Source organism: Lucilia sericata, unplaced genomic scaffold (assembly GCF_015586225.1).
Source record: "Lucilia sericata isolate MDLA Ls3-8-SP2 unplaced genomic scaffold, ASM1558622v1 Contig000055F_arrow, whole genome shotgun sequence".
Lineage (NCBI taxonomy): Eukaryota > Metazoa > Arthropoda > Insecta > Diptera > Calliphoridae > Lucilia > Lucilia sericata.
In genome coordinates, this window is record NW_023994091.1 from 921,955 (window position 1) to 994,043 (window position 72,089).

Below are 72,089 nucleotides of genomic sequence, written 5' to 3' on the forward strand. Positions count from 1 at the left end.
ATGACCTATTTTTTATCAAAACTTCAACTTTGGGCGACATGTTCTAAAATCCCAAAGCTGGGATCAGAAAACTGAAAGCAGTTTTGGAAACCTCAATATGTTTTCTATTTACTCCAAAAGTATTTTCCCAGCCCTGAAAGAAATGTGGACCCTATGGGCAAAAAAGTAAAAAATCCCATTTTTGGGATTTTCATTCCTATTTTTGGGAATTGCGGGATGCCCTTTGACCTTTTCAATTTTTTTTTTTTTGCATATTCTTATTTGAAATGACAAATTTAACAAGCGTTGAAAATTTCATTGAGTTTTGTTCATAAATAAAGATTTTGTCATATATTACATATTTGTTTAATTTCTAAAACTATGATTTATATCAACATTTTAATAGGATCGCAGATAGCTACAACAATTTAGTCCATATTTATCCCTTAATATAATTTTTTAGTTAGATATGGAAATTCTCGACCCTTTACAAAAAATTTCAAGCCAATATCTCAATTACATTCAAAAATATGTTCATTTAAACCTGTGTCCTTTAATTTCATCTTTTTCATATTTTAGTATTATGACAGAACATATTTAAATCTTATCTCTTTACCTATTTTCTATTTGTTTGCTTATCCTTATAATTGAAAGGTCCTATTATGCTTAAATTTTCAAAAATTTATAACTATTTTTTACCTAAATTTTTTCGACAGATCATTTCGTTCTGTTTCGTTTATGATCATGTAGGTAAAAATGTACAGGTAATGATAATTTCGATTCATTCACTAATAAGAAATATCAATGACTGAATTACAGGTTATAGTAATATAGTCCTAAATGTTAATAGGTAGACAATTCGTAATTTTTTACTTTGGAATACCTGTATCGGAAATGACAAGAATTGGTATATAAGTAAACTTCTCAGATTTTAAGTACCATATTTAATAAATCTACAATGAAGATTACATTAAAGTACGAAGAGTTGTGTTCCGTTTTATGGAGTATATCTTCAAAAGGGCCAGAAAGAATTGAAGACATTTCAAATTATATAAAAACTACATATAGTAGAAAAGTAGACAAAACAGGCATATCAAAAATTGAAAACTTTTTAAAACTTTTTGATGTAAAAAGTAAGTCTGTGGATGGAAATCAAAAGAAATTTCGATTAAAATTTTGTAGTTGGATGGAAACTACTACGGAAATCTCAACTTACAACACATCAATAGGAGCGCCTTGCAAGTCATACGAAGACTTATGTTCAAGGTAAAAAAAAGAGGGTCACACAAAAACTTTTTTCAATCTCAAATGAGGAAATTGCTGATACATTTAACGAAATGCTGAAAAAGGAAAACCAACATATGGATGTCGTACATATTGCAACTATTCTTCCTAATGCATCACCAAAACGACTTAAGCGAATTGTGGAAAGTATACCAACTCCAACATCATAATCAAATTTTACTGAAGAGGAAGCAATAGCGCTTATGTTGGAACTGGGTCTCAGTCGAAATAAGTACCAAATATTAAGAAAAGCTCTGCATGAAAAAGGACACAATATATTACCATCATACAAGGCGATCCAGGAAAAAAAAACAAACTATCCTACTAAATCAACAAAAAATAATGAAGAATTGAAAGAACTGAGAGCTGCGGAAAAAAGCAGAATCCAAGAAGAATTTAAAGTTCAGATGGGATTAAACATCGACAAACCACTTTCAAGTTGCGGTAGTACAAATGACGGTAATACGTCGAGAAGGTTTTTTCGTGATTTTGAAATTACTTCAAAAATAACTGGAATCGACAAGGAGTTGCTTCGAATAGTTAAAACTATTTTAATGGCACTGAATAGTAAACATAAAATTAATGAAAATCAATTTGGGGAATACACGTCTGAAATTTCTAAATTACTTGTATCTCTGTATCCATGGAGGGAACTAACACCAACAGTACACAAAGTATTGTGTCATGGTCAAATAATAATTGAATCGAATATTCTTCCACTTGGAGAGTTAACAGAAGAAGCCCAGGAAGCGAGGAATCGAGATTTTAAGCATGTTCAACTATTCAGCTCAAGAAAATGCTCCAGGCAATCACAGAATGAAGATATTTTTAATAGTTTACTTCTATCTTCTGATCCTGTTCTTTCAACTATGCGAAAAAGATGGATTTGTTATGAAACTCTATCATCTCAAAACAAGGAAGATTTAAAGAACTTATATTACCTTCTGGATATGTATACCGATATGACAGATTATTTTATAGAAAATAAGTAGTGTTAGGAATTAACTATATAAGTAGGTTGTAAGAATTAATTGTATTATGTTTAAGATAAACAGTTCAAATAAAAAAAGCTATTATACTAACTGATGATATTGTATTAAATTGTGTTTTATATTTCGGTGGGCGGGAAAGGTAATTTGTGTGGGGTGATTTAGGTGTTGTTGTGCGTGGCTCATAATAAAATTATATTTTTTTTTATTTAATATACAATATTATAATAAAATCATTAACTAAATAATTTTTAAAAATTGTCCAAATATTTTATTCAACACCTAATGTATGTTCTGTCATACTTAATACTAAAATATGAAAAAGATGAAATTAAAGGACACAGGTTTAAATGAACATATTTTTGAATGTAATTGAGATATTGGCTTGAAATTTTTTGTAAAGGGTCGAGAATTTCCATATCTAACTAAAAAATTATATTAAGGGATAAATATGGACTAAATTGTTGTAGCTATCTGCGATCCTATTAAAATTTTGATATAAATCATAGTTTTAGAAATTAAACAAATATGTAATATATGACAAAATCTTTATTTATAAACAAAACTCAATGAAATTTTCAACGCTTGTTAAATTTGTCATTTCAAATAAGAATATACAAAAAAAAATTGAAAAGGTCAAAGGGCATCCCTCAATTCCCAAAAATAGGAATGAAAATCCCAAAAATGGGATTTTTTATTTTTTTTGCCCATAGGGTCCACATTTCTTTCAGGGCTGGGAAAATACTTTTGGAGTAAATAGAAAACATATTGAGGTTTCCAAAACTGCTTTCAGTTTTCTGATCCCAGCTTTGGGATTTTAGAACATGTCGCCCAAAGTTGAAGTTTTGATAAAAAATAGGTCATATTCGGAAGGACGCAGTGGCAACATTTTCAAAAAATAGGACTAGTTTTTTACGCCAAAGCGTTCTGCATAAAGATACCTTTTAGAAAACTATAAAATTGTTATATGTTCTTAATAAAAATTTTATTTTATTAATAAAAGAGTTAAGACACATTTTTGGCAAAAAAACGCCAAAAATCTAAAAATTTTTGAATTTTTAAATTAAAAAACGTATATTTTTGGATCTGTAAACGATATTGATCTGAAATTTTTTGTATATTATTGGAAATTTTGTTGTCTAACTAACAAGAAAAAATTGAGTCCATTTGGTCCAAAATTACGCCCGGTATTCAAAAAAAGGCGGACCAAGATATGGTAAATTTTGTATCACTAAATTTTTAAATGCCTATAACTCGGATATTATAAGAGATAAGTAGTATGTCCAAGCATGTTTTTTCAAGATCTCGTCGAGCGCTTTCACAAAATATAAAAATCTTTGTATTTGGGTGAAAAACAAAAAAATGGCACGAGTTTAAAAATTTTACATGTCGTAGGTACCCTACTTTGAGCCGCCACAGCGCCGTCCCTGGGGCATCTGCAGGGTTCATCTTCAAAACTTAAACTCGAATACTCCTTGGCTACGCTCACGCCAAATTTTATCCCGATCGGATCAGCCGTTTAGAAATGCCAGATTTATTTCCAAAAAATTTCCATTCTGCCCCACTGTGTAATGTTAAGACATGACAAAAAAAGTATTAATATAAAAGTAGCTGGTGGAGGGTATTTAAGATTCGGTTCAGCCGAATATAGCACTCTAACTTGTTTTAATTAACAATAATTCATGAAAAAAATTAAAAACAAACACTACTTTAGTGCATAAAGATTTAATAAAACCACCGAATCACTTAATATTTGTCAGTTTAATTTACAACCTCACAGTGCAGCAATGTAGCAACTAATTTGGTCTTTTTTTATTTTATTTAACCACTTCACTAATTAATTACTGACCCGCCATATAGTGAATGTATTTTTCACATTTATACGGTTTGATGGTCATGGCAAACACACCCGCAAAACTCATACATTAGAGATTATAATGAAAAATTTCCCTAGAAATAATAACATTAGTTTATAATTTCAACTTGTTTTATAATTATGTGTGTATGTATATTTTGCGGTAATTTTTGTGCAGATATCAGCAAAATATCACACATACTCTAGGAAATTTTGAGCAATATTTCACACTTAACTGCCATTAACTCAATTAGGTAGACAACTAAACTAATGAAAAACTGCAACCATGTACGAAAAAATATTTAAAATTGGTTTAATTATAGAGACTAAAAAGTGCCTTTTATAGGATTCTCAATAAAGATTAAATTTTATCGAAAATATTCTTTAAAGAGAAATATTTTTATACATGTTATATATGTAAATAGAAAGCTTATCAGAAATTTTTCAAATGCATCATCAAATTTAAATGCCAGACCCAAATTTCTTTTAGTTCTAGGTAATTATGAAAAATGCTACAAATACCAAGTAGAAATTTGTGATTATGTAGCCAATATACTATTAAATATTGCTAACAAAATTAAATATTTAACATCACTACTAAAATATACACGCTCGTATAGTAAATATACCATAGAGTTCTGCAGATGAAGCGATAAGTGTAAAAGTATTTATGTATGAATAATGACAATTGAATGGCGCAAAATATGAAATGAACAGCAGCACTTGAAAAAAAACCAAATAAAAAATTATAGTCGGGCTTGGTCGACCTTATTTTACCCTACATGTGTATTAAGTATTTTTAATAATAAAGCATTTATGTTGAATTTTGCTTTAATTTCGATATATTTTTGATGAAAAACTGATTACATACTTAAATATGCTATATATGGTAGCTAGGATCAAATTTAAAACGATCATAAAAAAATGGTGGAAGGATTTCTGTTGGCATAAAGGTTATTTATGTCGAGTTTCATCGAAATACAAATGTTTATAAGGGAATTAATGACGTTCAAGCATTTTCAAAGGGGGCTTTGTAGGGGCCTAAAAGTCAAATAAAGGACCGATCATTACGAAATTTTTCAGTATCATTAATGCTGATATAGAACGTAGTTTTGCCTATTTGGCATGATTATGAGCTCCAAAGCCCAATTTAGGGGGTCCGGTTGTTTGGGGGCTAGATGTAATAAAGGAACGATATCAACCAAAATCATTAGTCCTTAGTGGTATGTGTACCAAATTTCATCTATCTTCAAAATTGCGATCTGTAGTTTAATTACAAGGTTTACGTGGAAAGACAGACAGACAGACATGACAGGACATGGCTTAATAGAAAATGCCTCTAAGCTGATTGGTATATGTACTTACATAAAGGTGGGTACAGGACTATTAATTATTTCCATGCCAATAGTGCGACTATAAAATACCCTACACCAGTTATGTTAGAATATATAGAACGCATACGATAAAGTATTAGTTTTTCTGAAGAATCCTAATACGATTTGGTGAAGGGATATATGTTTACATAAATGTTATTTCTGATACATTTCTTTGTAATTATGACCTGTAGTTTGACAAGGTTTACATGCTTAAAGTGAGATGTAGATCCAATATTTCTATGTATTACACACAAGAGAACAAATCCATTGTAATGGTGTAGGCTATAAAAAATAATAAACAACAAAATACTAAAAAGCATTTATAGTTTTATGTAGTCAATAAATTGTTATAAACAATTTCATTAAATTTAGCATAAATTATGTACTATGCATATGAAATATTTACTTACATATAATTTGATTACTGATCGAAGCATAACAGAGCAAAATATGAGTATTTTATTCATAAATGCCAACACATACTTAGTATAAAAACTAATACTTATAATAAAATTGATTTGCAATATTATAGCTATACAACCCAGCAGTTTCACATTTAGTAAATAGGTAGGTATATCCTTTTTAAGCAATAATTTTCAAATTACTTTACATTTAATATACATACATGAGGTATTCATTCGTTTCATACTTTTGCGTTCTTTGTAATGTTACTTAGTTAAAACAGATACAGATACCCAGAACTGCTGGGTTAGAAACTAATTTATAGCTTAAACATAATAATGAATGCTTGGTTTACGTTTTATCGTATGAGTTACCTCTTCTCACCATTCATAAATTTACGTACTAGTATACAAAATCATATTTATAGTAAAATTTTTGCATACAATTTTAGTTAAATTAGAAAAAAATGTATATACATTCAAACATATACATAATACTAAACAATTACAATATTACTAATGATGATGTTTGATGACGTTGGCAATAAACGCTAATCTAATTAAATATATGTTATTTAGCATTTTCTCTACTCAATCACTTGTGTGTGTTTTATTACAAAATCATTTCAATTTGCATTTTGTCCCAAAACTTAATTTTGGTGTTAAATTTATATACAGGTTTTTTTACTTTTTGGTATGTTTATGTAATTATTAACTAATATTAATTGCTTATTGAAATGTGGTTGCAATTTATTGGTTGAAATTTATTCCACAATTTAGTTTAATTGTCTTGGGGCGAGTATTATCTGCCAATTAATTTTAAAAGTAACGATTGAAATCACTAGAGCTTTTGTTAAATTAATGAAATCTAATACTCAGAGGAAAAAAATTTTGAAATGTTCATGTATGTAATTTTTAGAATTTAAATGATTACAAATATCCTAATCAAATAGTTGGAGTTAGGTATAAATTAGAGAATACAGTGGGGGAGTCTAGCTGGCTGTCTATGTAGACTTTGTTCGCAAGGTATAGGTACATTGTTTGAAATCGGTCCATTATTTCGCCTAGCCCCCATACAACTGTACACCGCAAATTGGGCTTTTGAGCTTATAATAGTGTTAAATATTGTACAATATTTATAAACATCCGCAAATCTTAGTTTTATAAGTGGCGTGTCATAATGTCCAGTGACATAATGTTCATGGACGTTATAACACACTAAATTGAGTCACAATTTCAAAAGTGTCACAATGTCTATGAGAATAATGACATAAAGTCCGTATATTTCAAAGAATGCATTTATTAAACAAAGCCAAATTTAGCGAATCGAAATACCGCAGAGTTGAAAATCCATGCGCCCGGCCGAAGGCCGGCTATCCAGGACACTTTTTTAGAGGAAACCAAAGCGCAACATACATCAAATTTCGGAGCAATTTTATTCGGGATAAGAGTGTCCCTTTCCTAAATTGTAAACAAATTTTCCAATACATTTTTGTTTTAGAAGTGTCACAATGTCCATGGACATTATGACACTTTTAAGAATTGACATAACGTCCATATAATGACACTTTCTGGTGTGTCATAACGTCTATGGACATTATGTCACTGAACATTATGACACGCCACCGTTTTATATAAGTTTAAATGACGATTTTCGTAATGGCGATGGCCTCATTTGACCCTAGCCCCCATACAAAGTCCCCTTTATTAAATGACTTGAATGTGGATATACACCTTTAAACACTACTATCACATTGAAATTCTGCATACATAACTTTAATGTCATCGTAAAACACTCTACCAAAATTTATACGGATAGGATCATATTTACCTTTGCCCCCATATAACCCCTCTTTGAAAAAATCACTTTTTTTGTAGCAAATTGTTAAAATATTTCTGAATTAAGGAAAAATGCTTTATTATTAGAAAAATAATCCACATTTTTAATATAGTAACTGGTGTAGGGTATCATATGGTCGGCCATGCCAGACTATACATTTTTAATTGTTTTAATTTGGAAACATTCTTAAAACAGTAATGATATCATATGGTCTCCCCATCTCGCAAAAATATGAGCTTCTCAAATAACCTACTCTAAAACATACCCAGTCAAAACTTGGTAATGACTTGCAATTGTAACCATTTACCATTTACATACTTTTCAATTACTACCGCTTATCGTCCTTTTACACAGAAGTAGTCTAATAACGTCTTATTATAGTCTAATAACGTCTTATTAATTTATGGATATCAATATTTGGTAATGAGTTATGTCCGTTTAAGTTATTTTCGGGATGGAACCTTGTATGGGAGCTATGACCAAGTATGAACCGATCGAGAAAAAATTTAGAAATAACATTTTTGTGTACAAAAATAGTATTTATACCAAATATTTGATGGGTATCACTATTTGGTAATGAGTTATGTGCCTTGAAGTGTTTTTCTGAAAGGGACCTTGTATGGGAGCTATGATCAATTATGGACCGATAGGACAACAATTTCACGGTAATATTTCTCTGTATATGAGCAATACTTGTGCCAAATTTTATATGGATATCTTAACATAGTAATGAGTTATGCGCGTTTAAGTGATTTTCGAGAGGGCACCTTGTATGGGAGCCATGACCAATTATGGACTGATCGGAAAAAAAAATAGTAATATTTCTGTTTATGTGAGCAATACTTGTACCAAATTTTATACGGATATCTTATCATAGTATTGAGTTATGCGCGTTTAAGTGATTTTCGGAAGGGGACCTTGTATGGAAGCTATGACCAATTATGGACCGATCGGAAAAAATGTAACAGTAATATTTTTGTGCATACGAGCAATACTACTAACAAATTTAGTAATGAGTTATGCGCGTTTAAGTGATTTTCGGGAAGGGACCTTGTATGGGAGCTATGACCAATTATGAACCGATCCAAAAAAATTTCATAGTAATATTTCTGTATATGTAAGCAATACTAGTGCCAAATTTTATATGGATATCTTAATTTAGTAATGAGTTATGTGCGTTTAAGTGATTTTCGGGAGGAGTCCTTGTATGGGAGTTATGATCAATTATGGACCGATCGGAAAAAACTTTCACAGTAATATTTTTGTGTATATGAGCATTAATTATTCCAAATTTTATACGGATATCTTAATTTAGTAATGAGTTATGCGCGTTTAAGTGATTTTCGGGAGGGGACCTTGTGTGGGAGCTATGTCCAATTATGGACCGATCCAGAAAATGTTTTCTCTCAATTAATTTTATTGACATAAGATTTTAATTTGGAAAATTTTGTGAACATATCAACATTGTGACGGAAGTTATTAACAAAAAACTAATTTTCTGGGAATATGTACTTTTGTATGGGAGGTATATGAAATTGTAGACCGATTCTAGCAATTTTCAGCAGGAATTAAGATCTTGTGTAGGAACGAATGTATGATGACTTTCATGAAATTATCTTGCATAGTTTTCAAAAAATTACATCAGAATATGTAAAAAATGCTTATTTTTTTCGGAGTTGTTTTAAATTTTGATTCATAACTTTTCCCGATGTGAACCGATTTTGCTCATTTTCAATACCAAACTGTACCGGTAATAATGAATATTTTGGCTGAATTTTGTTAATTTTCAATTGCTTCGTTTTAACGTGAGCGTGTTTTACACAGACAGACAGACAGACAGACAGACGGGCGGACAGACGGACATAGCTAAATCATATTTTGGTTCTCTGAGTTCTCACTTAAGCTGAAGTTAAAAAGTTGCAAAATTTACGTCACAAAAGTAAGTATACAGATCATTTCAGTATACATTTGGTTTAATGATATTAACAAAATTTATGAAAATTTTACTTGTATTAATATAATTACTTTTTAATAAAATATTTTTTACACAATAACTTTGAAAAGATCTACTTTTAGTTCCGAAATCTTGAAATTTGGGCCGATTGGCTCCGGAATTAATTAGTAGAACAGTTTTTTCTCATTTCTACGAATTTTTTTCCACTTTAGATCCCGGATTTTGGATCTGGTGGTCATTGAACCCTCCAAATGATACATTGGAAATAGAATTTTTAACTTTTGAAAAGAGTTGTTATTTCGAAAGTAATGTGGATTTGGCCATTTTGAACACAGTACGTTCTTAAAAACCCGAAATTTAACTCCGATTTCTTAAGACTTACAACATAAACTTTAAAATTTGGATAATTCTATATATTTTCTTTAATTTAAACAGGTTTTCCAAATACTCCGATTTCCAAAGCATACAATAATGCTACCAATCATATCTTGATATACTCGATACAATAACCATGTTTTATGGATCAGACATTTTATTTGTTCTAGCAACAAATTAAGATGTATCCGTGTTTAGAATTGTTCAAATCGTATTCATACCACCAATTGAGCCTGATTTAATATAAAAATCTTACTATTTTGGACAATAATCAATTTCAGAACCGATATGTAGTGTAAGTTATTGACATGGTCACCATTTGACGATTATTGGTAGTATTTAGGAGTGTGTAATGGATGATTGGAACCAAAAAACTTGTTTTAATTAATTGATACTAGTACAAATATTATTAATATCGCATTTTAAGATATAAATTCTAGGAAATCGCCGTTAAATATCGAACATGAACGCTATACTATGTTAAAAACGGCAATGTTCCGCAATGGATTGCAATTATTGTAATGAAACAATTAATTTAAAAGTTAAAATATCGTCTTACAATGCATCATAATGAACAAACGAGGGAATTATTGTATACCTGATCCAAAACTCCGGAGGTTTAAATAGTCAGATGTTCTTAAATAGGAAATAATGCCCCTATAAATAATATTTAGATCTATTACCAAAAATTTCAATTTGTCGGAACAAAAAATGAATTTTTTCCATGTTATACAGAATATTTTATTATAAAATAATTACATTCAAACAGGTAAAATTTTCATGAATTTTGTTAATATCATTAAGCCAAATACATATTGAAATTATCTGTGTACTTACTTTTGTGAGAACTCAAGTAACCAAAATAACCCGGAAAAAAGTAGTGAATAATAATTATCATAATTGTTTTTAATAAATAAATGTGTTACTTTTTTGATTTTTGAAAAAATAATATCCTTTTTTAAATAAAACCAATTGTCAGTATTTCTGTATACTTATTTTTGAGACTAACTGTATGTAAGTATGTATGATTCTCGCGAGCCAAAATTTCTCTACCAAATTGTATGTGGATCGGTCCATAATTGACACTACCCCCCATATAAGACCCTCTTCAGAAAATTATTTAAACGATCATTACTGGCTTAAAAATATGAGTTATAAAACACGGATATGAAATTCGCTACCTAATTTCATGCGGAATGTGTCGGTAATTCACCCTACCCCCCATATAAGCCCGCTTAAAAAAACTACATTAACGCTAATTAGTGACATAAAAATGCGAGTACAGAGATATTATTCAATGTAAACAAGTTTTATATGAACCAAAATAGGTCTACAAAAAGTTATGAGGATAGGTCAATAATTGACCATACCCTTCATATAAGATCCTCTTTAGAAAATTTGATGAAGAAAATTCAGAAAATTACTAATATAGCAATTAAAATCCACATAAAAAGTTTATACTTGGGAACATAATTCTTTATTCCGAATTTAATGAGGACTGATCTATAACTGACCCTAGCCCCTATAAAAGGTTCTCTTCAGGAAAGAGTTTTGGCTATTAAAATACGAGTATTGCGATGAAATTTGGCAAAAACAAGTTCTATACAAAACGAAATCTATGTACAAAATTTTATGAGTATCGGTTCATAATTGACGCATATAAAGGTCCTCTTTAGAAAATTACTCATACGCTTACGGTTTAAAAATTGAACATACATATATATTTTTTTTTTAAATTAATATTTTGTTAGTTCAAAAGAGCTCAGTCCATAATTGACTTAAGCCAAATATAACCCTGATGTTTATAGGGGAGCATTCCTTTTACGGTATACGGTTTGATGATGGGTATATTTTAGGTATGTAAACTGTCAATTTAAATTACGTGTTATTTCATTAAGTTAAAAAATAAGGTAAGATTGATAATTAAAACAAAATGGTAAACCTATATTAGTGTCTGGGAAAAATATCAATTAAAAACTAATTGGTCTTCAATAAATTATCAAAATTGTTTCTACCTTTTTAAACTAAATTTTCTAAATAACATAAATTGACTACTCTGCAGAAACAAAAACATACATATTTCCCACAAAAGTGGTAATGACATATTTTTTTTAAAAAAGTTGTAATTTCTTTAGAAATTCAAAGATATTTCTCAATTAAATATTTATTTATTTAATTGCACAGAGAAAATACAATCAAAATTTTTTGCAAAATAAAAAGTTAAACTCGTGTTATACTTACACATATATTATTATAAGCAAAATTATTCTGTGTAAACATGTATGTAATGAAATTTTAATTTATATAAAATATATATTTATTTTGAACCTTTTTCCTTGGCAGCAACTTAATTTAATTTAAAACTCCCCATTTATTGAAAAGCATGAATGTTTCCATGTATACAATAAGTACATACATACAATACAACATGATTGTATTATTTTCAGTTGTGTCATTGAATTTTCATGGATATATTCATACATATGTATGTATCTTACTACATACCTATAAATAAATTTGTAGCTACATTTATTTTTGTACATACATAAGTATCTAAGCAATTTTCCAATTATGTGCAATATTGTTTTCCTTGACTTAACTTGTATGTCTGAGGATTATTTTCTTTTTCTCAGAAACTTAATTAAAATTTCCCACAAAATATATAAACTACTGAAAATAATAATCAAAAGCAAATATATTTATTTCATTAACTTTTTTTGCAACGACAAATAAAATCGAAGACAACATAAGAGCTTAATTCAGTTTGCTGAAATTTAAAATTCACTCTACTATTAAAATTTTAAGATGAAAATGAAATTTTTGTTAAATTGTTAAACAAGATACTGTGCAATCCATTCTACTACTCTAATACTGATTGATAGTGTAGCGCAATCTCTCAGAGATCATTTATAATACTGACAAATAACTGGTTCTTTCCTTATGTCCCTTTCAAGAACGTCAAGATTCATACCTATTCCTGCCAGTTCGTCATCTACTTCATTACTGTGCACATTGATACTTAACACAGGGCAATCTTTTAGAGATCAACCCACAATAATAGAAAATAGTAGCACATTTCCCTTCAATGTAGTTAAAGATTCGGACCTAATCTTGTCAGTGTTCTGAAACCCAACTGTTTTATAATAACACTTAGATTATCTCAGGAAGAATGTAACGTATGACATATCAATGCTCAACGTACATCCTGAAATAAATTTTTACCACAAACCATAGAACGATGAAATGAATACACTAGTTCTGAAGTCTGAAGGACCTTTTTATATCTGAAGAGAGCCCGTCGTTTATCGGATCCAATCCCAGTTGGAAACTCTATTATAGATGTAACTTCGAAGTCAAAAATCGTTATTCTATGATCTGATAAGGAAAGTTGACCTCATCAAGAGACCTTTATGATTTAAGAAAGGTGGAAAATGGGTAATAACAAGAAGAGAAATTGTTATGAACTTTAACTGACGGCTTAAAAGCTATGGCTCCATAATAAACCGGACTTTTCTTAAACACTATAAAAACACTAAACGCGTATACGTACCTTGCAGTTCGTCAAAGAGTCAATTCATCCGAAAAAGACAATAATTTCCACTAACGTCCAACCACCTGGTTGGCTCTAATTTGTCTTTCGTCACGGATGTACTCTTTGTAAACGAGGGTCAAGATAATCGTCACTTTAGTATCCCTTTTTAGGCGAGAGAGGGGACACTTAAAAAACAAACGTAAGCTTTTCCTATAGGACCATACGAATACAAATATTAACACTCTCTCTTGATATTACAAAAATGTTACAGTTCTTTACACCAGATCCACTTGATCTATCCTAAAATGTATATACACATATGAAACATTGTGATTCTATACTCCGAGTTACAAAACCAAAGTTAAACCCAAAATATTATAAGTATCACAGCCATAGCAAAGAGTATAAACAAGCAATAAAATCAGTTGAGTATTTTTCTCTTACAACAATGCAATTTTACATTCTAGTGTGATGAAGTTAGAAACTTTAATGTTGTTATATTTGTTTTTTGGTGGCGGCACTGCTTTGCTATTGCTGTTACAGATGCTGTTTTAAATCATGTATTATAGCAGATAAAGTATCCAGAAAAAGATAAAAATCAGACAGACAAACAAATGAATCATGAATTTTCAATGCAACTCCACGAGTACACACAATGCTTATAAACATGCTGCAAACCATGTTTTTATTGAAACTACTGCAGCAGTAGCAATGACAACAGTAATAGTTGAAGAAATATTGAAGTTTTTTGTATGATTAGGACTTTAATAATTATACCCTACACCACTTTAGTGGGGAGGGTATAATGGGTTTGTGCTGATGTTTGTAACATACAAAAATATTTGTCCTATACCCATCTTATACCAATCGGCTTAGAATCGTTTTCTGAGTCGATTAAGTTATGTCCGTCCGTCTGGCTGGCTGGCTGTCCATGTAAACATTGTGCGCAAGGTATAGGTCGCAATTTTTAAGATAATTGGATGAAATTTGGCCCACACGCTTTTTTTGGCCCAAGTACGAAGCCTATTGAAAATGGTTAAAATCAGTCCAATATATCTAACCTAACCCCTATACAACAGAAACTCCCGGGCTTGGCCCATATAAAGCCTCTTCAGAAAATTTATTTTTCATCCATAAATTGCTTAAATGTATCGGAACATGGCAATAGAAGATAAATGCTTTACTATGAAAAATAAATCACATTTAATATTCATAACTGCCGTAGGGTATCATATGGTCGGTCACGCCCACTATATACTTTCTTACTTGTTTTTCCTTGCAAATGTCTCGCCTGCGGTTTTGATCATACACACTTTCTTTTCATTTTATTATTTGTGTTTTTCTCGGTGTTGCATGATACTGCTGCCAGTACTGTTGTACATCTCTACTATGTCTTTTTATTAGACTTTTGGGCAAACATTTTTTATATAACTCATAAGTAGACATGTGTGTATATTTTACTTCACATTTTATTATTTCATTTCATTTTAAGTTTCTTTTTCTTCAGCTTATATTTTTTTTATAATTTAATAAAAGAAACTCTTGAGAAAATGTCTGCAAGTGAATATACTTTTGTTTTGTATACTTTTGCTAGAAGACATTGAACACATAAGTACACGAAATTCATTGAATAGTGTCTTCTAAACCTTCAGCAGAATGTAGGGTGGATTATAGATTTTGTTTGGTTGTAGATAGTATTTGTTACACAATTAAATTTGGAAAGAATTCTGGGCAAAATGATCATTACTTTAATCTAAATTCTGAAACGTTGGCAAAAGATTTTCATTGCTCTCTTCTCATGGTTCTGAACTACATGTTCAAGGAGCTTTAAGCTTTAAAAGATCAGTCTTCAATACACACTCTAAGTTAGTGAACATTAAAGCATATTTGAGAGAGCTCCTAATACAAACTTTGACGAGCGGTCTAAGTCATTGCATAAGTCCGTGTAGACTCTTCTTGACGATCATTTTAAAGATATTTTTAAAATCATTAAGTAGCGTACTTAAACAAATGACATATTTCTAAAAGTTGGCTTCTGCAGAATCCTGTAAATTTCAGTTTATTCACACTTCTTGCTTAACTTTAAAATATTACTGTTGCTGCTACTGTTAAGTAGTATTATTTTTGCTGCTGCAGCAGCTGTTGTTGCAACAATATGCAAGTCTTTAATGAAGCTTAACACTTTTTCATGCTATTTTCTTTTCCCAGCTTCATTTCTTCCACATTTTTCATGGTTATTTTTCTACCGCCATATACAAGACGCATTAAAACTAAGAAAATTAGAGTTGATGTATATTTTCTCGCTTTAAAGATTTTTTTTTCATTTTTCATTATTCAGTATTAGTATAAGCAACTTTTTGTTCACACGATTTTATATTTGTTGTGCGGCAACTATTTGTATGCTATAACCGCAAGCTAAAACTGCAGAAGCAGCAGCAGCAATGACAACTGAAACAATAGTGAGGAATATAAATGACAAAATCACAATCAAAATTTAATCATGTTTAAATTGCAACAACTTCATCAGGGTCGTTTGGTTGGTCGTCATAGTTGCCATCACATGATGATTGTTAAAGATGTATATGAAGAATGAGAAGAGAGAGATAGAGCAACCAGGCGGTTTTGGTAAAGTTTCAAAACTAATGAAGAGTAGTTAATAGATATGTTGCATTGCAACAAATTGATCAAACAGCCATTGTTGGACAAACTAATATTCGATGGGTAAAGATAAATATTTAGGTAGATGCAAAAGAATGGTAAATTAAGTAACAGTTGAGTAAGTTTGAACAAATTGTCATAGTACACAGTGAGCAGAATGGAAATTTTTGGCATTTCTAAGCGGCTAGTTCGATCTGGATAAAATTGGACATAGGCGTAGTTTAAGTTTAGAAAATGATCCAGGGGCGGCGCCATGGGGGCTCATGTTCGACATGTTTCCCATCCGATATCAAAGAGTAAAAAATATTAATCCTGAAATTCCTAAAATGTTTTGCAAAAATCTCAAAGAAATAATTTTTTTTACTTCGGGCTAGGAAAATACCTTACGAATAAGAAGGGAACTCATCTAGGTTTCCAAAACTGATTTCCATTTTCTGATCCCAGCTTTGGGAGTTTAGAACTTGTGGCCCAAAGTTGAAATTTTGATAAAAAAAAAGGTAAAATTCGAAAGGGTCCAGGAGTGATATACTAGGACATGACTAGGACATGTATGTATTTCATTTTGATCATCGTAATCTTTAAAACAGGCTTGGGGGGGGCTAATGATTACATCTTTAATTACATTTGAAATAATTGTTGTTGAAGCTTAACCAATTACAATTATATATAATTTTAATTCAAGTTTTGTCAGTTATAATTATTTATAATTGTAATTGAAGAATTTCCACTTACAGTTACTTTTAATTATGATTTTGTTCCTTACAATTACATGTAATAATTAGTAATACCTAAGTTACAATTACAAGTAATTGTAATTGACAAAACTTCAATTACAATTACAAATAATTGTAATTAGTTATTGTCAAATATACATTATAAGTAATTGTAATTAGAAACACTTCAATTACAAGTAATTATAATAAGTTATTGCTCAATTATACATAACAAGTAATTGTACATGTTATGAATTACTTTTACCATTTCGCCTAACATTTTCTTGTGAAAAAATATTTCGGTCCTGGTTGCAAACAACCAGTAATGCAAAATAATTGCCTTGTAATTAAAATTATTTTTCATTGTTTTATCTTAAAAATTCACCATGCATTTTCATTTAATTCTTCATACATTACGTGGGTCTTAAAGTCTTGAACATATTTCCAAGTTTTGTTTGATTTTTTTTTTCTTCACAGTCTATTTGTGCCATTTGTGGTAGAGCAAAGTTGAAATACAAGAAAATAACAACGCGCAAAGGTTGAATGCTACTTGTTATTGTACTCTAGGAGACAAAAACAGAGAAAAAACAAAAATCCCTGCAAAAATACACACAAATATGATGTCTTCAATGATGGCTGTGAATGTTTGTATGTATAGTATGTACGTATGAGTTGGAATAGACATAGACTAAAAGATAGACAGATGAATAAAAAGACACATTCTTAGTCAGAAGCAAAAATAGTGATGCATGACTTATGCGATGGCCGTTTGGCAATTTTCTTATCTTTGTATTTAAATGCTGCTTTCTGAAAAAATCTTAAACCTTTTTGATTCTACAATAAAATTTAGAACTGTTTGTTTTAGGCTTTAGTGATCTAATCAAAATTGTATAGTTTAAACTTTAGAGGAAGTAACATCAACTCCTCGACAGCACAACACAACACCTATGCAGCTATCTTTAAACACTTTGTAATCCCTTTAAGCAATGGACCAACCTTGCACTATGTAGCCTCTTTTAGGAATTTACCATAATTTTATCCACTGACCTCGTCTATAAAAAATTGTTTATTTTATTAGAACAACAGTTCATGTTTGTAATTGTGTTTTAATTGAAACTCTTAGAAATTTAATACAACTCTAGTTTGAAGGTGGTAAGTTAAATAGTTGTTTGTCCAAATTCAATAGCTTGTTAAACAAAATTTGTTAACATTTACCATAAGAAGTTTTTAATAATAATTTTCACTTTCTATTTTTATAAACAAAGTGAACTTAAGATACTTGGCACAACAAAAAAATGTAAATTTTATGTTTCTAACTTTTCTATGTTTTACTATTACAATTTATGTCAGACAATATTTTTTCGTAGCCAATTAAGAATTTGCTTCTATGTTTAAAACAGAAAAATTTGGTATTTTTTTATTTTTTTCGCATTTGCTTTCGTTTTAAATTTCATAAAAACTTTGATAAGTTAAAAGTTTTTTCTGTGACAAACTCATTTTATTCTCGTCTAGTTTATTTTTTTTTCAACAAATTACGACGTTAATAAGCTGTTCTTCCCCATCATTATACCATCCACCACCATCAGTGGTGATAGAGGGTATATATAAGTTTGTCGTTCCGTGTGTAACACCAAGAAATATTCATCTAAGACCCAACAAAGTATATATATTCTGGGTCCTTATGAAATTCTGAGTCGATTTAGCTATGTCCGTCTGTCCGTCTGTCCGTCTGTCTGTCTGTGTAAAACACGCTCACGTTAAAACTAAGTAATGGAAATCAACTAAATTCACCCAAAATATTTATTATTATCCTAAGCAGTTTGGTATTGAAAATCAGCAAAATCGGTTCACAACGTAAAAAGTTATGAGTAAAAATTTCAGACTACCTCGAAAAAAATTACGTTTTTTTCCTAATTCTTTTGAAGTTTTCTCAGAAACTACCAAAGATATTGCGATGAATTTTGTCACACTTTAATTTTTTAGGGCAGTGATCAATTACGTTCAAAATCTTTACAATCGATCCAATATTTCCTATAGCCCCCATACAAAGGTACATATTCCCGGAAATTAGTTTATCGTTAATAACTCAATCAAATATATCGGTATCAACACCAAATTTTGTACATATAAATATAATATGAACAGAAATCATACTGCCAACGTAGATCTCAGTCGGTCCACAATTGGTCATAGCTACCATATAAGGTCCACTTCCGAAAATCACTTAAACGCACATATTTCATTGATGAATAAAGCTATTGTGATAAAATTCGGGCTGGTTATGTTTTGTGTACATACAAGTCATTCTACCAAATTTTTTGCGGATCGGTCCATTATTTGTCATAGCTCCCATATAAGGCCCACTTCCGAAAATCATTTAAAAGCTCATATTTCATTGTCAAATTAAGTTATCGTAATAAAATTCGACACAAATATGTTTAGTCTAAATATAAATCACTCTATGAAATTTTTTCCAGATAGGCCCATAATTGGTCATAGCTCCCATATAAGGGCGACATCCGAAAATCACTTAAACGCATATATTTCATTGAATTATAAAGCTATCGGGATAAAATTCGACACAAATCTGTTTTGTATACATACAAATCATTCTACAAAATTTTTTACGGATCGGTCCATTCTTGGTCATAGATCCCATATAAGGCCCACTTCCGAAAATCACTTAAAAGCACATATTTCAATGTCGAGTAAAGCTATCTTGATAAAATTCGACACAAATATGTTTTGCCTAAACATGAATCACTCTACGAAATTTTTTCTGGATAGGCCCATAATTGGTGATAGCTCCCATATAAGGTCCACTTCCGAAAATCACTTAAACGCATATATTTCATTGAATTCTAAAGCTATCGGAATAAAATTCGACTTGAATATATTTTGTGCACGTACAAATCATTTTACAAAATAATTTTTTACGGATCGGTCCATTATTGGTCATAACTCCCATATAAGGCTCACTTACGAAAATCACTTAAAAGCACATATTTCATTATCAAATAAAGCCATCTTGATAAAATTCGACACAAACATGTTTTGCCCAAATATAAATCACTCTGCGAAATTTTTCCCGAATAGGCCCATAATTGGTCATAGTTCCCATATAAGGTCCACTTCCGAAAATCACTAACACGCATATATTTCATTGAATTCTTAAGCTATAGGAATAAAATTCGACTTGAATAAGTTTTGTGTACATACAAATCATTTTACCACTTTTTTCTCGGATTGGTCCATTATTGATCATAGCTCCCATATAAGGTCCACTTCTGAGAATCACTTAAACGCACATATTTCATTGTCAAATAAAGTTATCTTGAGAAAATTCGACACTTATATGTTTTGTCTTTACATAAATCACTCTACGAAATATTTTCCGGATAGGCCCTTAATTGCTCATAGTTCCTATATAAAGTCCACTTCCTAAAATCACCTAAATGCACCTATTGGAGTAAAATTATACTTTATCTTTTTCTGCATTATACGAAATTGTTTCCTGATCGGTGCATAATTGGTCACAACTCCCATATAAGGACCATTTCTGAAAATTACTTGAACGCACATTTTATACATAGGTATAAAATTTTTTCTAGATCGGTCCATATTTGGTCACAACTCCCGTATAAGGGCCATTTCTGAAAATTACTTAAACGCACATTTTATACACATTTAGGTATAAAATTTGACGTAAATGTGTATTTTGTATATAAATCATTATACGGAATTTTTTCCGGACCGGTCCATAAGTTGTCTTAGCTCCCATATAAGATTAACTGTTGAAAATCACTTAATACCACTTAGTTCGTTATAAAATTATTATCTCCGAATAAAATTCGACATAAGTACACACAGAAAAAAGATCGATAGGAAATCGGTTCCCGATGTAGATATTTTATAATGTCAACAAAAATTCCATCTCTGTCATTAAAAAACTATGAATTTAACTAATTTTCTGTATTCAGGCCTGAAAAATCATGATTGTAATTGAATTGTGGTTAAAAGAATTTTCAAATCAGTAATTTTAACCGAAATGTGTCTGTTATGAATTTATTTTATTAATTCTGCAAATACTTCCGAATTTAATTTAGCATTCCAACGTATGAATTTCAAATATTAGTTATTATTACCGAAAAGAAGGTTAAGCTAACCAGTTTTAGTCAAATAAACATTATTCAGTCATTGCAACCAATTCTCCATTAAAAACACCTAAAAATTCGGTTATGGTAATAGAACTTAAATTAATTCGATGTTCCTAATCGAATATACTTGATGTTTGATGTTTAAAAAATTATTAAAACAAAAAGAATATAAAATTCACAAATATTTTTAGAAGATAAAAGATACCGATGATTAAAAAAGAAAAAGGTACCTAATGTTATTCATTTAAAAATCAAGATGAAATTAGATTTTATGAGATTATAATATGCTGCAGCAATAGAAGCAAGAATTCTAGGGCCTACAAACCATCAAGATACTATAAACTATTCAACATGGAATATTTGGTCAAGAACTAAAATCAAAATCTTATATACGCTCAAGCCAAGGGTCATATATGTAAAAATGGGTGCAAGATGTTAAATATAAGTTATTTTATCAGAAAATATTAATATTTTATAAAATATCATTGTGTGTAAATACATTCCACAAATTTGTGTACAATATAAAATATTTCAAATAGTATAACTGTATGTTTTAATTGTTATTACCGAATTGTATATTTAAACTATTCTGCTTTCCATATATTCTGTAATTCCAATCGAATTTTTCGGCTATTGCAATAAAATTATGATATAGTACTCCGAACCGACTAAATTCGATTGGAAACAAATTCTGTTACAACAACGAATCTGTTTTCTCTGTGTATATGTATAGATAAATCATTCTAAATTTTTCTGGACCTAATCAAAATTAGTTCGACAAAAATTTTGGCGACTTATCTAAAAATTAGATAGTTAGATGGGTTTCATTAAAAAGTAGCTTGCTGGTGGAGGGTATTTAAGATTCGGCATAGCCGAATATAGCACTCTAACTTGTTTTTTGCTTTATTTTATTCTAGCAAAAACGATTGAAGTCTGTCATTTGTCAGTTCAGAAGAGGAATGTTAGAAAAAAATATTGCGTTATGTCGCTGTGCATGACAAAGGATTTTAATTTTCCAATAACATAAAAGATAAAAGCAATTTTAAATTACACGAAAGAATAGAAAATGAAAGAAATTCAAGAGTTAATGAACATAAAAAGAGTGGAATGTCAATAATGATTAAATTATGTCATTGAAATTAATGTAGAAATTTTAATACCAAAAAAAAAGAAATGGATTAATAATAATTAATTGAAACTTATTTAGAATATGGGTAATGTATGCTAAATATTGGGGTCAAAATACTTTGATTTATTCTTAAAAATATAAAATATCATATGAACAATTTTTCTAGGAAACTTATAAAAATGCAACTCTTTATTGAGTTCTAATTTATTTATATTTTTATAAAGACTTCAACAAAATTTGGCTAAAGAAAGAAATTATCTATAATCCTATCTTAATTGAGAATTTATGGAATAAATAGACAACACAATCCTGATGCTTCGATTCGGTAAAACATATTTTTCTTTAAAAAAAATTTACATGTAAAAAGTTGAGAATAATTGTTATCTTACTAAACAGCTGAGAAAAAAAAGAAACAAATAAAAATCACCACAACATTTGCATGTTGTCTAGTCTATAGTCTAGTCTACAGTCTAGTCTACAGTCTAGTCTACAGTCTAGTCTACAGTCTAGTCTACAGTCTAGTCTATAGTCTAGTCTATAGTCTAGTCTATAGTCTAGTCTATAGTCTAGTCTATAGTCTAGTCTAGTCTATAGTCTAGTCTAGTCTAGTCTATAGTCTAGTCTATAGTCTAATCTATAGTCTAGTCTATAATCTAGTCTATAGTCAAGTCTATAGTCTAATCTATAGTCTAGTCTATAATCTAGTCTATAGTCTATAGTCTATCTATAGTCTAGTCTATAGTCTAGTCTATAGTCTAGTCTATAGTCTAGTCTATAGTCTAGTCTATAGTCTAGTCTATAGTCTAGTCTATAGTCTAGTCTATAGTCTAGTCTATAGTCTAGTCTATAGTCTAGTCTATAGTCTAGTCTATAGTCTAGTCTATAGTCTAGTCTATAGTCTAGTCTATAGTCTAGTCTATAGTCTAGTCTATAGTCTAGTCTATAGTCTAGTCTATAGTCTAGTCTATAGTCTAGTCTATAGTCTAGTCTATAGTCTAGTCTATAGTCTAGTCTATAGTCTAGTCTATAGTCTAGTCTATAGTCTAGTCTATAGTCTAGTCTATAGTCTAGTCTATAGTCTAGTCTATAGTCTAGTCTATAGTCTAGTCTATAGTCTAGTCTATAGTCTAGTCTATAGTCTAGTCTATAGTCTAGTCTATAGTCTAGTCTATAGTCTAGTCTATAGTCTAGTCTATAGTCTAGTCTATAGTCTAGTCTATAGTCTAGTCTATAGTCTAGTCTATAGTCTAGTCTATAGTCTAGTCTATAGTCTAGTCTATAGTCTAGTCTATAGTCTAGTCTATAGTCTATCTATAGTCTAGTCTATAGTCTAGTCTATAATCTAGTCTATAGTCTAGTCTATAGTCTAGTCTATAGTATAGTCTATAGTCTAGTCTATAGTCTAGTCTATAGTCTAGTCTATAGTCCAGTCTATAGTCTAGTCTATAGTCTAGTCTATAGTCTAGTCTATAGTCTAGTCTATAGTCTAGTCTATAGTCTAGTCTATAGTCTAGTCTATAGTCTAGTCTATAGTCTAGTCTATAGTCTAGTCTATAGTCTAGCCTATAGTCTAGTCTATAGTCTAGTCTATAGTCTAGCCTATAGTCTAGTCTATAGTCTAGCCTATAGTCTAGTCTATAGTCTAGCCTATAGTCTAGTCTATAGTCTAGTCTATAGTCTAGTCTATAGTCTAGTCTATAGTCTAGTCTATAATCTAGTCTATAGTCTGTCTATAGTCTAGTCTATAGTCTAGTCTATAGTCTAGTCTATAGTCTAGTCTATAGTCTAGTCTATAGTCTAGTCTATAGTCTAGTCTAGTCTATAGGTCTAGTCTATAGTCTAGTCTATAGTCTAGTCTATAGTCTAGTCTATAGTCTAGTCTATAGTCGTCTATAGTCTAGTAGAGTCTAGTCTATAGTCTAGTCTATAGTCTAGTCTATAGTCTAGTCTTAGTCTAGTCTATAGTCTAGTCTATAGTCTAGTCTATAGTCTAGTCTATAGTCTAGTCTATAGTCTAGTCTATAGTCTAGTCTATAGTCTAGTCTATAGTCTAGTCTATAGTCTAGTCTATAGTCTAGTCTATAGTCTAGTCTATAGTCTAGTCTATAGTCTAGGTCTATAGTCTAGTCTATAGTCTAGTCTATAGTCTAGTCTATAGTCTAGTCTATAGTCTAGTCTATAGTCTAGTCTATAGTCTAGTCTATAGTCTAGTCTATAGTCTAGTCTATAGTCTAGTCTATAGTCTAGTCTATAGTCTAGTCTATAGTCTAGTCTATAGTCTAGTCTATAGTCTAGTCTATAGTTAGTCTATAGTCTAGTCTATAGTCTAGTCTATAGTCTAGTCTATAGTCTAGTCTATAGTCTAGTCTATAGTCTAGTCTATAGTCTAGTCTATAGTCTAGTCTATAGTCTAGTCTAGTCTAGTCTAGTCTAGTCTATAGTCTAGTCTATATCTAGTCTATAGTCTAGTCTATAGTCTACTCTAGTCTAGTCTATAGTCTAGTCTATAGTCTAGTCTAGTCTAGTCTATAGTCTAGTCTATAGTCTAGTCTATTCTAGTCTATAAGTCTATAGTCTATAGTCTAGTCTATAGTCTAGTCTATAGTCTAGTCTATAGTCTAGTCTATAGTCTAGTCTATAGTCTAGTCTATAGTCTAGTCTATAGTCTAGTCTATAGTCTAGTCTATAGTCTAGTCTATAGTCTAGTCTATGGTCTAGTCTATAGTCTAGTCTATAGTCTAGTCTATAGTCTAGTCTATAGTCTAGTCTATAGTCTAGTTTATAGTCTAGTCTATAGTCTAGTCTATAGTCTAGTCTGTAGTCTAGTCTATAGTCTAGTCTATAGTCTAGTCTATAGTCTAGTCTGTAGTCTAGTCTATAGTCTAGTCTATAGTCTAGTCTATAGTCTAGTCTATAGTCTAGTCTATAGTCTAGTCTATAGTCTAGTCTATAGTCTAGTCTATAGTCTAGTCTATAGTCTAGTCTATAGTCTAGTTATAGTCTAGTCTAGTCTAGTCTAGTCTATAGTCTAGTCTATAGTCTGGTCTATAGTCTAGTCTATAGTCTAGTCTATAGTCTAGTCTATAGTCTAGTCTATAGTCTAGTCTATAGTCTAGTCTATAGTCTAGTCTATAGTCTAGTCTATAGTCTAGTCTATAGTCTAGTCTATAGTCTAGTCTATAGTCTAGTCTATAGTCTAGTCTATAGTCTATTCTATAGTCTAGTCTATAGTCTAGTCTATAGTCTAGTCTATAGTAGTCTATAGTCTAGTCTATAGTCTAGTCCATAGTCTAGTCTATAGTCTAGTCTATAGTCTAGTCTATAGTCTAGTCTATAGTCTAGTCTATAGTCTAGTCTATAGTCTAGTCTATAGTCTAGTCTATAGTCTATTCTATAGTCTAGTCTATAGTCTAGTCTATAGTCTATAGTCTGTCTATAGTCTAGTCTATAGTCTAGTCTATAGTCTAGTCCATAGTCTAGTCTATAGTCTAGTCTATAGTCTAGTCTATAGTCTAGTCTATAGTCTAGTCTTCTGCAGTATTTATTTGCTGTTACATATTTGACCACCTTAATCCTCTCATTTTTCAATTCTGTCCTTTCATGAGCCATTATGAAAGATTCTTCTTGTATATTATACACTTTACCACCACTAGTGGTGATAGAGGGCATATATAGGTTTGTCATTTCGTATGTAACAACAAGAATATTCATTTAAGACCCAACAAAGTATATATACTCTGGGTCCTTATGAAATTATGAGTCGATTAGGCGTCCGTCTGTCTGTCTTTGTAAAACACACTCACGTTAAAAACTAAGCAAAGGAAATAAACCAAATTCACCCAAAATATTTACCATTATCCTTATCATGTTAGTATTGAAAATCAGCGAAATCAGTTTTCCACGTAAAAAGTGATGATTAAAAATTTCAGACTACCTCAAAAAAATACGTTTTTTTCCTAATTTTTTTGAAGTTTTCTCAGAAACTACCAAAGATATTTCGATGAATTTTGTCACACATAATTTTTTCACGGCGGTGATCAATTATGTTCAAAATCTATACAATCGATCCAATATTTCCTGTAGTCCCTATACAAAGGTATATATTCCCAGAAATTAGTTTATCGTTAATAACTCCCTCAAATATATCGGTATCAACACAAAATTTTGTACATGCAAATATATTATGAATAGAAATCAGTTCAAAGCTCATATTTCATTGTCGAATAAAGCTATTTTGATAAAATTCGACACAAATATGTTTAGTCTAAATATGAATCACTCTACGATTTTTTTCGGATAGGCCCATAATTGGTCATAGCGCCCATATAAGGTCCACTTCCGAAAATCACTTAAAAGCACATATTTCATTGTCAAATAAAGCTATCTTGATAAAATTCGACACAAATATGTTTTGTATACATAGAAATCATTCCACCAAATTTGTTACGGATCGGTCCATTGTTGGTAGTAGCTCCCATATAAGATCCACTTCCGAAAATCACTTAAAAGCACAAACCTCATTGTCAAATAAAGCTATCTTGATAAAATTTGACACAAATATATTTTGTCTTTTGTGAGCATATAAATCACTCTACCAAATTTTTTTCCGGATTGGTCCATATATGGTAATATCTTCTATATAAGGTCCACTTCAAAAGAAATCACTTAAACGCACGTATTTCATTATCAAATAAAGATATCTTGATTTCTGTAAGGTCATAGCTCCTATACATATTAGAGGTCTGCATCGAATCTTATAGTCGGTAATTGGTCACAGCTCCCATGTAAGGACGATTTCAGAAAATTGCTCAAATGCACATTGAAAATCAAAGTTATCGGTATAAAATTCGATATAAATGTGTATTTTGTAATTATAATTCATTCTACGGATTTTTTTTCCGGATCGGCCCATAAGTTGTCTTACCCAGCAAAAACTAGGTAATGGCTTTCAATTGTAATTACTTACCTAACAACATACTTTTCAATGACTACTACATATCGTCTGGATTACATAGAAGTAGTATAATAAGGTCTTACTAATAATGTGTTATATAAATAATTTCTAATTCATTAGTCATCTAGACAGTGAAGATATAGATGCTGTATATGTTTTTCCATGCGATTTAAAATGACTACTTTTTCTAATTATTTGTAACCGTTTGTGGTAAGTACTTGCCTCCAATGACATCACCGTGTTAAAATAATGACTTTAAATGCTATTGTGTAAGTAAATTTTAGCATTTTAACCCCTTACATGGTAATGAAAGTTTTTACTGGGTAATTCTCATATAAGGTTTACTTCTGAAAATCAATTAATTCCACTTAATTCGCTATTAAATGATTATATCTGGATAAAATTCAAAATGAGTATGTTCTATGTATAGATAAATCATTCTATAAAAATGTTTTCGAACTGTCCTATTAATATACATTATTCTCGATCTAATTAAAATTAGTTTGACATATGCATAAATGTTAGTACCCTCAATACGGAAACAAAAATTTTGCCAAGTTATCTAAAGATTAGATAGTTAAATGGGTTAAAAGTAGCTGGCTGGTGGAGGGTGTTTAAGATTCGGCATAGCTGTTTTTTATTGTTTTTCTGCATAATTTTTTTTTTAAATGTGTGTATGTGAGAAACTGCAGCTTAAATGCTTTAAAAGTGCAGCAAATTATTACTGAAGTGTGTTTTTAAAACAAAATAAACCGTTGACCGTTAAACTTTATAAAAGAAAATTTTCTTTTTAATAAATTTTATTTTATAAATTATATTTTTTTCTTAAAAGCAATACAAATAAGACCTAATGTACAAAAATTAATTAAAATATTTTACACCTTAAGCTATACTAATGTATGGAATATGTATATGTATTACAATACTTACAATTTAGTTAAATTTCTACATTTTAATCCGGTTACAAGTTTTTTATTTTCAAATAAATATTTCTTTAATTTGTTGTTCGACTTTTCTCTATGTTCTATTACTTATAATTAAATGTTGACCATTATTTATGTGAGGGTCTTTGAATTAAGAATTTTACAGAATTAACTGTATTTACAATGTGTGTGTGAAAAGAAGACGAGCAAACAATTTGTGTTATACAAACAACAAAAAAAATGTTCATATGTACATATTTAAGGTGTCTGGTTTGAAAAGACTATAAAAAGAAAAGATAAATATATTTTCCATGCTTAAATGCACTCAAAAGTACTTAGAAACAATAATATGTACATGAACAGGTCGTTTTATAGCTCAAAGTTAAAGTGGAAATAGAAATTATAAACTAAATATAGGGGTATTACAAAAATGCTTGAACAACCTTTAAAGCAATACCTACAATAAACAAAGACCCAGAACACAAAGAGTAGCAATCAGTGTGTTTACATACACTCGATAATATAATATGTTGCAAGACACATTGAGTCAACAAATACAAATAACACTTAAAATGGGGCTTCATCCTCCTTTAGTTATTAAACAGACAAAGAAATTTATAGCTCAGGAAATAGCAGTGCACATATAGTTTGAAAAGCTTATGTAACATTAGGCCTCGTTAGAACATTTAGTAATAACGTATCTCTGATCCACGCAAATATATAAAACATAACTTGTTATTCTATAGAACAAACTTCTAAATCAGTCTTTTGAGGATCACAATATGTGGCCTCCGGTAGTTTAGTGTTAGGTATTCTAATCTGTTAGATCTAAGGGATCGGTTTGCACTTGAAGCACTAATAAGGGATAGCACAATGCATTTTTTCGGATTTGATGTAACATATAGTTATCTTTCAAAGAAACTAATGATCCCACATCCAGTGACGTACTGAGCAACCCAAATTTATGTGTAAGAGTAACGGTTTAGTAATATTTAAAACTGTGGTAAACAAAATAATAAATAGTGTTGGCTTAAGTGTTGGGAGAATGTGGCAGTTAAAATACTCCCAAAAAAATGGTGCATTTACCAAAAATACCAAGCTATTATAGCTGTTAGAAGTATGAGTTAAAACTATAGGTGTCAACTTTAATAAATGAATACGAAAACTAACAGAGAAAAAAACAAAAACAATGCTTTAATGCATCATGGCAGGAAAAATATACAAGCATATTTACATACTTATGCAAGCATATGTATGTATATAGTATGCATGCTCGAAATATTTACATATATGTATGTATGCAGGAGTTTCACCAAGATACTCCAAGAGTGGGTACTTATTGTAGTTGTGAGAGTTGTTATTAAAAGAGTAGTAGTTACAGGCAATATAAACTATTGCTACCAAAGGTATTCATTGAGTTTATAAGAATTTGCAAACAAACACTTTTGCTATTATTTTCTTTTTTCACCCTTAAAGTGTAGTTTTAATAGTTTTACTAAATAAACAAACATGGCAACAGAAAAATAAATGTTTTTGTAGACAAGAGTACAAATATATGTCAATTGAAAAAAACTCCTTTAGTAATTGATTATGAAAGTAGTTAAAGAAAACTCTAGGATTCCTAGAAAATAAAAAAAAGTTTTTTTCCAAGCAGCGAAATTATTAAAAACTTAAACTAAAATATATAAACTGAATACTTAAACTTAATACTTAAATGTTGATGGTTATTTTCTATTAAAAATTGGCTATAAGAAAAACTTGGTAAACATTTTTATAAGCCTTTGACATAATATATTCTCTGAGTATCACTGGGGCGTATGATTGTTAGGTAACTAATACTACAAATAAATATTACGTATACGTACCTTAAAACTACTTTGTACACTTTTTCCTTGTTATACCCTACACCACTTTAGTGGGGAGGGTATATTGGGTTTGTGCTGATGTTTGTAACGCACAATAATATTGGTCCTACACCCACCTTAAAGTATACCAATCGGCTCAGAGTCGATTTAGCTATGTCCGTCCATCTGTCCGTCCGTCCGTCCGTCTGTCCGTCCGTCTGTCCGTCCGTCCATGTAAACCTTGTAATCAAACTACAGGTCGCAATTTTGAAGATAATTCAATGAAATTTGGTACATGATCTTCTATTGTCCCAGGGACGAGGCCTATTGAAAATGGTTAACATCGGTCCATTATTTCACCTAGCCCCCATACAACTGAACACCCGAATAGGGCTTTTAAAATTTGTAATCAAACTACAGGTCGCAATTATGAAGATAATTCAATGAAATTTTGTACATGATCTTTTATGGTACCGTAGATGAAGCCTGTTGAAAATGGTTTACATCGGTCCATTATTTCACCTAGCCCCCATACAACTGAACCCCTCGAATAGGGCTTTTAAAATTTGTAATCAAACTACAGGTCGCAATTTTGAAGATAATTCAATGAAATTTGGTACATGATCTTCTATTGTCCCAGGGACGAAGCCTGTTGAAAATGGTTAACATCGGTCCATTATTTCACCTAGCCCCCATACAACTGAACCCCTCGAATAGGGCTTTTAAAACTTGTAATCAAACTACAGGTCGCAATTTCGGAGATAATTCAATGAAATTTAGCACATGATCTTTTATGGTACCGTAGACGAAGCCTATTGAAAATGGTTAACATCGGTCCATTATTTCACCTAGCCCCCATAAAACTGAACCCCCGAATAGGGCTTTTAAAACTTGTAATCAAACTACAGGTCGCAATTTTGAAGATAATTCAATGAAATTTGGCACATGATCTTTTATGTTACCGTAGATGAAGCCTGTTGAAAATGGTTTACATCGGTCCATTAGTTCACCTAGCCCCCATACAACTGAACCCCTCGAATAGGGCTTTTAAAACTTGTAATCAAACTACAGGTCGCAATTTTGAAGATAATTCAATGAAATTTGGCACATGATCTTTTATGTTACCGTAGATGAAGCCTGTTGAAAATGGTTTACATCGGTTCATTATTTCACCTAGCCCCCATACAACTGAACCCCCGAATAGGACTTTTAAAACTTGTAATCAAACTACAGGTCGCAATTTTGAAGATAATTCAATGAAATTTGGTACATGATCTTTTATGGTACCGAAGGTGAAGCCTGTTGAAAATGGTTCACATCGGTCCATTATTTCACCTAGCCCCCTTACAACTGAACCCGCCGAATAGGGCTTTTAAGTTCATAATTATGTTTAATATACTCATATCTCGACAAAAAGCTGCAATAACCAAGTTGTATACAAGACTTGATGACCCCCACGAATTCCATAATAATAGGTTCTCATATGACCCTAGCCCCTATGAAAAGCCCTCATGAAAATTTCACTTAAATGTCCACAATTTTATTCAACAATAAACGGCTTAAGTATGTATATCTAAGGCAAGGTACAATTCAACTTAAATGCTTTATTATGACAACTAAATCACATTATTTTTTTGTCAGAGGTGTAGGGTATTATATGGTCGGCCTCGCCCGACTATAATTTCTTACTTGTTATATGAAATAATTTATTATTTTGTCAAATAATCTTTTCACAAATACTTAATAAATTTATTATACCCTACACCAATTCAGTGGGGAGGGTATATTGGATTTGTGCTGATGTTTGTAACGCACAATAATATTGGTCCTATACCCACCTTAAAGTATACCAATCGGCTCAGAATCATTTTCTGAGTCGATTTAGCTGTGTCCGTCCGTCTGTCCGTCCGTCCATGTAAACCTTGTAATCAAACTACAGGTCGCAATTTTGAGGATAATTCAATGAAATTTGGTACATGATCTTCTATTGTCCCAGGGACGAAGCCTATTGAAAATGGTTAAGATCGGTCCATTATTTCACCTAGCCCCCATACAACTGAACCCCCGAATAGGGCTTTTAAAATTAGTAATCAAACTACAGGTCGCAATTTTGGAGATAATTCAATGAAATTTGGCACATGATCTTTTATGGTACCGTAGACGAAGCCTATTGAAAATGGTTACCATCGGTCCATTATTTCACCTAGCCCCCATACAACTGAACCCCCGAATAGGGCTTTTAAAACTTGTAATCAAACTACAGGTCGCAATTTTGGAGATAATTCCATGAAATTTGGCACATGATCTTTTATGGTACCGTAAAAGAAGCCTGTTGACAATGGTTTACATCGGTCCATTATTTCACCTAGCCCCCATACAACTGAACCCCTCAAATAGGGCTTTTAAAACGTGTAATCAAACTACAGGTCGCAATTTTGAAGATAATTCAATGAAATTTGGCACATGATATTTTATGGTACCGTAGATGAAGCCTGTTGAAAATGGTTTACATCGGTCTATTATTTCACCTAGCCCCCATACAACTGAACCCCCGAATAGGGCTTTTAAGTTCATAATTATGTTTAATATACTCATATCTCGACAAAAAGCTGCAAAAACCCATTTGTATACAAAACTTGATGACCCCAACGAATTCCATAATAATAGGTTCTCATATAACCCTAGCCCCTATGAAAAGCCCCCATCAATATTTCACTTAAACGTCCACAATTTTATTCAACAATAAACGTCTTAAGTATGTATATCTAAGGTAAGGTACAATTCAACTTAAATGCTTTATTATGGCAACTAAATCACATTATATTTTTGTCAAAGGTGTAGGGTATTATATGGTCGGCCTCGCCCGACTATAATTTCTTATTTGTTTTTCTCTTATTTTCATTTCAGGTATGTGTAATCAATAACTATATAGAAAACACAAATGGGTATGTGATAAATCTAACTAATAAGATAAATATTAAATGATACAATTTCGAAATAAATTGAAATCAAACATTTTATTGGGTCATTTACGTAGGCGAAACAAATATAAACAAAACAAAAAAATTTGAAATAATTGAAAACAAAAACGTTTTGTTATTAAGGCACAAATATTTGAGACAATCAATTAATATAATAAGGGCAATTTTTAGAGATATTGAGTTTGTTGTAACTGTTATAAATATTAAGGCAACAATTTTTGAGATCATTATTTATTTTCTTCTTCTGGAAACAATTTTTAATTATTTACCTTAATTTTCAATTCGGCTTAAAATATTTGAATAGGCTTAAACTATTCTCAAGCAATAAATGTTGAAATTCTATACAAATTGCAGAAACTTTCATTCAATAATTTAACATTTCATTTAACATTCCGGGAATTATTTCGTTTAAAGATTTAATACTCGGAATTAAAGTAATTTAATTAAAAATAAATAATTAGTGGATTCTTTCAATACTTTGAGCAATGCGATATCTAACATAACATATTCGTACTATTATGTCAAATTTTAACAGAATCGAAAAATATTCTCTGTTGCGTAATTTGTCGTATTCAGTCGTATTTGTCTTCATTAAGATAATTGCAATGGCTTCACCGTTAAAGCTTAAACGAATATTCATAATGTAAGAAACTTTTTGTTATATATATGAGGAAAACTGTTGGGTACCCTTATGAACTATTTTTGGGTGTGGATACTATGTATAATTAATATACTTTGTAAATTATATACTTTAGATATAATTTTATTTTAAGTTTTCTTTGAGTTTTAAATTTATTAATATTTTTCTTGAGAATCAAATAAATTTTAGAATTATATTTTACTTTCAAAAAAAGAAACATTAAATTTAAATAAAACTTTATATAATATTTATAATACATTTATTAAAAAGAATATTAACTACATATTGGCGATCCTGCCAGGAGCCATTATATGCTAAACGAAAAATTTTTACCAATTCCAATATTCAAGATCTAATATTCAAGATTCAATATTTCAAACTAATAATATGCAAGATTATTAATTATCAAGAACAAAAATACATTCAAGCCACAGAAAACTATTATTTGGCAAGTTAAACAACATTGACTAATATTTCATGAATTTTTAATTGCGTACAAACTATCAATAAACTATTCAAGAAAATTAATTTACAAAAAAACCTGTACTGTTGATAATTATCTATTAAAGGAGGATAAGAGAAGAATTTATCTAAAAATAAACTCAACTGATTGGTATATATAAAAATAAAAACGTTTATTTGTTCATTTTGTTAAATATTTTGTTGTTTGTTTGTTATTTGTTTTGTTTATATAACTATTATTGTTAACTCTTCTTCCGAAAAATGTTACCAATTCGGTCACCATCCCGCAATACTTCCCAAACTCAAAATAGTAGTAGTATACAACAAGTTTCAAACGATGACGCTAACTCTAACACTACACAACAAAACCAGACTCCTCAAACTGAGAACCCTTTATTAACAGGTTGTTTTACACAATCAAATTACGATCTTTGCGCTACGTCAGTCAAACTTCCTCAGTTTTGGACAAATTGTCCCGATGCTTGGTTTATTCATGCAGAAATGCAATTTACGACCAAAGGCATATCTTTAGACAGAACAAAATATGAATACATTATTACAGCACTTCCACAAGAAGTAATAATAACTGTTCTAGATATAATTCAAAATCCACCACCTAATAATCTTTATCATAATCTAAAAAAGGTATTAGTAGAACGACATTCACTAAGTGAAACTTCCCGGTTAGAGAAAATTTTGTCAGATAGTGAAATGGGTAACAGAAAACCATCCGAGTTTTATCGCTCATTGTCTTTATTAGCTGGAACTAGTTTTAGTCCAGATATTTTGAAGAAATTATGGTTGAGGAAACTCCCAAAGAGTCTTAATGTAGCTTTAACGGGATCTAACCATAACGACATTAATGAAATGATACAATTAGCAGATAAGATATGGGAAGTTATGTTTAATGGCGAAGTTGCCAATATTAAAGAACATAACCCAACAAACATTGAATATGTTGTCGAAAATTTGACGAAAACCTTGTGCGAAAATATGACAAAATTATGCGTTGAAATTAACTCCCTTAAACAGGAGTTCAATGATAGGCAACCACGTTCATCTTATCGAAATAGGTATAGGAGAAATTCTCGTTCAAGAGTACGATCTAGTAGTAGAGATTGGTTATGCAGATATCACTACCGCTTTGGAGATAAAGCTATTCGTTGTGAACAACCCTGTTCTTATAAACAAAATTCTTCAAACTAATATCTCCCATAGTTGAGGCGACAAACAATGGTGATTTAAACTTTACGTCCCGTCGCCTTTTTATACCCACCATCAAAAAAGATGGGGGGTATATTGTTTTTGTCATTCCGTTTGTAACACATTGAAATATTCGTCTAAGACCCATAAAAGTATATATATTCTGGGTCCTTATTAAATTCTAAGACGATCTAGCCATGTCCGTCCGTCTGTCCGTCTGTCCGTCTGTCCGTCTGTCTGTCTGTCTGTCTGTCTGTCTGTTGAAAACACGATAGAGTCCAAATGGAAGCAGCTAGCGAGCTGAAATTTTGCACAGATACTTCTAGTCGATGCAGTTTGTTTGGTATTGAAAATGGGCAATATCGGTCCACAATTTCGCCTAGCCCCCATATAAGGCCCTCTTCAGAAAATGACTTTATCGCTCATAACTTGCTAAGGGAAGAACCAATAGCGGTGAAATTCGGCACAAACATGTTTTATGGGAACCTAAATCTCTTCGTAGAATTTTATAAGGATCGGTCCATAATTGACCCTACCCCCCATATAAAGTCCCCTTCAGAAAATGACTTTATCGCCCATAACTGCCTAAGAAAAGCATCAATAGCGGTGAAATTCGGCACAAACATGTTTTATGGGAACCTAAACCTCTCTGTCAAATTTTATAAGGATCGGTCCATAATTGACCCTACCCCCCATATAAAGTCCCCTTCAGAAAATGACTTTATCGCTCATAACTTGCTAAGTGAAGAACCAATAGCGGTGAAATTCGGCACAAACATGTTTTATGGGAACCTAAATCTCTTTTTAAAATTTTATAAGGATAGGCTCATAATTGACCCTACCCCCCATATAAAGTCCCCTTCAAAAATGACTTTATCGCTCATAACTTGCTAAGGGAAGAACTAATAGCGGTGAAATTCGGCACAAACATGTTTTATGGGAACCTAAATCTCTTTTTAAAATTTTATAAGGATAGGCTCATAATTGACCCTACCCCCCATATAAAGTCCCCTTCAAAAATGACTTTATCGCTCATAACTTGCTAAGGGAAGAACTAATAGCGGTGAAATTCGGCACAAACATGTTTTATGGGAACCTAAATCTCTTTTTAAAATTTTATAAGGATAGGCTCATAATTGACCCTACCCCCCATATAAAGTCCCCTTCAGAAAATGACTTTATCGCCCATAACTGGCTACGAGAAGCATCAATAGCGGTGAAATTCGGCACAAACATCTTTTATGGGAACATAAATCTCTTCATATAATTTTATAAGGATCGGTCCATAATTGACCCTACCCCCTATATAAAGTCCCCTTCAGAAAATGACTTTATCGCCCATGACTGGCTAAGAAAAGCATCAATAGCGATGAAATTCGGCACAAACATGTTTTATAAGAATTTAAATCTCTTCGTAAAATTTTATAAGGATCGGTTCATAATTGACCCCACCCCCAATACAAGGTCCCCTTCAGAAAATTACTTTAATGCTCATATCTGACCTTAACAAACATATGTGCATATATATAGCAATAAAATTCGACATAAAAAAATTTTATAGGAACTAAAATCATTTTCTTAAATTTTATGAAGGTGGGTCCATAATTGACCCTACCCCCCATATAAGGTCTCCTTCAGAAAATGACCTTAAGGCACAAACTAGTTTTGTGTGAGCCAAAAGTTCTTTATCAAATTTTATAAGGATCGGTCCTTAATTAGCCCTATCCCCCTTGTAAGGTCCCCTTCAGAAAATGACTTTAAAGCTCATTACTAGCTTAAAACTGCGAGTACTGAGTACGGCATGAACAATTTTCGTATTAGCTACAATCTCTCACTAAATTTTATGAGGATCAGTCTGTAATTGACCATACTCCCCTATAAGGTCCCCTTCAGAAAATTACTTTAACGCTCATTACTGACTCAAAAATGCTATGACAGCAGTGAAATTCTACGTAAACAAGTTTTGTACTAGCCAAAAACTATTTATCACATTTTATGGGGATCGGTCTATAACTGACCCCACCCTCCATATAAGGTCCCCCTCAGATAGTGACTTTAACACTCGTTACTGGCTGTAACGCTCAAATGCGACTACAGCGATGAAATTTCACATAAACAAGTTTTGTATGAGTTTATGGTTATAAATATTGGATCAAACAAAATTAATATTTTTAATTCGGAAGAGCACGGTCCATGCTTAAGCCTTTATTAAATTCCCTCTTCCAAATATTTCCCTGATGTTCATAATTATATCGACATATGATTCAACATAGATCGATAATATCAAAGTTTATTTATAAGGATGATTTGATGGTGGGTATATAAGATTCGGCATGGCCGAATATAACACTCTTACTTGTTATTTTTGACAAGATAAATAAATTAAATTTCCTAATAGATAGTGGAGCAGAAGTTTCAGTTTTACCTTCAAATAAATTCAAAAACAGTAACAATTTATCCGATATAGTTTTAACAGCGGCAAACGGATCTAATATTTCTACATATGGAAAAAAACTTCTTACTGTTGATTTAGGCTTACGACGAGAATTTCCATTTATTTTTCTCATTGCTAACATTTCGAAACCAATAATTGGTGCAGATTTCCTTAGTAAATATGGTCTTTTAATTGATGTAAAGCACAAGAGGTTATTAGATTCTCTTACGAATTTAAAAGTTAATGCAATATCTTCCAAATGTAATATATCATTGCCTAAATTATTTGCCGTTGATAATAAATACATTCAATTATTAAAAGAGTTTCCTTCATTAACTGCGGAACCAGATTATACTAAACTGGTAAAACATTCAACGGTTCATAGATTGAATACTGAAGGTGTCCTTCCATTTACTAAGCCTCGAAGGTTAGATCCCTTAAAATATAAAGTCGCTAAGACAGAATTTGAATTTTTAGTCAAAGCAGGAATTTGTAGACCATCAAGCTCTTCTGTTTCTTCAGCACTTCATCTTGTCCCAAAGAAAGATCCCAATGACTGGCGACCTTGTGGCGATTTTAGAAGACTTAATGCTGTGACAGTACCGGACCGCTATCCGTTACTACACATTCACGACTTAAATATGAATATGCGAAATAAAAAAAATTTTTTCAAAATTAGATTTAATCAGGGCTTATCATCAAATTCCAATGGCAAAGGAAGACATTTACAAAACTGCAATAACCACACCATTTGGAATGTTCGAATTCTTACGAATGCCATTCGGTTTAAGAAATTCAGCGCAAACATTCCAACGCTTTATAAATGAAGTATTTAGTGAATTAGATTTTGTTTTCACTTATATCGATGACGTTCTAATTGCTAGCGAAACCGAAGAGGAGCATTACGAACATTTGAGAACGGTATTTCAACGGTTAGAGGAATACGGTTTAAATATAAAACCGGGTAAATGCACTTTCGGAGTAGATAATATAAATTTTTTGAGTCACAATATATCTGAGAAGGGTATTCAACCATCAGAAGAAAAAGTTACAGCTATAAGACAGTTTGAATGGTCAAAAGGATGTATAGATTGCCAGCGATCAAAAATTCACAAACATACGAAATCTCCTGTTGTCACAATACCGATACCAAAAGGACGTTTTGAACATATACATTTAGATATTGTAGGTCCACTGCCTCCATCTAACGGTTATAGATATTTACTTACTTTAATAGATCGCCATACGCGCTGGCCTGAAGCTTACCCGTTAAAAGATATAAATACAAAAACCGTAGTGGATACTATAGTGAGAAACTACGTTTCTAGATTCGTCGTACCATTGAAAATAACTACAGATCAAGGAAGTCAATTTACATCACATATGTTTTCGGAATTGTCAAAATTTTTAGGTAGTCAGAACATTACAACTTCTGCATATCATCCTCAAGCTAATGGTATTATCGAACGGTTTCATAGACAAATTAAGGCTACATTAATGGCGAAAAATGATTCTTCAAAATGGTATGATGAACTTCCAATAGCTTTAATGAGATTACGTTCTATTTTTAAGGAAGATTTAAAAGCAACTCCAGCTGAAATGACATACGGACAAAATATTCGTCTACCGGGAGAAATTGTTGTTCATGAAAACCAATTCGATGCTTCTGATACCTTGTTTAAGTTAAAAGAACATTTTAAAAGTGTTAGATCAAATATTACTCATCACACAGATTCAGAATCAGGTTTTTATATTCCTAAACATTTGCACAGTTGTAAATACGTTTTTCTGCGTATAATAAACAAAAGATCGTTGCAAAAACCATATGAGGGTCCATACAAAGTAATAGAAAAGAATAAGAAATGTTTTAAAATTGAAAAAGATGGAGAAATCATATCTGTACCTATAGATCGTCTGAAACCTGCTATCATAGAAAACAACTTAAATGACACTACTAACTCAACACATAAATCTAAACATGTTACTTTTAATTTATTGGATATTGATATTTTTCGGAGGGGGAATATTGTGGATACTATGTATAATTAATATACTTTGTAAATTATATACTTTAGATATAATTTTATTTTAAGTTTTCTTTGAGTTTTAAATTTATTAATATTTTTCTTGAGAATCAAATAAATTTTAAAATTATATTTTACTTTCAAAAAAAGAAACATTAAATTTAAATAAAACTTTATATAATATTTATAATACATTTATTAAAAAGAATATTAACTACATTGGGTACCCTTAGGAACTATTTTTAGATTTTTGTTTTTCCAATAACATTTTGTTTATTGGTTAATTTTGCAGATTAAAAGACCTGTCATACATATCACTCATATGAGTAATAAACTGCGCATTTTCTACATACATATATGCACATTAGGAAAAACAAATTGAAAGGAGTCAAACAATGTTGTGCTGTTCTTTTCAAGATACCTATTCGGAAATTTTTTGAATAAAATTTAATAATACAATAAATATCTAACGTTATTAATTGTAAGCTGGTTCTTCGAAATTCGCAAAATTGTTTGCTTTCTATGATATCTGGATTTATTATGGCTCGACTATTATTTCATACAATTGACATCTTTAAATTAGGTATCCTTACAATTGATGTCATCCTGATGTTCATAAGCCTCAAAAAATCTATGTCTGTGACTTTTGCCAATCTGTTGTGATTGTTGTTTAGTTGATAATTCCAACATCAAAGGACACTGAACAGATAGTCTGTCTGATGACAATACCAATTTTAGGAAAAAAGAAAATACAAACATATTTTTTCATCATACTTATCATGTCAAGGTAAACATTGTCAACTTCTAATACATATTGCTGGATTTGAAGGTTTTTTTAAAATAATTTAAGAGACTTTTATTATATTTTCAGTTGTTAGCTAAATAAACTAAAATGTTGCTTAATGAGAAAATGATTTTTAATATTTATTAGTTGTATAATTAGCTTTAACTCACATTATAATTTAAATTACTATGTTTTTTGATAAAAAATAAATTCCACATTTTTTGTTATATTTGTAGCCTTTTGTTTTTGTCTATATTTACTACTAAATAACGGTTATTAAATTTTTAAAATTTCCTTAATTAAATTTTGGTTGAGTACCAATCACTTGCTTTAACACTAAATCCTAAACAAATCACAAAAATGCAGTCAATCAATTTGACAAATGTGGCATTCGATTATTTTTCCAACGTTTTTAATGTTAATGTTTCGGAAAAACGCATGTATAATATGTACATATATTGTATATTAGTATATTTTGAGTGTATCTGAGAGGTAATCCTACAAAAAGAGGACCAAGGGACACCTTAATGCATCTGAGGTATTAAAAAATTACTTTGATTACAAAAATAAACAATAAAATAATTTATGATTACTTTTCTATTATGGGTAATATTTGGTCAACTCTAAAATATAAAAAAAAAAAACAAGTAAGAGTGTTATATTCGGCTGTGCCGAATCTTGTATACCCACCATCAAATCATTGCCAATAGGTATGCTTCCTTATAAATAAACTTTGATATTTAACAATCGATGCTTTTGTTATTATTAAAACAATTTTCTCATTTATTACATCTCTATATCAAGAAATTTTTGTCGAATTTTGTCGCTATACTTGTATTTTTAAGGTAGTAAAAAGCGTTAAAGTTATCTTCTGAGAGGGACCTTATTTAGTGGGGACGTTTGGTCAATTATGGACCGATACTCGTCAAATTTTCTAGAACGATTTTAGTTTAGGCTAGTAATGAGCGTTGAAGCCATTTTCTGAAGGTGAGGTCAATTATGTACCGATCCTTATAAAATTTTACAAAGATATTAAGGTTCCTATAAAATATGTTTATGTCGTATTTCATCGCTATAGCTGCTTCTTTTAGACAGTTATGAGCGTTAAAGTCACTTTCTGAAGGGGACCTTATATGGGGGATAGTGTCAATTATGGACCGATCCTTATAAAATTTTACAAAGATATTAAGGTTCGCACAAAATATGTCTATGTCGAATTTCATCGCTATAGCTGCTTTTTTTTAGTCAGTTATGAGCGTTAATGTCATTTTCTGAGGGGAACCTTATATGGGGGATAGGGTCTATTATGGACCGACGCTTATACAATTTTATAATGATATTCATATTCCTATAAAATATGTTTATGTCAAATTTCATCGCTATAGCTGCTTCTTTTAGTCAGTTATGAGCGTTAATGTCATTTTCTGAGGGGGACCTTATATGGGGGATAGGGTCAATTATGCACCGATCCTTATAAAATTTTACAATGATATTAAGATTCCTATAAGATATGTTGATGTCGAATTTCATCGCTATAGATATTTCTTTTAGTCAGTTATGAGCGTTAATGTCATTTTCTGAGTGGGGCCTTATATGGGGGATAGGGTCAATTATGGACCGATCCTTATAAAATTTTACAATGATATTAAGGTTCCTATAAAATATGTTCATGGTGAATTTCATCGCTTTAGATGTTTCTTCTAGTCGGTTATGAGCGTAAAAGTCATTTTCTGAAGGGGACCTTATATGGGGGCTAGGCGAAATCGTGAACCGATATTGCCCATTTTCAATATAAAATATTTATGCAAAATTTCAGCTCGCTAGCTGCTTCCGTTTGGACTCTATCGTGTTTTCAACAGACAGACAGACGGACGGACATGGCTAGATCGTCTTAGAATTTCATAAGGATCCAGAATATATATACTTTTATGGGTCTTAGATGAATATTTCAATGTGTTACAAACGGAATGACAAAAACAATATACCCCCCATCTTGTTTGATGGTGGGCATAAAAATAGCACAATCATATATACATACGTGTATGCCTATGTCAAAATTTTTTTTAGTAGTTTTTAAATATATTATACAAATGAAATGTTGTCAAGTGCATAATCAATGTAAACTCAAAATGTAAAGTGATATTTATTTATAAGTAAATCACAATGAAACTAAAACAGAATGACATTGACAAAAGTTATGAGTGAAAAACTTTTAACGGACTTATAATAAGAAAATTTACCCCTGTATTAAGTATCTCGGACGGAAATTTTATTTAAAAAATTTTTATGAAAATTACTCAATTTTTAAATATTTTTTGAGTGCTTTTCATACAAAATTTGAAAATAAAATTTCCGTTCGAGATAGTAAATACTGGTATTAATTTTAAACTAAGAAAACTTTTATAATATGTTAATAAGAATTAAAATAGATGGCTTTGAATATTATTTAAATATGCAACTTTTTAATACTTTTTAAGAGATTTAAATTATGAGTATACATAATTTGAATTGCAGCTGTAAAATATATTAAGTATACGCAACCAAACTTTCACGAGTTTTTGTGATTGCAGAAATCCAACTACCTCATCAATAGCAATTATTTTTACTATACTATTAATTTAACAAATATTTCTACACATTTTTATATAATTAACTATTTTTGTCTATATGCATTTTGTGTATGTGAGTACTCTGTTCTTTAGAAAATGTTTTTTTACAAATGTCGAAGCATTTTTCTCATGACATTCAATTATTTTAATTCAAAAATCAATTTCTGATAAATATACATACTTAGAAAAAATAAAATAAAAATCTAATCTAATGAACACACATACTAAAGACGTGCAGTAGTACACCACAAAGTATTTGTAAAACAAATACACCATGGTGAGTACCTAATACTATAAGTATAAATGAGAGAATGAGTGTAACTGATATTGTATGCTTTTGCTTGTGCTCATCCACTCTATCCACAAAAACAATACCAGTTGCTTATGGTTTTGAGTTGAATACTGTATTGCATTTGTTTCTTGCTCTCAAATAACTGTTGTACTACAAATATTTTTGACTATTTGTTGTTACTTATAGTAATACAAAGAATCTATATTGATGCAGTATGTTTATTTATATTAAATAAGATTATTTCAAACAAAAGAAAAATATGTAATAAATGAATAATAAATTAGTGAATATTTTTATATTTATTTTTAATTTTTTATTTATTTATATTTTTATATTTTTATTTAATATTCTAGTTCAGTTCTTGTTCAGTTCTAGTTAGTTCTAGTTCAGTTTTCAGTTTTTTATTTAATATTTATTTAAACTGAAAAACGATTTCAATTAAGGTATTTTCAGACTACAATACTGAGTATTAATACTTGTCAAAAATATTTGTATCATAATACAATTTACTAGTCTAAATATAATTTGTAATTTGATTTTCAAAAATATTACTGATTTTTTTGTCATACGGTCGGTATTCATAAATTTTTTAAAACAATTCAAAAACTTTTTATTTTCAAACGTATTCGGTATGTATTTTATAAATACAATAAAAAACAAGTAAGAGTGTTATATTCGGCCATGCCGAATCTTATATACCCACCATCAAATCATCCTTATAAATAAACTTTGATATTATCGATCTATGTTGAATCATATGTCGATATAATTATGAACATCAGGGAAATATTTGGAAGAGGGAATTTAATAAAGGCTTAAGCATGGACCGTGCTCTTCCGAATTAAAAATATTAATTTTGTTTGATCCAATATTTATAACCATAAACTCATACAAAACTTGTTTATGTGAAATTTCATCGCTGTAGTCGCATTTGAGCGTTACAGCCAGTAACGAGTGTTAAAGTCACTATCTGAGGGGGACCTTATATGGAGGGTGGGGTCAGTTATAGACCGATCCCCATAAAATGTGATAAATAGTTTTTGGCTAGTACAAAACTTGTTTACGTAGAATTTCACTGCTGTCATAGCATTTTTGAGTCAGTAATGAGCGTTAAAGTAATTTTCTGAAGGGGACCTTATAGGGGAGTATGGTCAATTACAGACTGATCCTCATAAAATTTAGTGAGAGATTGTAGCTAATACGAAAATTGTTCATGCCGTACTCAGTACTCGCAGTTTTAAGCTAGTAATGAGCTTTAAAGTCATTTTCTGAAGGGGACCTTACAAGGGGGATAGGGCTAATTAAGGACCGATCCTTATAAAATTTGATAAAGAACTTTTGGCTCACACAAAACTAGTTTGTGCCTTAAGGTCATTTTCTGAAGGAGACCTTATATGGGGGGTAGGGTCAATTATGGACCCACCTTCATAAAATTTAAGAAAATGATTTTAGTTCCTATAAAATTTTTTTATGTCGAATTTTATTGCTATATATATGCACATATGTTTGTTAAGGTCAGATATGAGCATTAAAGTAATTTTCTGAAGGGGACCTTGTATTGGGGGTGGGGTCAATTATGAACCGATCCTTATAAAATTTTACGAAGAGATTTAAATTCTTATAAAACATGTTTGTGCCGAATTTCATCGCTATTGATGCTTTTCTTAGCCAGTCATGGGCGATAAAGTCATTTTCTGAAGGGGACTTTATATAGGGGGTAGGGTCAATTATGGACCGATCCTTATAAAATTATATGAAGAGATTTATGTTCCCATAAAAGATGTTTGTGCCGAATTTCACCGCTATTGATGCTTCTCGTAGCCAGTTATGGGCGATAAAGTCATTTTCTGAAGGGGACTTTATATGGGGGGTAGGGTCAATTATGAGCCTATCCTTATAAAATTTTAAAAAGAGATTTAGGTTCCCATAAAACATGTTTGTGCCGAATTTCACCGCTATTAGTTCTTCCCTTAGCAAGTTATGAGCGATAAAGTCATTTTTGAAGGGGACTTTATATGGGGGGTAGGGTCAATTATGAGCCTATCCTTATAAAATTTTAAAAAGAGATTTAGGTTCCCATAAAACATGTTTGTGCCGAATTTCACCGCTATTAGTTCTTCCCTTAGCAAGTTATGAGCGATAAAGTCATTTTTGAAGGGGACTTTATATGGGGGGTAGGGTCAATTATGAGCCTATCCTTATAAAATTTTAAAAAGAGATTTAGGTTCCCATAAAACATGTTTGTGCCGAATTTCACCGCTATTGGTTCTTCACTTAGCAAGTTATGAGCGATAAAGTCATTTTCTGAAGGGGACTTTATATGGGGGGTAGGGTCAATTATGGACCGATCCTTATAAAATTTGACAGAGAGGTTTAGGTTCCCATAAAACATGTTTGTGCCGAATTTCACCGCTATTGATGCTTTTCTTAGGCAGTTATGGGCGATAAAGTCATTTTCTGAAGGGGACTTTATATGGGGGGTAGGGTCAATTATGGACCGATCCTTATAAAATTCTACGAAGAGATTTAGGTTCCCATAAAACATGTTTGTGCCGAATTTCACCGCTATTGGTTCTTCCCTTAGCAAGTTATGAGCGATAAAGTCATTTTCTGAAGAGGGCCTTATATGGGGGCTAGGCGAAATTGTGGACCGATATTGCCCATTTTCAATACCAAACAAACTGCATCGACTAGAAGTATCTGTGCAAAATTTCAGCTCGCTAGCTGCTTCCATTTGGACTCTATCGTGTTTTCAACAGACAGACAGACAGACAGACAGACGGACAGACGGACAGACGGACAGACGGACGGACATGGCTAGATCGTCTTAGAATTTAATAAGGACCCAGAATATATATACTTTTATGGGTCTTAGACGAATATTTCAATGTGTTACAAACGGAATGACAAAAACAATATACCCCCCATCTTTTTTGATGGTGGGTATAACAAACAAAAAGTGTAAAATACATTAAAAATAAGAACGAAAAGTGCATAAATAATTGAAAATTGGATAAAAAATATTACAAATGTTATAGTGTAAACATAAAATGTATTTTTCGGATTGATTTTTTGAAAATGCGAATTATTTTCATAATATTTTTAATTTGAAGTGTGTTAATACTCAGTATTGTAGTCTGAAAATACCTTTAGCAAACCTCGTTTTCAATTATTTTATTTATTGAAGTTTCATTTTTGATTGATTTCACACAAAATTATTATTTGTTTCTAATTTTGTTGTTGTTATATACGTTTTTGATTATACATTTTTATGATTCAAACACAAAATGAATTGAACCATTTTAAAATTTTCGATTAATCGTTTAACTGAATTTTTGTTAAAATCTGTTTTTTCTGTGATATTTTCTGATAGTAATTCAACATTTTCTGAAAATAATTCTAGTGAACTATTGAGGATATTGAAATTAAATTTTACATATATATTCTTAGGTGGTCTCCAGAGTTATATTTTTTAATCGACATAAAATCAATAATAAATGAAAAGAAAATATATAGATATTCCTTATCATCATTTATTTGATAAAAAAAATTAAAATACAACATTTAAAAGAACATTTTTTTTTTTAAATTTTGAAAAATGTCTCTCAAAAAATCTCAAAAAAAGTCTAAGCCTAATATCTGATCTAAAGAAAAGTGTAACGAGAAACAGCTTTTTGTGATTTAAAGTGGGCACAAGTCTCAAATGATGTGTATTGTCGTAGTGAACTCGAAAAAAATAAAAACTAATTTTCCCACCTATTGAAAATAATGATCTCAGTACAAATTATAAAAAAAGTTTCCTACATTTTTTAGAAAAAATAATCATAAAATTGTTTGAAGTACTTTTATTCCAAAGAATTACTTTTAGTGCTTCAGAATTCCTACATAAATTAAAAAAGTCATTAAGTAAAAAGCTAAATATTTTTGTAAACTTTTCTTAAAATTACGATAATTTTTACATATTTCGAAAAAATTCAAAATCTTTATGTCCTTTGTAATGCGCTAAATAAAAGTCTTTTTGTGGACCAAAAATATTCTTACAAATTTTACAATTTAGGGAATATTTGAGATGAATTTCGACAAAATTTAAAAACTTATTTTTTGGCAAATTGTACTGAGATCAGGATTTTCAATTAGGAAACTAAGGACCCTTTCAAAAGTTTTGTTTTGTATTTTTTCATTATAATGTTTTTTTTTTAATTCGGATCATAAATGCATTTTTATTAATTTAAAAAAAATTGAGTCGAGGTGACCAATTTTAAGGGCCTTACCACTGGACTCCATTGGACCTACGGAGTCTACAGATTGTAAGTAGATACTCAAACACCTCAGCTCTAACTATGTTAAATTTTGCTACGATATCTCCTATAGATCACGAGATACCGAATATACATTATAAAATAATAAAAAAAATGTTTCTAAACAACTGTGTTTTTATACGCTTGCAGCATACAATAAGTTATTTGTTGTACAACCATCATTATCTATTTTATTTGTTTGGCAAAAGTATAGCAAAACAAGTATGTTACTCTTATTCTCTTTGTACTCACTCACACAACCTATGTTTGAGAAAATAACAATATCAACTTGTACTAGAACTACTCAACTACTCATCAATACGCACTCACAGTAGTAGACACTACAAAACTTGTGCAAACAGTTGTAACTGTGCACGTCTTTAATACATACATATTATTGACAAAAATGTCAATAATTATAATAGGCAACATAACAGTTATTTCATTCCAGCAAAGTAATGAACTAAATAGAAAGGATAATCTCGAGATAGAAAACAAAAGATCATTAAATAAAAATAAGAAACGACAACATTAAAAATTAAACATATAAGAAATTATAGTCGGCCGAGACCGACCATATAATACCCTACACCTGTTACAAAAATAAAATGTGATTTAGTTTTCATAATAAAGCATTTAAGTTTAATTGTACCTTGTTTCAGATATACTTAAGCCATTTATTGATGAATAAAATTGTGGACATTTAAGTCAAATTTTGAAGGGAGCTTTTTATAGGTGCTAGGGTCAAATGAGACCCTATAATTATAAAAATCATGAGAGTCATCAAGGCTGGTATAGAACTTGGTTTTGCAGCTTTTTGTCGAGATACGAGTATATAAAATATAATTATGAACTTAAAATCCCTATACGTCGGGTTCAGTTGTATGGGGGCTAGGTGAAATAATGGACCGATATTGACCATTTTCAATAGGTTCGAAGATCGTGTGCCAAATTTCATTGAATTATCTTCAAAATTGCGACCTGTAGTTTGATTAAAAGATTTACAAGTCCTATTCGGGGGTTCAGTTGTATGGGGGCTAGGTGAAATAATGAACCGATCTTAACCATTTTTAATAGGTTTCGTCATTGGGACAATAGAAGATCATGCGCCAAATTTGAATTATCTTCAAAATTGCGACCTGAAGTTTGATTACAAAGACAGACAGACAGACAGACAGACAGAGAGACAGACAGACAGACAGACAGACAGACAGACAGACAGACAGACAGACAGACAGACGGACGGACGGACGGACGGACGGACAGACGGATGGACATAAATCGACTCAGAAAATGATTCTAAGCCGATTGGTATAGTTTAAGGTGGGTATAGGATGAATATTATTGTGCGTTACAAACATCAGCACAAACCCAATATACCCTCCCCACTACAGTGGTGTAGGGTGTAAAAAAAAACTAAATAATAGGTCCTTTATAGAAACTAGAGATCGCCCCGCGGCCGAAATTCGACCGGAACCATTGAAGTAAAGATTTTATTCTTATACTGCAAAATAAAACCCTACTTTTATAGTCCAAATGTCTGAAAAAATTTATTTCAATTGCTATTATCAATGCGTATAACTTGCTTTGATCAACGTATTCTTTTAGAAAATGTGATAAAATTTGGTTAAAATTCTGAAAGAAGTTTAAAATCTAAGTTCTAAAATTATGCAACATATTTTTCAAAAATATTTGAACTTTTTTAAAAGCAAAAATAACGAACATTTCTTTTTTCGATTTATTATTCCCTACATAAATGTTCATAAAATCTATGCAAAACTTACAATATGATATATGCATTCATTACAATATGATATTTTCCTATGTTTAATAATCTGCCAATTCCTTCAGCAATCATCAATGCCCCTTGTCGTAAACAATGTCGAACCTGTCCAGCACTATTCCTTTGTAACCTGTAATAATATTCAACCTATATCTCTATATCCCAGCAAAAACAAGTAAGAGTGTTATATTCGGCCATGCCGAATCTTATATACCCACCATCAAATCATCCTTATAAATAAACTTTGATATTATCGATCTATGTTGAATCATATGTCGATATAATTATGAACATCAGGGAAATATTTGGAAGAGGGAATTTAATAAAGGCTTAAGCATGGACCGTGCTCTTCCGAATTAAAAATATTAATTTTGTTTGATCCAATATTTATAACCATAAACTCATACAAAACTTGTTTATGTGAAATTTCATCGCTGTAGTCGCATTTGAGCGTTACAGCCAGTAACGAGTGTTAAAGTCACTATCTGAGGGGGACCTTATATGGAGGTGATAAATAGTTTTTGGCTAGTACAAAACTTGTTTACGTAGAATTTCACTGTCATAGCATTTTTGAGTCAGTAATGAGCGTTAAAGTAATTTTCTGAAGGGGACCTTATAGGGGGGTATGGTCAATTACAGACTGATCCTCATAAAATTTAGTGAGAGATTGTAGCTAATACGAAAATTGTTCATGCCGTACTCAGTACTCGCAGTTTTAAGCTAGTAATGAGCTTTAAAGTCATTTTCTGAAGGGGACCTTACAAGGGGGATAGGGCTAATTAAGGACCGATCCTTATAAAATTTGATAAAGAACTTTTGGCTCACACAAAACTAGTTTGTGCCTTAAGGTCATTTTCTGAAGGAGACCTTATATGGGGGGTAGGGTCAATTATGGACCCACCTTCATAAAATTTAAGAAAATGATTTTAGTTCCTATAAAATTTTTTTATGTCGAATTTTATTGCTATATATATGCACATATGTTTGTTAAGGTCAGATATGAGCATTAAAGTAATTTTCTGAAGGGGACCTTGTATTGGGGGTGGGGTCAATTATGAACCGATCCTTATAAAATTTTACGAAGAGATTTAAATTCTTATAAAACATGTTTGTGCCGAATTTCATCGCTATTGATGCTTTTCTTAGCCAGTCATGGGCGATAAAGTCATTTTCTGAAGGGGACTTTATATAGGGGGTAGGGTCAATTATGGACCGATCCTTATAAAATTATATGAAGAGATTTATGTTCCCATAAAAGATGTTTGTGCCGAATTTCACCGCTATTGATGCTTCTCGTAGCCAGTTATGGGCGATAAAGTCATTTTCTGAAGGGGACTTTATATGGGGGGTAGGGTCAATTATGAGCCTATCCTTATAAAATTTTAAAAAGAGATTTAGGTTCCCATAAAACATGTTTGTGCCGAATTTCACCGCTATTGGTTCTTCACTTAGCAAGTTATGAGCGATAAAGTCATTTTCTGAAGGGGACTTTATATGGGGGGTAGGGTCAATTATGGACCGATCCTTATAAAATTTTACAGAGAGATTTAGGTTCCCATAAAACATGTTTGTGCCGAATTTTACCGCTATTGGTTCTTCCCTTAGCAAGTTATGAGCGATAAAGTCATTTTTGAAGGGGACTTTATATGGGGGGTAGGGTCAATTATGAACCGATCCTTATAAAATTTGACAGAGAGGTTTAGGTTCCCATAAAACATGTTTGTGCCGAATTTCACCGCTATTGATGCTTTTCTTAGGCAGTTATGGGCGATAAAGTCATTTTCTGAAGGGGACTTTATATGGGGGGTAGGGTCAATTATGGACCGATCCTTATAAAATTCTACGAAGAGATTTAGGTTCCCATAAAACATGTTTGTGCCGAATTTCACCGCTATTGGTTCTTCCCTTAGCAAGTTATGAGCGATAAAGTCATTTTCTGAAGAGGGCCTTATATGGGGGCTAGGCGAAATTGTGGACCGATATTGCCCATTTTCAATACCAAACAAACTGCATCGACTAGAAGTATCTGTGCAAAATTTCAGCTCGCTAGCTGCTTCCATTCGTGTTTTCAACAGACAGACAGACAGACAGACAGACGGACAGACGGACAGACGGACGGACATGGCTAGATCGTCTTAGAATTTAATAAGGACCCAGAATATATATACTTTTATGGGTCTTAGACGAATATTTCAATGTGTTACAAACGGAATGACAAAAACAATATACCCCCCATCTTTTTTGATGGTGGGTATAAAAAGAAAAGACCTAGAGAAGTGATAATTTTAACACAGATTATTTATAGGCGGAATGTCTCTTTTATTTGATTCCAAATTCATACTCCTGAAGACATTCTCAAGAATAATTTTTTATAATATATTTTTTATAGTTATTTGGAAGTGAAATTGTAATTTTTTAAGAGGAATCAGAAAAGTACAAACCGCTAAAAATATTTTCAATAGGGCTGTAACAATTGAATTCGAAAAATATTATTTGTTTATGAAACTATCCAAATTTGTTTTTTGGTTTTTATAGCTGTGACAGATAACAAAAACAAAAATAGATTAATATTCTCAAGACCGCACAGAATCCAACCCTATAAGCTTTTTTTCAAAACTGGACATAGATTTTAATAACCAAAATTCAACGTATCTTCTGTGTTTTCATCTTTTGTAACTATGTTTTTCCTCAGATGGTAGACTTGAAGTAGTTCTTCAAAAGTACATTGCAAATTACGATCTAACAAAATTTCATTTAAAATTCAATTTTTTAATTATTGCTATCAGGACTGTAAAAGGATTTCATACCGATCAAAAGTGGGTTTTTGTTTTTTGAATAAAGTAAAAAGACCTTTTTTGGAATGAAACCACTTTCAATTTTTAATGTGGGATGTTTTAAATTATTGTTTTTTTTTTTTAAGTTTTAATAAATATCTAAAAAATATCTTTACTTAAATAACTCCATTTTAGATCGGAATGTGATTTTGGAACAGTAGTATATATTGTATATATTATCTCTATAAGAAATAAATAAATTTTGCTGCCTTTTGTATAAAAAGTCTGTCCTTCAGGTTTATGTTGTATAAATTCTCCCTTATAACACTCGATAAAGACTTCTTTCAGCTGACTTACTACTTATTTGGCTTAAATTTAAATGTTTTTTAATCGAATTTAATAGTAAAGCTGTACTATTTATAGGCCTTTAAGCGAAGACCTTTTAATAGGCATTCTATTAGCTTTCGCATAGAAGTGCATAGGCAAGAGAGATCTTGTAACAGGGATAGATTCTTGTATCTGGAGAATAAGACTTAAACGCCTCTTTACTTCAAGAGTTTGTCCATGATTTAGTTATTATTTAATTTTTCATAATTATTTAAGTACTTCTTAAGAAATGTTTGAAAGAAAACTTTAATAAAGTATAAATTCCAGCCTTATATTAACATATGTAAGTTTAATTGCAAGTAAAAGAATAATAAACGATAAATTGCTAAAGGTGGTATTAGACGACATGTATTTTACTCTAATACCACCTTAAGAAAGGGCAGTCATCAACCATAATTTATATTTGACCCGTTTCAACATTTTTCTATTTTTATAAAACATTTAAGTAATCATCGCCTACACTACAGTTTTCACTTTACACTACTATTTCTATAACCGCCTTTTTCCTAATTGGTTAGAATAAACTGAAAAAGAAGAATATCATCAAATCCTCACTGTGCTAAACCTACGTATTAGCGATATACTGATTCATTTACCGACATGACAAACTAAACTATACTTATATTTTAAAAGGCTTTGTTTTTGTCCATCATTAAAATCTTTAAAATCAATAAAAACTAACATTTAAGTAGAATTGTTGTCCCACCAATGTTTCCCAGGTCAAATATCATCATCGTCTTGTATCTTACATCATTAATATAATAATATATCATTATTACATTCAAAATTTATCACTTTACACTTTTAAAAAATGAAAAACAATAAAATCATATTTTCGCTTTGCCTAAGCCTGTCTGTATACTTATTAGTTTACAAAAATCTTATTAAAAACAACAACAAAAAATATCATTGCAATTTGCAAAATACAAAAATAAACCATCAACAGAGAAGTAACATCCCAGCGGTAAATGAAACAAAGTACTTAGATAATATTCGATGACATCAGTATGACGTTCTAAGCGAGCAATCTAAGTACTTAGAGTGAATGTATGCGTAATCCAACATATCATGCACTTTAATTATAACATAGATTACGATTTAAGCAGAGAGTTAGCTGCCTTTTTCATGTTGTTTTTTGTTTTTATATCTTTAAAAAAAAACAGAACTAAAGTACCGTTTTATTTTTCTTTTGTATGTATAGGTACTACATGAAAAGAATAATATTTTTGTTTCAGTTTAAAGTTGATCTTTTGTAAGTGAAGTTGTGTTTTCTTAAAAAATTTGTTTTATTGTAAAAATTTAAAATAATTGTGGTGATCTAAATGGCACAAACGGATTTAAAAATTGGGGTAAATTTACTTCATACATTCTAGTTTTAATACTGACAATTTCTTCTTGTTTGTTTACAGGATCTGTAAAGGAAGATGGCTGAAAGTTTCAAAAGAAAATTAAGATTCATTTCATTTATCTTCGTTAAAAGTGTTTAATTTAATTTAAAAGTGTAAGTTTATTATTTGATGATAATTTTTAAATAAACTTACATAATTTGAAATAAACATAAACAAAAAATATATTTTTTCTATAACAAAATCGGAAGACATGGTACTTTAACTTACAAATGCAAATAGGATTGTAATCTACATACATTACATTCTTATTTGCAAGCGTTTATAGGCGTCTCATTAACTTCGCTTAGAACTCCACACATTATGTAAGTGAAATTTTAATTTGTCTTAATGAAACTGTGGCTTACATTCTAAGCGAGAGCACATCGATGAGGCAGCCTAGGACACTTTTATGTTAAATCTAAGTGGAAGAATAAGTGAAAGCATCACCACTGACTGCCACGAAATATCACTTAGATAAGCGAGTACATAATGTGTATTTTTACCGCTGGGATGTTTTTACACTCTCCTCTCTTTTATGAAAAAAACAGTGTTGTTGTTTTGCTTACTTATTTTGTTTTCTATTTTTTAATTCAAGCACATGTTTGTGTGATTGTGTATTGGTAGAAACTTTAAACGCTTATACCAATTTTGATCATGAACCAATTTTGATCATATAGATTCTGCAGTGAGGCTCGAGAATCTGCATTCATCAAAAAAAGAATCAAGAAAATCGGTCAAGTAATAGAGCCGGAAAATGTTCCCAATCCTATTGAAGGAAAGATTGCACTTATGCTGCAAAATAAATCCTTACTTTTATAGTTCAAATGTCTGAAAAAAAATATTCCTATTGCTATTATCAAAGTGTAAAACTTGCTTTGATCAACGTATTCTTTTAGAAAATGTGATATAATTTGATTAAATTCTGAAAGAAGTTTAAAATCTAAGTTCTAAAATTATTTAAGCAACATATTTTTCAAAAATATTTCGATTTATTATCCTCTACATAAATGTTCATAAAATCTATGCAAAACTTACAATATGATATATGTATTCATTCCTTACAATATGATATTTCCCTGTGTTTAACAATCTGCCAATTCCTCCAGCAATCATTCATGCCCCTTGTCGTAAACAATGTCGAACCTACCCAGCACTATTCCTTTGTAACTTGTAATAATATTCAACCTATATCTCTATATCCCAACAAAAAAAAAAAAAGAAAAGACCTACAGAAGTGATGATTTTAACACAGATTATTTATAGGCGGAATGTCTCTTTTATCTTATTCCAAATTCATTACTCCTGAAGTCATTCTCAAGAATTAGTTTTATAATATATTTTTTATAGTTATTTGGAAGTGAAATTGTAATTCTTTACTGTTGTTAAGAGGAATCAGAAAAGTACAAACCCCTAAAAATATTTTGAATAGGCCTGTAACAATTGAATTCGGATAATTATTATTTGTTGACATAACCAACTAAACCATCGAAATTTGTTTTTAGTTTTTTTAGCTGACAGATAACAAAATCAAAAATAGATTAATATTCTCAAGAGCGCACAGAATCCAAATCTATTACCATTTTTTCAAAACTGGACATAGATTTTAATAACCAAAATTCAACATATCTTCTGCGTTCTCATATTTTGTAACTATGAATTTCCGCAGAAGGTAGACTTGAAGTAGTCCTTCAAAAGTACATTGCAAATTATAATCTAAAAAAATTTTATTCAAAATTAAATTTTTCAATTATTGCTATCAGGACTGTAAAAGGATTTTATTCCGATCAAAAGTGGAATGAAACCACTTTCAATTTTTAAAGTGGGATGTTTTAAATTATTGTTTTTTTTTTAAGTTTTAATAAATATCATTACCAAAATAACTCCATTTCAGATCGGAATGGGATTTTCGAACAGTATATAGTATATATTATCTCTATAAGGAATAAATAAATTTTACTGTATTTAGTATAAAAAATCCATCCTTCAGGTTTATGTTGTATAAACTCTCCCTTATAACACTCAATAAAGACTTCTTTCAGCTGACTTACTACTTATTTGGCTTAAATTTAAATGTATTTTAATCGAATTTAATAGTAGATATTCTATGAAGCTGTACTACTTATAGGCCTTTAAGCGAAGACCTTTTAATAGGCATTCTATTAGCTTTCGCATAGAAGTGCATAGGCAAGAGAGGATAGGTTATAGATTCTTGTATCTGGAGAATAAGACTTTAACGCCTTTTTACTTCAAAATATTGTCCATGATTTAGTTACTATGTATTTAATTTTTCGTAATTATTTAAGTACTTCATAAGAAATGTTTGAAAGAAAACGTTAATAAACTATAAATTCCAGCCTTATATTAACATATGTAAGTTTAATTGCAAGAAAAAGAATAATAAATAATATAATAAATAATAGACGACATATATTTTACTCTAATACTACCTTAAGTAGGGGCAGCCATCAACCCAGAAGACATGATTTGTATTTGTCCCGTTTCAACATTTTACTATTTTTATAAAACATATAATAACCATCGCCTACACAAACTACAGTTTTCACTTTACACTACTATTTCTATAACCGCCTTTTTCCTAATTGGTAAGAATAAACTGAAAAAGAAGAATATCATCAAATCCTCACTGTGCTAAACCTACGTATTAGTGATATACTGATTCATTTATTACGGTGTATCATATACCGATATGAACAACTAAACTATCCTACTTACATATATTTTAAAAGGCTTTGTTTTTGTTCATCATTAAAATCTTTAAAATCAATAAAAACTAACATTTATGTAGAATTGTTGTCCCACCAATGTTTTCCCAGGTCAAACATCATCATCCTCTTGTATCTTTCATCATTAATATAATAACATATCATTATTACATTCACAATTTATCACTTTACACTTAAAAAAAAAAACAATAAAATCATATTTTCGCTTTGCCCAAGCCCGTCTGTAACATATTAGTTTACAAAAATCTTATTAAAAACAACAACAAAAAATGTCATTGCAAAATACAACAAGTAAGAGTGTTATATTCGGCCATGCCGAATCTTATATACCCACCATCAAATCATCCTTATAAATAAACTTTGATATTATCGATCTATGTTGAATCATATGTCGATATAATTATGAACATCAGGGAAATATTTGGAAGAGGGAATTTAATAAAGGCTTAAGCATGGACCGTGCTCTTCCGAATTAAAAATATTAATTTTGTTTGATCCAATATTTATAACCATAAACTCATACAAAACTTGTTTATGTGAAATTTCATCGCTGTAGTCGCATTTGAGCGTTACAGCCAGTAACGAGTGTTAAAGTCACTATCTGAGGGGGACCTTATATGGAGGGTGGGGTCAGTTATAGACCGATCCCCATAAAATGTGATAAATAGTTTTTGGCTAGTACAAATTTCACTGCTGTCATAGCATTTTTGAGTCAGTAATGAGCGTTAAAGTAATTTTCTGAAGGGGACCTTATAGGGGGGTATGGTCAATTACAGACTGATCCTCATAAAATTTAGTGAGAGATTGTAGCTAATACGAAAATTGTTCATGCCGTACTCAGTACTCGCAGTTTTAAGCTAGTAATGAGCTTTAAAGTCATTTTCTGAAGGGGACCTTACAAGGGGGATAGGGCTAATTAAGGACCGATCCTTATAAAATTTGATAAAGAACTTTTGGCTCACACAAAACTAGTTTGTGCCTTAAGGTCATTTTCTGAAGGAGACCTTATATGGGGGGTAGGGTCAATTATGGACTCACCTTCATAAAATTTAAGAAAATGATTTTAGTTCCTATAAAATTTTTTTATGTCGAATTTTATTGCTATATATATGCACATATGTTTGTTAAGGTCAGATATGAGCATTAAAGTAATTTTCTGAAGGGGACCTTGTATTGGGGGTGGGGTCAATTATGAACCGATCCTTATAAAATTTTACGAAGAGATTTAAATTCTTATAAAACATGTTTGTGCCGAATTTCATCGCTATTGATGCTTTTCTTAGCCAGTCATGGGCGATAAAGTCATTTTCTGAAGGGGACTTTATATAGGGGGTAGGGTCAATTATGGACCGATCCTTATAAAATTATATGAAGAGATTTATGTTCCCATAAAAGATGTTTGTGCCGAATTTCACCGCTATTGATGCTTCTCGTAGCCAGTTATGGGCGATAAAGTCATTTTCTGAAGGGGACTTTATATGGGGGGTAGGGTCAATTATGAGCCTATCCTTATAAAATTTTAAAAAGAGATTTAGGTTCCCATAAAACATGTTTGTGCCGAATTTCACCGCTATTAGTTCTTCCCTTAGCAAGTTATGAGCGATAAAGTCATTTTTGAAGGGGACTTTATATGGGGGGTAGGGTCAATTATGAGCCTATCCTTATAAAATTTTAAAAAGAGATTTAGGTTCCCATAAAACATGTTTGTGCCGAATTTCACCGCTATTGGTTCTTCACTTAGCAAGTTATGAGCGATAAAGTCATTTTCTGAAGGGGACTTTATATGGGGGGTAGGGTCAATTATGGACCGATCCTTATAAAATTTTACAGAGAGATTTAGGTTCCCATAAAACATGTTTGTGCCGAATTTTACCGCTATTGGTTCTTCCCTTAGCAAGTTATGAGCGATAAAGTCATTTTTGAAGGGGACTTTATATGGGGGGTAGGGTCAATTATGAACCGATCCTTATAAAATTTGACAGAGAGGTTTAGGTTCCCATAAAACATGTTTGTGCCGAATTTCACCGCTATTGATGCTTTTCTTAGGCAGTTATGGGCGATAAAGTCATTTTCTGAAGGGGACTTTATATGGGGGGTAGGGTGAATTATGGACCGATCCTTATAAAATTCTACGAAGAGATTTAGGTTCCCATAAAACATGTTTGTGCCGAATTTCACCGCTATTGGTTCTTCCCTTAGCAAGTTATGAGCGATAAAGTCATTTTCTGAAGAGGGCCTTATATGGGGGCTAGGCGAAATTGTGGACCGATATTGCCCATTTTCAATACCAAACAAACTGCATCGACTAGAAGTATCTGTGCAAAATTTCAGTTGCTTCCATTTGGACTCTATCGTGTTTTCAACAGACAGACAGACAGACAGACAGACGGACAGACGGACAGACGGACGGACATGGCTAGATCGTCTTAGAATTTAATAAGGACCCAGAATATATATACTTTTATGGGTCTTAGACGAATATTTCAATGTGTTACAAACGGAATGACAAAAACAATATACCCCCCATCTTTTTTGATGGTGGGTATAAAAATAAACCATCAACAGAGAAGTAACATGTTTTTACACTCTCCTCTCTTTTATGAAAAAATCAGTGTTGTTGTTTTGCTTACATATTTTGTTTTCTATTTTTTAATTCAAGCACATGTTTGTGTGATTGTGTATTGGTAGAAACTTTAAACGCTTATATTTCCGAAAATACTTAACCAATTTTTATCATATATAGATTCTGCAGTGAGACTCGCGAATCTGCATTCATCAAAAAAAGAATCAAGAAAATCGGTCAAGTAATAGAGCCGGAAAATGTTCCCAATCGTTTTGGCTTTGCGTATTTATATATATATGATGATGATGATGATATCTTAAATAATACTAACCTTTAAGAATATTTTAAAAAGTTGTTTTTTCACAAGAATACTAAAGAAAACCCTTAAGGTAAAAAGCAGACATAGTAAAAGAGAAACCAAAATAATTTTAAGTAAAGTAAAAAGAAAGAAAAATAGTAATTTTAAGGAATATATAATAACAAGGGTAAAATATTTTAAATGTTCTTACTTTAATTAAAATAATTTCGTGAGTTATTTTGCTTAAAGAGCTTACAATCATTAATTGTTAATAATTGGTTCAACTATAGTTAAGTGTTTTCAATTCAATTCAATGATCATTATTAAACTTACTCGAGAATATTCTTAGCATTTTATTGCATGTTATTGAAAAGATGAATAAATATAGCATACCTTTAGGCTTTAATATAATTTTAATTTATCATTAAATTTAGTACAAATAAATACATATATTTTCAAAGTTATTTTACAAAATATCTTTGAAATGATTTAATGCTTTATTGACTATTCAAAGCTTTAATTGTCAGTTAATCGCCTATAAAACCAAAATAACATAATTATCATTTTTTTACGTCAATCTCTTAATAGCTAAACATACATCAATAGATTACTTTGTTGTTGTAATATTTAAGAGAATTAATAATGTATTTCTTATTTAATTTCTTTAACAAAGTATTGTGTCACTTTGAGACAAAAGATAATAATTAGTTTTGTATTACCACATCTAAAATTACTAAAATATACAAAAGAGAAACCACAAAGTTATGCAAGCATGTAAGTGCATACCAAAATAACTTGGCCAATTTGGAAATAGGAGGGTTGAGTGAAAAGTTGACAAGTAAAACACTAAATTTTTCACCTAATCCACTTAGACTTTATTGTAGTCTTAAAAAGGTCATATTAATATTTTCTCATAAATTGTTGCAACTTTGACGCACTTTATTGACTTAATGATCCTCATATGTTAAACGGTCAAAATCACATTTGTTTAAGCCACTGTAAAGAGATGAATTTAATATTATTTTATTCTATCTTTTCTTTGTACTAACCAATATCAATGTGTTTGTGAGCTTAAAGTGTAGTAATAATTCTGTGTATATGTAACTTTATATGCAACTTATAAATACATACACATAGATTTAGTTGGAGACCATACAAAAACGTTTTGTATAAAGAAATAATATGCTGCAATAGAAAACCGCAATGAATTCATAGTTATGATAGCCAAATAAAAACTATATAATGAAACACAAAGTAGAAACACCTCCTCCCTCTCACACCTATTCTATCTCTTTTTAACGCTTGCATACTTGTGTTTTACAATATCGTATTATGCAAAACACATACACATGACACTTGAACTTGGTACTTTAACATTAAATTTAATAATTTATACTAATAATGACTATTTAAGTGGCTCTCACACATATAGGATGGATGATATTGATGTACTATTTATTGTAAAAGATTAAGATCTCTGAGGCAACATAGTGAATCAAGATGATTGAGTTTTCCGACAAGTACTCTGAAACTTGGAGTAATGAGGGGACATTGAGATCCAGTCCTATATTCTGGATGGTTAGTTAGTTAGTTAGTCGTATTTTTATACCCATCATCGAAAAGGGGTATATTAATTTTGCCATTCCGTTTGCAACACATCGAGATATTGGTTATAGACCCATAAAAGTACGTATAATCAGGATCCTTATTAAATTCTAAGACGATCTATCCATGTCTGTCCGCCTGTCTGTCTGTTGTAAGCACGAGTCCGAACGGCATGAGCTAGAGGATTGAAATTCCACAAATATTCTCTATAGGTATGGTTTGTTTGGTATTTAAAATGGACAATATCGGTCCACGTTTTGGGATAGCTCCCATACAAGTGGACTACCGAAAAATAGCTTCAACGGGCATATCTGTATAGTGATACCTACCTACCTCCCATATAAGGTCACCTTCAAAAAATGATTCTAACGCTCAATACTGGCTTAAAAATACGAGTATAGTGACTCTTATGATCTAAAGCCTCTCTACCAAATTTTATGTGGATCGTCCATAATTGACCCTACCCCCAATATAAGTTCCTTTTCAAAAAAGGATCATAACGCTCATTACTGGCTTAAAAATACGAGTATAGCAATGCAATTCAACACACATATGTTTCATGCTAGCGAAAATCTCTATATCAAGTTTTATGTGGATCGGTCCATAGTTCAAAAAATCACATTGACACTTATTACTGGCTTAAAAATACTATTATAGCAATTAAATTTTATATAAGTGAGTCTCTTATGATTTTAAACCTATCTACCAAATGTTATGTGGATCGGTCCATAATTGACCCTACCACCCATATAAGATCCCCTTCAGAAAATGACTTTAACGCTCATTACTAGCTTAAGAATAAAAGAAATTCGACACACATAAGCTTCAATGGAGCCAAAATCTCTCTATCAAAGTTTTATGTGAATCAGTCCATAGTTGATCCAACGCTACCCCCATATAAGGTCCCAGTTAAATTTATTGAGGATCGGTCCATAAGAAAATTACTTTAACGATCATTACTGACTTAAAAATACATGAACAATTATGAAATTTGATAAAAGAAACATTTATAGGTATGTAAATTTTCCTACCGAATTTCATGCAGAAAGTGTCGGAAAGTGATATTCGATGTAAATACTTTTTGTATAAATCAAAATCGGTCTAAAAAAAATTATGAAAAATTTTATAAAAAACGATCAATAATTCACCCTATTTCTCAAATAAAGTCCTCTTCAGTTAAGTTGATGAGTAATATCACCAAGATGTTTATGGGGAAGTATTTCTTTTATGGCACACGGTTTGATGGTGAGTATGTGAGATTCGCCACAGCCGAATATAACACTCTCACTTGTTGTCTCTGTTTTAAGCTGATATTGAAAGAAACCTACCTAATATTTATAGATGTATGAGAATCAGAAAAAAATGCTTGTGTTGGTTTATATTAGTCAATGCATAAAGTTAAACGTGTTACAACATGTTGGTTGCTATTTGCCATGTTCGTTGTTTGTCCAGCTTGTTTGGTTTTACTTCTTTTACATTTTGAATACTTGCTTGGCTACATAGTTGGGTTTTTGGTCAAGAGGTCATGTCTGATGTGTGGTTGGCAGATTAAGTTTTTTTTTTTGTTATTTATAATATTTTTTGGGCTCTATCTGCCCTTTTGTATAAAAATATAATCTTTGCATATTAAATAAATATGAATGTATAAGAAAAAAACTTATAAAAATAATATATAAGTTTTATAACAAAGGATATAAAAAAAGTTTAAATTAAAATTCATATTTTTATTATATTTTCATTTATTGGTAAAAGTAGGAAAATATAGTACATATGTATTTAAAAGTTAGCTTAATGAATGTTTTAGGTATTAAAGTAAAATTTAAAAATTTTGTGGTTTTAGTATTTTTAATAAAAATAGTAAATAGTAAAACAATCTTCAAAAATTTTTAAATTACCTTAATCACAAAAAAAAAAAATATTTTATAAAAGGTTTATAGAAGAACATTTCCGATGTTGACAACAAAAAATCACTCGCACTACAAAAGTTATAGTTATTTTTAAAAACAGACAAAACCATATGAAAGACTTTAATATGGGACATAATTTCTGTTATTCAGTTTAAAAAACCCGAGTTTTAGATTATGCCAGTCTTGTTGTAAATAAATATTCTCTAAAATGCATAATTCTATAGTAGCTTAATTGTTTCTAGTTTTTTATACCCCACACCACTATAGTGGAGAGGGTATTATACGTTTGTGCTGATGTTTGTAACACACAAAAATATTGGTCCTACACCCACCTTAAAGTATACCGATCGATTCAGAATCACTTTAAATTGCTTACTTTGGAATCAAGGTAAAATTCAACATAAAAGTTTCTTTATGAAAAATAACAAGTAAGAGTGTTATATTCCGCTGTGCCGAATCTTGTATACCCACCATCAAATCATTGCCAAAAAGGAATGCCTTCTTATAAATAAACTTTGATATTTAAGAATCGGTGCTTTTGTTATTATCAAAACAATTTTCTCATTTATTACATCTATGTTTAATTTTACATACAATTATACATACTTATATCGATAGGATCAATTATGAACTGATCCTCCTAAAATTTGGTAGAGAAATTTATGTCGAATTTTGTAGCTGTACTTGTAATTTTAAGGTAGTAAAAAGCGTAAAAGTTATTTTCTGAGAGGGACCTTATTTAGGGGGGACGTTTGGTCAATTATGGACCGATCCTCGTCAAATTTTCTAGAACAATTTTAGTTAAAGCGTTAAAGCCATTTTCTGAAGGACACCTTATATGGGGGGGAGGATCAATCATGGACCGATCGTTATAAAATTTTAAAAAGCGATTTAGGTTTCTATAGAATAAGTTCATGTCGAATTTCATCGCTATAGCTGCTTCTTTTGGACAGTTATGAGCCTTAAAGCCATTTTCTGAGGGGGACCTTATATGGGGGCTAGGGTCTATTATGGACCGATCCTTATAAAATTTTACAAAGTGATTTAGGTTCCTATAAAATATGTTCATGTCGTATTTCATCGCTATAGATGCTTCTTTTGGACAGTTATGAGCGTTAAAGTCATTTTCTGAAGGGGACCTCATATGGGGGGTAGGGTCAATTATGGACCGATCCTTATAAAATCTTACAAAGATGTTAAGGTTCCTATAAAATATGTTTATGTCGAATTTCATCGCTATAGCTGCTTCTTTTAGTCAGTTATGAGCGTTAATGTCATTTTCTGAAGGGGAGCTTATATGGGGGATAGGGTCAATTATGGACCGATCCTTGCAAAATATTACAATGATATTAAAGTTCTTAAAAAATATATTTATGTTGAATTTCATCGCTATAACTGCTTCTTTTAGTCAGTTATGAGCGTTAATGTAATTTTCTGAGGGGGGCCTAATATGGGGGATAGGGTCAATTATGGACCGATCCTTATAAAATTGTACAATGATATTAAGATTCCTATAAAATATGCCTACGTCGAATTTCATCGCTATAGCTGCTTCTGTTAGTCAGTTATGAGCGTTAATGTCATTTTCTGAGGGGGACCTTATATGGGGGATAAGGTCAATTATGCACCGATCCTTATAAAATTTTACAATGATATTAAGATTCCAATAAAATATGCCTACGTAGAATTTCATCGCTATAGCTGCTTCTTTTAGTCAGTTATGAGCGTTAATGTCATTTTCTGAGGGGGGCCTAATATGGGGGATAGGGTCAATTATGGACCGATCCTTATAAAATTTTACAATGATATTGAGGTTCCTATAAAATATGTTCATGTCGAATTTCATCGCTTTAGATGTTTCTTTTAGTAAGTTATAACCGTTAAAGTCATTTTCTGAAGGGGACCGTATATGGGGGCTAGGCGAAATCGTGGACCGATATTGCCCATTTTCGATACCAAACAAAGTGCATCAATAACTCTATCGTGTTTTCAACAGAAGGACAGACGGACGGACATGGCTAGATCGTCTTAGAATTTAATAAGGATCTAGAATATATATACTTTTATGGGTCTTAGATGAATATTTCAATGTTTTACAAACGGAATGACAACAAGTTAGAGTGCTTTATTCGGCTGAGCCGAATCTTAAATACCCTCCACCAGCTACTTTTATATTAATACTTTTCTAATTAATCAAATATTTGTAGAAATAAGTTTTCTCATATCTTAAATAGAAAAAATCCCAAGATTTAAACAGCTTAAATCTATTACAATTCCAAGATTTATTGAACATTACAAACACTATTTTCTTTATATGTATTTTTATAGCGATATTTAGTAATTTGCATGTATGCGTATGTGAAAGATTTAAGGATTTTCCAAATACATATATATAATTTTGTTCTGCACAAATTGATAATGCTAATGAAAACTAGTTAAATACGGTTAAAGCGCTTTTAGGGGCAGGACCTAGTAAGGGAGATATGACCAATTATAGACCGATCGTAAAGTATTCTTTAAGCAAAATTTCTGTACATAAAAACTATATTTCAGTCAAATTTTGTATCTATATCGTAATTTAGTAATAAGTAATGTGTGTTCAAGTGATTTTCTGAAGGGACACTTGCAGGGACCGACCGCACCCATGTTATGGACCGATCATGAAAAAATCTTGAAATAGAATTTTTGTATACCAAACTAATATTTGTGCCAAATTTTGTATCAATAGCTTTATTTGGTAATGAGTAATGTGCGTTTAAGAGATTTTCGTAAAAGGACCATGTCTGGGAGCTATGACCAATTATGTATATAAAGACAAAATTTCGAAATTCTATATCTATATCATTATTTGGCAATGAATATTGTGCATTTGAGTGGTTTTCTGGAGGGGACCTTGTATGAGAGCTATGACCAAATAATATGGACCGATTGCAAAACAATTTTATAGTTTAACTTATGTATATAAGAGCAATATTTGTGCTAAATGTATGGATATCAATATTTTGTAATGAGTTATGTCCGTTTAAGTGATTTTCGGGAGGGGACCTTGTATGAGAGCTATGACCAATTATGGACCGATCGGAAAAAACTTTCTTAGTAAAATTTCTGTATATAAGAGCAATACTTCTACCAAATTTTATATCTTCATTTACTAATGAGTTATGTGGTTTTAAGTGATATTCATAGTAATATTTCTATATGTGAGAGCAATACTTGTACCAAATTTTATATGGATATCTTAATTTAGTAATGAGTTATGTGCGTTTAAGTGATTTTCGGGAGGGGACCTTGTATGGGAGCTACGACCAATTATGGACCGATCCAAAAAAACTTTCTTAGTAAAATTTCTGTATATAAGAGCAATACTTCTACCAAATTTTATATGGATATCTTCATTTACTAATGAGTTATGTGGTTTTAAGTGATTTTCGGGAGGGGACCTTGTATGGGAGCTATGACCAATTATGGACCGATCGGAATAAAATTTCGTAGTAATATTTCTGTATATAAGAGCAATACTTGTACAAAATTTTTTATGGATATCTTAATTTAGTAATGAGTTATGCGCGTTTAAGTCATTTTCGGTAGGGGACCTTGTATGGGAGCTATGACCAATTATGGACCGATCGGAAAAAAAAATTCGTAACAGTATTTCTGTATGTGAGAGCAATACTTGTACCAAATTTTATATGGATATCTTAATTTAGTAATGAAATTTGTGCGTTTAAGTGATTTTCGGGAGGGGACCTTGTATGGGAGCTATGTCCAATTATGGACCGATCCAAAAAAGTTTTTTTCTGGATCAATTCTGTTGACATAAGATTTTAATTTGTAAAATTTTGTGAAGATATCGACATTGTGACGGAAGTTATTAACAAAAAACTCATTTTCCGGGAATATATACTTTTGTATGGGAGGTATATGAAATTGTGGACCGATTCTTACAATTTTCAGCAGGAATCAAGATCTTATACAGAAACGAATGTGTGGTGATTTTCATGGAAGTACCTTGCATAGTTTTCGAGAAAATTACATCAAAATGTGTAAAAAATGCTTATTTTTTTCGAGGTTGTTTTAAATTTTGATTCATAACTTTTCCCGGTGTGAACCGATTTTGCTCATTTTCAATACCAAGCTGCTTAGGATAATAATAAATATTTTCGGTGAATTTGGTTGATTTACTTTGCTTCGTTTTAACGTGAGCGTGTTTTATACAGACAGACAGACAGACGGACAGACGGACATATCTAAATCGACTCAGAATTTCATAAGGACCAAGAATATATATACTTTGTTGGATCTCAGATGAATATTTCTCAGTGTTACAAACGGAATGACAAACTTATATATACCCTCTATCACCACTGATGGTGGTGGAGGGTATAAAAACAATATACCCCCATCTTTTTTGATGGTGGGTATAACAATTTTTAAAATATACTCATGGTGGAGGGTATTATATGGTCGGCCATGCCCGACTATACTTTCCTACTTGTTTAGAATTTTAGTTAATACTACTTTGATAAAAATGTTTTTTTTTATATTTTATAATGAATTATTCTTAAAGAACAAGTGACCACAAAATTAAATAGTTTCTTCTCATGACCCTCCGTTGCACTATATATGCAAATCAACTCGCAGTTGGTTTGCAAAATACATGGGCGTATTACCTACATACACTCGCATACATACACATACATACATATATGTATATTTAGTAGCATGAATATATGGGTTAACATTTACATTTAAATGCAGTTGAATTTTATTGAAACCATCACACTTGAAAACTCTCATTTCAACTTTTTATTACAAACGATTTTTACACTGTCATAACAACAATTGTTCTGTACTACTGTTGTAACATATACAACTCACAAACACATACACACGCTCTACTACTGCAACGGATAAAACTATCTGCAATATGTTTGAGCATACAATTCACAGAGGATATGAGTATAAGTTTAGTTATCATTTTTTTTTTGTTTAAGTTATTTGTTAGAAAATGATAAGTGATGACATCATTAAAGTTGTATAGAAAGGGTAAAAATATATATTGTCAAATAGTTTTAGTTGCCATTTCTGTAACTTAGCTAAATGACAAACGTAAAAGTCTTTTTTATTACAAACTTTATCAATAACTATTTATGTGAAATTTAAGAGAATTTAATGTCGTTTTAAACCTATAAAATGTTTTAACTGTAATCTAATATATTTCTGCCTATTATACCGCTTTTAAAAGTCATTTACTACCTTACAAATATTCCATTTTTATACATTTTTTCCATTCCTCTACTAAATTGTTATATGAGATCAAAGTGTTAGTGTTTTACAAACAATGAATGGAGTCATTGCATAAAAATGTTAAAATATATATGATGACAAGGAACAAAGGGCGTGTGTGTGGTTTAGAAGGGAAAAGTCATCACCCGCTTATACACATAGTTTTCCACACACATAATTTACACAAACATAATGAGAGAAAAGAAAAACTATACTAAATAAAACGGAAGAGAGTGTATGCAATTTTTAGTTTTGTTTAGCAGAGAAATGCATATGTCAAAAGTTATGAAAAGAGGATGTTACTTTTGAAATCATTATAATATGCACTCAATGTAATCTGTTTAGAAAAGGACACATATTAAAATATATACCATCAAGCAAACATGCATTAATATGTCCACAAATATTTGCAATATATGTATGTGTGCAAGAGAATATTTATACATATGCATGTGTAAATATATGATAAATGTATTATTTAAATTGTGGCTGGGAAAAATTGGCTTTGATAAAAATTTTATTAGATATTGTTTTACATCGATCGTTTAGTAAAACGAGGATTCTGCCTTGGAATTTTAGATAGCTAAATGTAAATTCTTGTAATTGTAATTGAACTTTTGCCATTTACAATTACTTGTAATTGTGAATTACAATTACTTGTAATTGTGAGTTACAATTACTTGTAATTGTGAATTACAATTACTTATAATTGTGAAATATAATAATAATACAAGTTCTTGTAATTGGAAGGTTTTCCAATTACAATTACTTGCAATTGTGAATTTTTGGCCTTATAAGTATTACAAATACTTAAATTACAATTATAAGTAATTGCAACTGGTAAACTTCTATTACAGTTTCAAGTAATTGTAATTGATTATTGGTCAATTACACATTAAAAGTAATTGTAATTGACAAAACTTTAATTACAATTACAAACAATTGTAACTAGTTATTTCACAATTACACATTAAAGTTATTGTAATTTACCATTAATGAATTACTTTAAGTAATCAATATCCCCCAAGCCTGGCATTTAAAAGGTCCAGGGGGTCAATGAGCAATTTCTTACATCGCACTCATATGTATGGAGCTAAGCAATTAACTTATAATTAATTTTATACATCTATGAACCAAAGAGGTCTCGAGAAGAGAGAGAACAAAAAAGTACTACTATGGCTAAGCTTAAATCATACAATCCTCATGAGTTATTCCCATAGAATATCTATTAAAAGTCCGAAAAGTACTATGAACAATGGGAACACAAGCTTGTCTATTAACAGTTTATAATCATGTAGTTTTGTGTTTGAAATACTCACAAACCTTATACTGTATCGTTATTATACCCTACACCACTATAGTGGGGAGGGTATTATGCGTTTGTGCTGATGTTTGTAACACCCAAAAATATTGGTCCTACACCCACCTTAAAGTATACCAATCGACTCAGAATCACTTCCTGAGTCGATTAAGCTATGTCCGTCCGTCTGTCTGTCTGTCTGTCTGTCTGTCTGTGTGTCCATGTAAACCTTGTGCGCACTCTACAGGTCGCATTTTTTGAGATAATTTGATGAAATTTGGAACATGCACTTCTCTTGGTCCAAGGACGAACGCTATTGAAAATGGTTGAAATCGGTCCATTATTTCACCTAGCCCCCATACAACCGGACCCCCCGAATAGGGCTTTTTACCTCATAATTATGTTAAATGATCTGCTATCTCTACAAAAATTGGAAAAGTTTAGTTTTATATATGTCTTAATAATTCTAGTGATTTTCGTAAAGATCGGGCATTATTTGACCCTAGCCCCCATACTAAGTCCCCCTCAGAAAATGACTTGAATGTCCACAATTCACTTATAAACAGTAGATTCACGATGAAATTTGCACAAATGAGTTTTATATAAACATAATTTCCAACAATAAATTTTATAGGGATCGGACCAAGTTTTACTCTAGCCCCCATATAAGCGGACCTTCCGATTTGGGCCTTTTAGCTCATAACTTTGTCAAATATACTACTATCTCTCCAAAAATCGGCACAACTAAGTTGGATATAATTCTAAATAACACTGTCGATTTTTATAATGATCGGACATTATTTGACCCTATCCCCTATACAAAATCCCCTTCAGGAAATGACTTGAATGTCCACAATTCACTTATAAACACTAGTATCAATATGAAATTTACCACAAATAGATTTTATATAAACATTATATAAAATGTCGACATTAAATTTTATAAGGATCGGACCAATTTTTGCCCTAGCCCTCATACAACCGGACCTACCGATTAGGGCCTCTTAGCTCATGACTACGATAAATATACTACTATCTTCCCAAAAATTGGCACAACTAAGTTTGATATGTAATTATAAATAACACTGTCCTTTTTCGCCATGATCGGAAATAAAAAGTAGCCTATTGCCAGACATACGAATGTGCTGTGAAAATTTGAAGAAAATCGGTTTAGCCGTTTAGTAGTATATAACGTTCAAACATACAAACATATAAACACACAAACATATAAACATACAAACAAACACACATTCATTTTTATATATGTATATAGATAATTCCCAATAATACATTTTATAAGGATCGGCTCAATTTCTGCCTTAGCCTCCATACATCCGGACCTTCCGATTTCGGTCGTTTATCTTTTAACTACGTCTAATATACTACTATCTATCCAAAAGTCGGCACAATGTGTTGATGTTTGTAGCACTCAAAAATATTTATCCTTATTAAGCTATGTCCGTCTTTGTGACCGTGTAAAACTTGTGTGCACGCAACAGATCGCAATTTTGAATATAATTTGTTAAAATGTGTCACATACTATTCTCTTGATCCACTGACGATGGCTGTTGAAAATGATTAAAATCGGTCTTCTATTTTTCCTAGTCAGCATACAACCGAACATGAACAGACATTATTTGGAACCTATATAAGATTAACAGAAATGCGTAATTATTGAAATTAATCACATTTAATATTCGCAATTGGTGTAAGGTATCATATGGTCGGCCACGCCCGACTATAATTTCTTACTTGTTCTGTGTATAGTATTATAGAATATTTTAAATGCAGATATGACTTCAATGCATAAAACATACAGATGTTTTGCATTACAAAACGCCAATGTACATGACTAGAAAAACTTTCCTTTATACTTACCAATTCATAAATTTGAATATAGTTAGAAACTTTATACAATTTATTTTATAACTAGAAATAAAATTAAAAAAACAAGTTAGAGTGCTATATTCGGCTGAGCCGAATCTTAAATACCCTCCACCAGCTACTTTTATAGTAATACTTTTCTAATTGATCAAATATTTGTAGAAATAAGTTTTCTCATGTCTTAAATAGAAAAAATCCCAAGATTTAAACAGCTTAAATCTATTACAATTCCAAGATTTATTGGACATTACAAACGCCATTTTCTTTATATGTATTTTTATAGCGCTTAGCGATATTTAGTTATTTGCATGTATGCGTGTGTGAAAGATTTAAGGATTTTCCAAATACATATATATAATTTTGTTCTACACAAATTAATAATGCTAATGATAACTAGTTAAGTACGGTTAAAGCGCTTTTAGGGGCAGGACCTAGTATGGGAGATATGACCAATTATAGACCGATCGCTAAATATTCTTT

The 72,089-nt window shown here is 30.9% G+C and overlaps 1 protein-coding gene across 1 annotated transcript; it reads left to right on the forward strand.

Annotated features, from left to right (window-relative positions):
* The first annotated feature begins 34,307 nt into the window (after positions 1 to 34,307).
* On the forward strand, positions 34,308 to 35,252 carry LOC119616058. Its single transcript, XM_037972204.1, has one exon. It carries the CDS (start codon positions 34,308 to 34,310, stop codon positions 35,250 to 35,252), a length of 945 nt encoding a protein of 314 aa, XP_037828132.1.
* The last annotated feature ends 36,837 nt before the right edge of the window (positions 35,253 to 72,089 follow it).

Excerpts from the sequence above, each read along its gene's own strand:
- LOC119616058 (XM_037972204.1), top strand. The coding sequence starts at position 34,308 with ATGTTACCAATTCGGTCACCATCCCGCAATACTTCCCAAACTCAAAAT.